The 62241-nt window shown below is 36.5% G+C and overlaps 7 protein-coding genes and 1 long non-coding RNA gene across 32 annotated transcripts in view; 2 read left to right on the top strand and 6 right to left on the bottom strand.

Annotated features, from left to right (window-relative positions):
* The first annotated feature begins 16298 nt into the window (after positions 1 to 16298).
* Positions 16299 to 24953, top strand: LOC130723210 (transcription initiation factor TFIID subunit 4b-like). 2 transcript variants are annotated; one of them, XM_057574180.1, is made up of 15 exons: positions 16299 to 16446; positions 18107 to 18195; positions 18300 to 18405; positions 19445 to 19944; positions 20077 to 20172; positions 20274 to 21221; positions 22384 to 22481; positions 22579 to 22666; positions 22769 to 22904; positions 23029 to 23084; positions 23161 to 23217; positions 23302 to 23442; positions 23574 to 23639; positions 23754 to 24018; positions 24595 to 24953. In XM_057574180.1, the coding sequence occupies exons 2-15, from the start codon at positions 18157 to 18159 to the stop codon at positions 24762 to 24764; spliced, it is 2766 nt and encodes a 921-aa protein (XP_057430163.1). In that variant the 5' UTR covers positions 16299 to 16446; positions 18107 to 18156; the 3' UTR covers positions 24765 to 24953. The 2 variants fall into 2 exon arrangements, with proteins under 2 accessions (XP_057430163.1, XP_057430170.1); XM_057574187.1 differs by having other exon boundaries at positions 16319 to 16446; positions 18095 to 18195.
* A 1932-nt stretch (positions 24954 to 26885) lies between these two features.
* Positions 26886 to 29054, bottom strand: LOC130723184 (protein arginine N-methyltransferase 2). The gene is made up of 3 exons (XM_057574147.1): positions 28701 to 29054; positions 28212 to 28613; positions 26886 to 27349 (listed from the first exon to the last, which is right to left on the bottom strand). Exons 1-3 carry the CDS (start codon positions 28975 to 28977, stop codon positions 27042 to 27044), a joined length of 987 nt encoding a protein of 328 aa, XP_057430130.1. The 5' UTR covers positions 28978 to 29054; the 3' UTR covers positions 26886 to 27041.
* Positions 29055 to 30116: 1062 nt separating this feature from the next.
* LOC130723177 (WD repeat-containing protein ATCSA-1) lies at positions 30117 to 35210 on the bottom strand. The gene is made up of 9 exons (XM_057574135.1): positions 34988 to 35210; positions 34644 to 34904; positions 34389 to 34548; positions 32588 to 32766; positions 32094 to 32304; positions 31770 to 31924; positions 31579 to 31668; positions 30590 to 30661; positions 30117 to 30489 (listed from the first exon to the last, which is right to left on the bottom strand). The coding sequence occupies exons 1-9, from the start codon at positions 35135 to 35137 to the stop codon at positions 30448 to 30450; spliced, it is 1320 nt and encodes a 439-aa protein (XP_057430118.1). The 5' UTR covers positions 35138 to 35210; the 3' UTR covers positions 30117 to 30447.
* A 1818-nt stretch (positions 35211 to 37028) lies between these two features.
* On the top strand, positions 37029 to 40153 carry LOC130723088 (uncharacterized). Of its 3 annotated transcripts, none has more exons than XM_057574026.1 (5): positions 37029 to 37514; positions 37732 to 37846; positions 37964 to 38551; positions 38663 to 38846; positions 39168 to 39545. In XM_057574026.1, the coding sequence occupies exons 1-5, from the start codon at positions 37438 to 37440 to the stop codon at positions 39197 to 39199; spliced, it is 996 nt and encodes a 331-aa protein (XP_057430009.1). In that variant the 5' UTR covers positions 37029 to 37437; the 3' UTR covers positions 39200 to 39545. The 3 variants fall into 3 exon arrangements, with proteins under 3 accessions (XP_057430009.1, XP_057430002.1, XP_057430016.1); XM_057574019.1 differs by having other exon boundaries at positions 39077 to 39545; XM_057574033.1 differs by lacking the exon at positions 39168 to 39545 and adding an exon at positions 39600 to 40153 and having other exon boundaries at positions 37030 to 37514.
* A 346-nt stretch (positions 40154 to 40499) lies between these two features.
* On the bottom strand, positions 40500 to 41388 carry LOC130723104 (cytochrome b5-like). Its single transcript, XM_057574046.1, has 2 exons — positions 41224 to 41388; positions 40500 to 40960 (listed from the first exon to the last, which is right to left on the bottom strand). Exons 1-2 carry the CDS (start codon positions 41305 to 41307, stop codon positions 40613 to 40615), a joined length of 432 nt encoding a protein of 143 aa, XP_057430029.1. The 5' UTR covers positions 41308 to 41388; the 3' UTR covers positions 40500 to 40612.
* A 3047-nt stretch (positions 41389 to 44435) lies between these two features.
* On the bottom strand, positions 44436 to 53041 carry LOC130723116 (uncharacterized). 22 transcript variants are annotated; one of them, XR_009014200.1, is made up of 12 exons: positions 52876 to 53041; positions 52095 to 52456; positions 51761 to 52010; positions 50956 to 51018; positions 50758 to 50856; positions 49395 to 50331; positions 49006 to 49074; positions 48813 to 48884; positions 47741 to 47937; positions 47423 to 47530; positions 46339 to 46786; positions 44436 to 46222 (listed from the first exon to the last, which is right to left on the bottom strand). It is a non-coding gene; the product is annotated as an uncharacterized LOC130723116 (long non-coding RNA). The 22 variants fall into 22 exon arrangements; XR_009014212.1 differs by having other exon boundaries at positions 46676 to 46786; XR_009014187.1 differs by having other exon boundaries at positions 44436 to 46786; positions 49395 to 49610; positions 49718 to 50331.
* Positions 53042 to 54457: 1416 nt separating this feature from the next.
* Positions 54458 to 58084, bottom strand: LOC130723107 (protein TRIGALACTOSYLDIACYLGLYCEROL 5, chloroplastic). Its single transcript, XM_057574061.1, has 4 exons — positions 57903 to 58084; positions 57771 to 57815; positions 55791 to 55823; positions 54458 to 54838 (listed from the first exon to the last, which is right to left on the bottom strand). Exons 1-4 carry the CDS (start codon positions 57940 to 57942, stop codon positions 54666 to 54668), a joined length of 291 nt encoding a protein of 96 aa, XP_057430044.1. The 5' UTR covers positions 57943 to 58084; the 3' UTR covers positions 54458 to 54665.
* Positions 58085 to 60829: 2745 nt separating this feature from the next.
* LOC130723086 (3-oxo-Delta(4,5)-steroid 5-beta-reductase-like) overlaps positions 60830 to 62241 on the bottom strand; it is a 1604-nt gene continuing 192 nt past the window's right edge. The window contains exon 1 of the mRNA XM_057574016.1: positions 60830 to 62241. This exon is cut by the window's right edge and continues 192 nt beyond it. Coding sequence (XP_057429999.1) covers positions 61063 to 62238 — 1176 coding nt within the window. The 5' untranslated portion in view covers positions 62239 to 62241 and the 3' untranslated portion in view covers positions 60830 to 61062.

Raw genomic sequence — 62241 nt, 5'->3', positions numbered from 1 at the left:
AAGTATATTCATATTAATTTTATGATATTGTTACTAATAGGCAACAATTGCATTTCTTTGAATCAAAGTTTTCTGTTTTTAGATATTTAGTAACTCTGTATTTCTAGAATTTTCTTTTTATCTTAATGATTAAGACTTTAGCTTGGAACGTGTGGGGTTGAGTAGATGACATGGGAGCTAGGAACAGGGAGGATGTTCCGTGTTTGGATAAGAACGAGGGTTTGGATTTGGCCTTTTACATGCTGTCATGATAACAACACACGTGGAATTACTAAAGTTAACAAAAAAAAAATCACAGAACGTGAAAAGTATACATTGAATTTGTTAATACATGTTCACATTAGTTTCACCTGCTAATTCTCCTATTTTATAATTGTATATTTTGTTTTATTTTTTCTGGTGAAGAACGCAACAACCTCTTAATTTTATAGCACTCCCATTGTGTTAGTCTTGCGACGCGTTGTTGAATGGTTCTAATATAAGTTTGGTGTGATGCCTTTTACACGTGTATGAACAAAAATGAAATGAAGCTTCCTTTTACAGGTAGGTGTATGATGTGTAAGAAAACTAGCAATTGAAATTTCTGGGGGTGATACGTTGTCACGTACGTGTACATCTACATAATTATCTACCAGAGTTTCACCTTTTTAGTCCTCTTCTTGGGTCTTACATTTGCCATACGAAAGTCACACGCGGTATAAATTAAGACATTAAAATTGGTAACAAAAAGAAGACGTCTTTAGTTGACAAAGTTGGTGCCAAATTTTGCGCCAAACTCTGGCGGTGTTGACTGAACCGTGAAAATCAAAGTCCGCTAAGAGATCCATTAATTTGTGTTCACACTAGAACTTTATATTCTGTAGAATTTTATTTTCTTGGTAATCCACGAAGATATTCGACGCGTAATTGCACGCTTTCTGACTATATATAGTTCACACGTCTTGGACAGTTCTTACTTGAATGGGTGAAAGCTAGGGTGCCTCACTTAGAGCATCTCCGGACTCCAATGGGGTTGCTTAAACGAGTTGACACATTTAAGTAACGTTGCTTATTTTGGAGGGATCTGGATTTTCTCCAACTGCTGAAGGGTCCAGCAGTGTATACCACACTTAAAAAAATTTAGTGTTTAAATTACTTTTTTCACCTCAACACATCTCAACCATTAATTATTTTGATCTATGGCTATAAATGAGCTGTAGTGGCTGGAGAGGATTTTGGGCTGGAGAGAATCTCAATCCATTTTGGAGCACCGCTTGAGCAACATGACATGACAGTTGGGTTGCTTATTCTCTTTCTTCTTGCTTTTTGATTAAAAAATTATATTTTTTCTTTCATTTATAAACTTAAATAGTGTCTAGCTATTTCAAAAAATAAACTTAAATAGTGTCATAACCTTAAAATAATATAAATATATGAGGTATATTGGGACCCCAAACAAAAGTAAAATAAGCAATTGTGGTTGGAGTGAATTCTGTTTGGGTTGCTTAAATCGTATGTGGCAGTTTAGGTCCACCAGAATAGTGTTTAAACACCCCAACTAACAACCTTGTATTGGATATGCTCTTAGTTAGGTGGTGCAACTTGCACAGGCAATTTGGGCCACAGAAAATTAGTTAAAAATAATCTAAACCCCAAAAATAAATGAGTGGCTGGGAATAATTTAGGGTAAGTTACCATTTTATCTCTATGCATATTACCATTTTATCCCTTCCATATATTACCATTATATACCTTTGTATTTTTTATCTTTTGCATCATTACCATTATACCCCTCCACCTCAACTCATTTTTCTTCATCGAGCAACTCCGAACTCCGATCTTCCCCCCTCAGCAACTCCAATCGAATCGCGTTGCAACTCTGATTCCTCTCCGCCGTCTGTTGTCGTCCCTACGGCCTCCACCCTTCGTTGGCTCAAAATCTCGTAAGTTTGACGTCCACTCCTTTTTCGATTTGCATTTCGAATTGGGGTTTGAACCCTCATTCATGATCATTCACTCATTCACTGTAGTTTTACACAAGAGAATTAGCATGCACCTTCACTTGTCTTCTAGTCTAGTGTTCTATCTCACAGTAGGCTTGTGTAATTATGGAATTTTATGCTAGAAATTAAGAATTTGCCAGGTTTAGATCAACATCTTTTTCCTCATAATCAATTTTGATACTCAAAATCTACTCACGAACTTCTCCCTATGATTGATTTTGGCTCATAAACTTATTATATTCATCATGACAAGTGATGGATTAATTGTGAAATTCTAGCCGAAACTCTATGATTTGTCCTTAGCTCACTGATAGAATTTGTAACCTCTTTTGGACTACTTTTCACATTGTTTTCATTCTTCTATTGTGTTAAACTACAGTAGTAGATCCTAGATATCTAAAATATCTAGATATGTCTTTCATTGAAAGTCCTACACATCCTGTTTTAATGCACACAACATTCAACTTCACTTATCCCTCTTTAACCTTTCTAGTGTGCTATCTGACAGTAGGTTTGCGTAATTATGGTTTGCGTCATTTTGATTATTCTTCAAAATTTATTGATTTATTGTAATTTATAGATTTATCATCATCCAATATCCAGTGTTAAGTTTACTATCATGTGCTGGTTTGTTTGTGGTTTTATGACCATGATACTATGTAGTCTTTTGCATGTTTTTATTCTTATCCTTGCTCCCCCCTTCTTTGTAAGTGTGCAGTGCTTTGAGGATTCTGGGGATTGCTACTTTCCTTCTTCTTGCTAGGCTCACCTTTTGTCTGAACTTAATGATTTGCCCTGAACTGCCTATTTATTTTCTGTGTAGTATTAAGTTATGTCTTCTTAGTAACTGAATTTCTGGTGAATAATGTAAATGATAGAACTTGTACCATATATATATATGGATCACACATTGCAATTTTGTGTAATCATTGGCATACATATCTATGATGCAACAAACTCGATTCAAGCTGAAGCTGAACTTGGACTTCTGCCAGCACTTTAAAAATCATTTGTACTGTAACTACTCACTCGTAGATTCTACATATATTTACCAAACAGACTCACAAATGACAACATATCTCACCTATGACCTATGTTAAGTTAATGTCACTGTAAATTAGTCATCTAAAGGGGACAACAGAACAATAGAATTTCCTGATTCTATTGACAAAATTAGTGCATTCGATTTGGGTAATTCTAACTATCTTACCATCTTAGGTTGAATTCTAGTTCAACATCAGCTTCAATAGTTCTATAGGGACTGAAATGTAATAAATAAATAGTTGGTTAGTTGACAGTTGCTGCCAGCTGTAGGCAGTTAGAAGTAGTTAACAGTTGCAATTGTGCAACTGTGTAGTACAAAAGGGGAAGTAGCTTGCAGTTGAACCTATCGAAATTAGAGTTCACATACTGATTGTGGAACCAGAGAGATCGAGGGATCTCTAGGAAACCCTAGTTTCAGTGTTCTTCCCAAATTTCCCTGTAATTTTTCAGTTGAACTACTGAATTGTAATCTCAGTTTCAGATCAATAACACTCACTGGAATCACTAGTGTTATCAATAATTAACTCAAGTTGGTTTTCCACTCAAGTTAGTTAAGCACTTTGCATACAACTGAATACTGTTTGTTGGCCTCTACGTAGGATTAGTTGTTGGCCTTCTTGTTTGAGTTAACACCTAATTAGTTCACTATCTCCATGGTAACTATGTTAAGGGCCCGTTTGGTGCGACGTATAGTATAAGGCTTGATAGTATAAGACCTGATAGTATTAGGCTTGATAGTATAAGCCCTGATAACTTTCTTATACTATCCAGTGTTTGGTCATACTCTGTATAATTTACCATATCGTTTAAATTAATGCAATTTTATATTTAATGAAGTATTGAATAATGATATATAATAAAAATCAAATATGGAGGTGATTAAAACAGTGGTGGCGGTGGTGATGGAAGTGGTGGTAGGTTGGTGGTGGTGGTGGCAATGGTGGTAGGTTGGTGTTGGTGGCGATGGTGGTGACAGTGGAGATAGGTTGGTGGTGGTGGTGGCAGCGATGGTGGTTGTGGTGGTGGCGATGATAGGGTGGTGGTGGTAAGGCGGTGACGGCTACGGTAGAGGGTGGAGGCAATGGTGGTGGTGGTGGTGATTGTGGTGTCAGTGGTGGCAATAGAGTGGTGACGACGATTATGGTGGTGGTGGTGGTGATATGGTGGTGGTTGTGGTGTCGGTGGTGGCGGTGGTGGTGGTGGCGGTGGCAGCGATGGTGGTTGTGGTGTTGGCGACGATATGGTGGTGGTGGTGGCGGCGACGGTGGAGGGTGGAGGCAATGGTGGTGGTGGTGGCGATAGGGTGGTGGTTGTGGTGTCGGTGGTGGCGGTGGTGGCAATAGAGTGGTGGCGGCGATTATTGTGGTGGTGGCGGTAGGGCGGTGGTGATGGTAGGGCGGCGGCGGTGATCGGGTGGTGGCGGCAACACCGGTGGCAGTGGTGGTGCCAATGGTGGTGTAAGTTGGCAGCAATGGAGGGTGGTGGTGATGGTGACTTATACGTGACAACCTTATCATGCCTTATCCATCACTCACATGATGGATTAAATAATACGTTATTTTAACGTATAAGGGGACTTTGATGGATAAGCTTATACAATACAATGTCATCACCAAACAATGGATAAACTCATAATGTATTGTATAAGCTTATACTATCATGCCTAATACGGCGTGCCAAACAGGCCCTAATAGTTTCCTGTCCAAACATGTGTATGATTATTTCATTTTTTAGTAATTATGACTTTGCCTTATTTTCCCCAGACACGTGTTCGGCACAAATGTTATCCAGGTCCTCTTTTGTAAGTGAATGGAGAACTTACAGAACGTCAAAGGTCGAAAATACGCGAGACTCCACTTAAATGGCTAATGCAAATTCCTGAACATCTACAAATCAATGGGAGTTTGTTAAATGAATTAAGCATTCATTGGGAGGAGCGGAGTTTGGCTTTTAAAATACAAAATAAGCTAGTGTCATGTACTCCCTTAGATGCCTGCTTAGCTCTTGGCCTACAAATATTATAATACTTGTCATGAATTTTTACCATATTATGCTTGAAAGCATTTTCAAGAGCCTTGCTTTCCATATCAATGTTCTCCTAGTTTAAAATCCTTGGAAAAGATATAAGTGTTTGGCTATTTCTGCTTTTCCAAAGGGAGACGTGCTCCAACGCCCAATGCTACAACATTCACATGAACTTTAACCATAATTAGAAATAAAAAAGTTAAATCAGAAATAATAGAACAGAAAAATGACCATACATAAATTAAAACTTATAAACACATGTTGTTACCTTGAACAAAGATGCACGACCTTTAATATAAAGTGCAGTTGTATTTTTTCTCTTGCTTAGCAATTGACTTGCTCGACCACAACCGGACACCAATGAGTTATATTCTGCATCCCCCAATTGTACTCTTGTAGTGAATCTAAGTCATTCAGATAAATCAAAAAACTAGGTCTTAGTGTGCCCTTTGTGTTTGGGAAGTAGAATTCCGCAAATGCCAACAATATATAGAGCCTACGTTAATCTTCAACGTCGTCATTATGTCGGTAATGATTTAATTTTTCTCAAATATTAGATTTGCTTATACCCTTTTCTTTGAGCAATGATAGTGTTCGACTGTTTCCTGCATCATCAAACAATACTTCTTCCCCCCACAATCGGCAATCCTGTTGAAAAACATACATACATGCAGTTGAAGGGGACAATCTTAGATTGCACTTTGGGGGGAATAATATTTTAAAATTCTCAGATAGTGTGTGGGGTAAATCCTTTTCAACTATTCCTTTACCACCCTTTTTTTTTACATATCATTACTTAGAAATAATTTAGTGGCATTAAATATATGTTTTAAATAATTTGCTTTTTCCGTCCCTGATTGTAGAACTTTGTATACATTAGTAGAAGGTTTTTTTCAGATTGGGAGGATGTCATTGATGGTCGTCATGATGTTTTTGCCACTGACCCAACTGGATATTTTGTGCAATTGACATTAGGATTTAAGGAAGGCAGACTTGCCTTTACCAAAGGATTTGAAGACTTTGGTGATTATTACTTATTGAAAAGAAAATCATTTGTTAAGTTTAAGTATGTAGAACCACTAACTTTTTACTTCCGCATAATTGCTGAGGATGGAAAAAAGATTGAATACCCAAACCCTGGCGTTGTCCCACAAGTAATTAACCCTGACTCTGATTCTGAACCTGAAAATATACTGAATGAGGTAGTGGCACCGTGGCGGCATAACGTGGGAAAAGGTGATAACACAAAAGATAGTTGATAGCCAGGCCCCTTTGGTAAGTGCATCTAAACATATTAATTTCCCATTATTTTCATGGTCTATTTTTTATTTTTCTCATATTTTCATGTACAAGTTTTTATTTCCAGCACCACATGCATTGAAATATTTTATTTTATTTCTTGCAGAATTTACCGGCACAAGTGGTAGAGCAACTCGTACAAACTAGACATACAAGGTTATACATCCATATGTTTCATGCAGAAGTCATACAATGTTTGCAATTGATCTTCATTTGATCTTGGAGGTATTATCACCGCTCACGGTTCAACATAAACGACGTCATTTGGTGGACACAAAAACATCGCAGTAGACTTTGGTGGTTCGTGTGCATCCATCATTTCATGATCACATGCATCGTCATCCACATCTCCTTTAAGACCTACATGATCTTCCATGTCAACTTTATCCATCATTGGATGAGCACTTATGTCTTCTTTAACACTAGCATGGCTGGAAGAATTATGGTGCTATGAAGTTTCTGATGTTTCCCCAACCTCCATTTTCGAAACCTTTGTGACAAAACTTTAATCATGTTTTCTAGTCGTATATGTTCATTTTGGGTGCACACATTATTTGGCCAATAAGGAAAACCATCGCTATCCTCGTTTCAACGCATATTTTAGGTCTTCATGTTGTTCTATTTCATCTTTTGTGGCAGCCAAGCGTTCAACCACCTAAGAATCACAAGATATTTTTCATGTTATTCTATATCATTAACTGAACAAACAACCGAAATAAATATTATAATAGTTGTCATGAATTTTTACCATATTATGCTTGAAAGCATTTTCAAGAGCCTTGCTTTCCATACCAATGTTCTCCTAGTTTAAAATCCTTGGAAAAGATATAAGTGTTTGGCTATTTCTGCTTTTCCAAAGGGAGACGTGCTCCAACGCCCAAAGCTACAACATTCACATGAACTTTAACCATAATTAGAAATAAAAAAGTTAAATAAGAAATAATAGAACATAAAAATGACCATACAGAAATTAAAACTTATAAACACAACATGTTGTTACCTTCAACAGAGATGCACGACCTTTAATATAAAGTGCAACTATTTTTTTCTCTTGCTTAGCAATTGACTTGCTTGACCTCAACTGGACACCAATGAGTTATATTCTGCATCCCCCAATTGTACTCCTGTAGTGAATCTAAATCATTCATATAAATCAAAAAACCAGGTCTTAGTATGCCCTTTATGCTTGGGAAGTAGAATTCCGCAAATGCCAAAAATATATAAAGCTTATAGTAATCTTCAACGTCGTCATTATGTCGGTAATGATTTAATTGTTCACAAATAATAGATTTGCTTAAACCTTTTTCTTTAAGCAATGATAGTGTTTGACTGTGTCCTGCATCATCAAACAACACTTCTTCCCCAACAATCGGCAATCCCGTTGAAAAACATACATGCAGGCAGCTTAAGGGGACAATCTTAGATTGCACTTTGAAACTTCTGTTGTTGGCAGCCCACCTGCGTGCCAACTCTTCTAGCAATATGCCAGAGACTACTATTTTTTCACAAAGTTTGGTTGTCCACTTGAATGGTGTGGATTCAATCCGAGCCCGTTGTGCATCCTTGAGCTGCAGATTATCTTTTAAAATGAACTGTGTCTGACACCTAGTCCTCATACGAACCTACAAAATAAAATAAAATGGTTCATAAAGCCAGTCAATGTAGATAACATTTTTCCAATTGTATTAGAACAATAATGTACTCAGTCACCTCATATCACCGTGACCTAGGCTTAAAAACTCGGTCTTGTTGTCCATCACTCATAATCATGCTAATGTCTTGTCCCGATACTACACAAGGCAGATAACTACATTAAATTTGGTCAAATGTGATAATATACAAAACGAGAATTCATGATATGCGCATACAGTGAAGCATATTACATAGAGAACTTAGTTCAAAATTAATCTGGACATATCCAAACTAAAAAACCAGTTTCCTTCTTAGAGAACTTAGTTCAAAATTAAGACACTTAAACCAGAATTCGCTTAATTTGGATGTGACCTTTTTATATAACAATTCTTTCAATTCACTTCCTAACTAGTCAATAGATTATAAGGAAACAAGTAGGAGAACGAAAACGTTGTGCGCAAGAGAAACTCACCCAACGAGAGGATTAACGGTGGTGATGTGCGAGAGTTATGAGCGGCGTACGAACTCCTTTTTTCCCTTGCAAGCGGCGGACAAACTCCTTGTTTCCCTTGCAAGCGCCGGCCGAAGGAAAAGAAGGGAGTGACGACGGCGAACGATGCGGCTGTCAACACTAATTTTTGCGAGTTGACTAGTGCTTGAATAGGAAGTTAAATATGAACACTTATTCGAGGCTATTGCCTTCATCTGATTTGAATTCCAAATGAAGACGAGAAAGAATTTATTATTTTCAGATTTGGGGGGAAGAAAAGTTAGGGTTCAATGAAGTTGAGATCATGTTTACCACTCAAAAATTTGGGGGGAATAATATTTTAAAATTTCAGATAATGTGTGGGGTAAATCTCTTTCAAATATTCTTTTACCACCCATTTTTTTACATATCATTACCTATAAATAATTTAGTGGCATTAAATATATGTTTTAAATAATTTGCTTTTTCTGTCCTTGATTGTAGAACTTTGTATACATTAGTAGAAGGTTTTTTTCAGATTGGGAGGATGTCATTGATGATCGTCATGATGTTTTTGTCATTGACCCAACTAGATATTTTGTGCAATTGACCTTAGGATTTAAGGAAGGCAGTCCTGCCTTTACCAAAGGATTTGAAGACTTTGGTGATTATTACTCATTGAAAGGAAAATCATTTATTAAGTTTAAGTATGTAGAACCACTAACTTTTTACTTCCGCATAATTGCTGAGGATGGAAAAGAGATTGAATACCCAAACTCTGGCGCTGTCCCACAAGTAATTAACCCTGACTCTGATTCTTACCCTGAAAAAATACAAAATGAGGTAGTGACACCTCCTAACGGTGGCGGCATATCGTGGGAAAAGGTGGTAACACAAAGGTTAGTTGATGGTTGGGCCCCTTTGCTAAGTGCATCTAAACATATTAATTTTCCATTATTTTCATGGTTTATTTTCGATTTTTTCTCATATTTTCATGTACAAGTTTTGATTTCCAGCATCACATGCATTGAAATTTTTTATTTTATTCCCTGCAGAATTTACCGGCACTGGTGGTAGAGCAACTCGTACAAACTGGACAGACAAGGTCAATAGTGAGGGTATTTTACACCATTATTCATATGAAAAATTTACAATTCTTCAATGACATCAAGTTTAAAGCATGATAAGTAGATTATTTAAAGCATGATAAGCATTAGAACTCTTAAAATATGATTAAAATATTTATGAGTTCTTTTTCTGGTTTCATATTAAGGATAGTCATATACTTGTCTTTCATCTAATGGCTAACATAGCCAGAATATTCTAGAACAGAAAATTAAACACTTTTAAAGTAAAATGCAATTAAACTAATTTTATTTGAATAAAACTAATTATGTTTCATTTTTTTGCTTCAGATATAATCCTTGAACTTCTTTAGAGTGGACCGTTGCCTCTTGGGCCTCTTAGTACTAGACTTACTATTAATACCTCCTTCTAAGACAGCATCCTTGTCCTCAAGGATGAGATTTGGGCCCAACGTTTGCAAATTATATACTTTATAACCATTTTTACTTTTATTTTACTTTTACCCAAACCCTTAACCCTAACTTTTTTTTTTGGTCAAAGATGGTTGTTTCATTTATCTTAGCCCGAAGGCTTAAGTGAATACAAAGGGCATATAGCCCACCAGACTACCCTAAAGTGCCAGAACTAAATTAAAACTTAACGCTTGGCTGGCAAGGTAGACAAGGAAGCAAAGCTTCTACAAGGAGTACTGTGATTTTTCCTATCTATAGAAACGAAGGGGAAAAAGATAGTACTCTAGAGAGCCCTTAACCCTAACTAAACGTAAAAGTCTGCTCAGCATTTTCAAAATTTTCCTTCTCAATTCTCCTCAAATTAACCCGAATTCCCAATCAAATTCATCTCTCTTCGCAAATTCCCAATTCCCCAAATTCTCCGTTCTCCTTCTTTCTTCTTATCATTCGTTATAAATTCTCCTTTGTCATCTTTCGATTATGAATAGGTCTTCTGCATCGTCCTCTAGTGTCAAAACAGATATCAACAAGACCACTATATTTGCGTAATATGTTGGTGCTAATATGAGAATAAGGAAGAAATACGACAGAATAAGTCAATTGATCAAGTTCTAATAAAGTAATTGGCCAAATAAGATAACAAAATAAAATTAGGAAAGCAAAAACATACAAGCTCCCAGAACCTAAACATGTAAATCATATGTCCACTTGAACTTAACTCCTATTATCTTTCATTTTCTGGGAAACTATGATAGAGACCACACAAACATGAGGACTGAAGAACAGTGAAAAATCCACAAGGATAATTCTAACAATCAGCAAGGCACAATAAATAGCAAGATTGCTCAGAAAATTAACAAATTACCATCAGAAGCATGTTTAGTCAAATACCAATATCATATTTTACCAAGACCGATATAATAACCACTGCATAGTGCACAAAATAACATAAGTGTTTTAAGTAACCTCACATCAACTCCTAACAAGCATAAAATAACATCACACAGCTGGCCTGTGCAAAAGGACGAGGGCAATGGCAATGTAAAAGAAATCCTAAACAATACAAGTACTAATCTCAACAATATTCAAGTTAAAATTCTTCAATATTGATCAGTAGTAGTATTAATAATAATTCAACTTACCATACTCCATAATGCACATCACGATGATTACAATGACCTAAGACACCATTGTTGTCAAAAGTAATAATCTAGGGAAATCAGGGTAAGTGAGGAGGTAAGTATTGAACAAAGTACTAGTCTTCCGAAAGATGCTTATGGCAGCACAAATGAAAGCTTCATGACTCAAACAACTTTTACAATCCCTAAAATGATAATAGTAGTACAGAGGCATGATCTTACCATATCAATGCAGTGACTAGTTATTTCTTCCTCAATAAACTTTGCCAATAAGCTATGATTCCAAACTTTACCAAAGTCATCCTAAGTACACAACAGGTTAAGAAACGACAATATACGACACTAACAATAAGATTTGAAGTGATACTGACTATTAAAAATAAAGAACTATGCTAAAACAGTATACCTAGGGTAAAAAGTAGTGCCAGATTTTGTTGAAGCTACCTTCACCTTGTAAAATGCATAATTGGAATCAAATAGAAAATCCAGTCCTTTCAATAATACTTAACATGATTCATAACTAATAATCCCATTGAATGTTCATGTCTGAGTAGGATGTCTTCCCATTCCGAAGCTCTAGGGAGCGTTATCATGTCCATCAAGCAAGAAGCTAAGAGCATCTTGGAGCCTTGATTGACAAGACTATAACAAAATGATCCTCATCATGATTCATGATAAACTCTATCAAATTTAGGAGGTCATAACATTCATCTTCAGTGAGTATGCATTTCAAGGAGTGCACCCAAAAAACTGCCTGCTTGCATTATATATGATAACAATCTGGGTTCAGGTACTTTTGTCTTGACAGATTGTTGTGCATAGAAGGAATCAAATGAAGTATTAATTTGATCTTGCAATCAACCTCTCAAAGGAAACTATTCTCAAAGTAAATGATAAGTGGAAAACATAGTTCGTACTTAACACCTAAAAAGATTCAATAGGTTGTTTTTAATGCCAATATGTATACCCAGTCAAATTATGCTTTAACTCTCATTCTCTCTTTTGATTAGGTGAATATCTTATGATCTATTATCTAACCTAAATTAGCACCAATTGCCAGTTTGCTATACTTAGTGGAAAACTCTAATTTCAATCACTGTCAATAAAGTGATTCATGGTGAATCAAAAGACGAGAGTAATAGGACTAACCCCTTGTCAACATCATCATAGTCCTCATCGTCCATGGTGAATTACAGAGTTTTGGGCATCACTATAGTCTTATATCGGAGGCCATGTGAGAACCTGAGAGCGAAAGTCTTCATCGGAGTCCACCATAGCCTTCATCAGAGTCATGGTCAGAACCTGAGAGTGAAAACCTATGTAGGAAGACTTCATCAGAGTACACTATGGTCTTCATCGGAGGCCATGGCATCGAACCTGAGATGGAAGGGAGGGTAAATGAGGAGGGGTAACATGGTAATGTTAGGAGAGAGGCAAAACACAAGGGTATATAATGGTAATATGGGGGAGGGATATAATGGTACTATGGGGGAGGGATAAAAATGTAACTTTGTTTATTTGACAGGATAAAAATGTATCATTAACTCAAATTTACAATACAACTAATGGCAGATAAGATAAGATGACGTCTACAGTGGGACACTAGATTAGTGAACTATGGTAGTTCACAAAAAAAAGTTAAAAAATCAAGTAATGATACATAAATACTTAAAAAGTGTAAATCACTTTTGGACACCTCACTTTTGTGACAATTTGGAGTGTCAGTACATATTGCAATGATTAAAAATCGGTGGGTGCTTGGTAGTGATTTACATTGTTTAGATGTTCACCAACTTTTTTTCAAAAATACTAAAACATCCTTAAAATAATTTTTAATTTTCAGAATTTGTCATTGGTGCATGCCTTTGCTATCTAGAACCTAAACATTACATCATTTAGAAAAGATTTTTGCAAGTAATTAGCAACAGAAACATTTCATCATTATGTTTTGAGGAGAAACATTTTCCAGCTCAGTTTGTGTATTAACATAAAAAATAAGAGAAATTACACATTCTTATGTAAAAATCGACCGAGTGTGACAGTTAGTTATACATATATGAGGAGGGCTCAGCTCACACTGATTTTATTGTTACACTCTTACACTCATTATTATCCATTGATCTCTTTTAAATCAAACGGTTCTAATCCATCTAAATTATAATTCACGTGCTCTTCTCATCCTCACACAGACAAGCTCATCCATCTCTCTAAACTCAATTAACACGAACAACATTTAATTTCAAAATAGAAGATGAAGATGTCACAGTATTCTGCCCAGAAGAAAAATCATACTCAAGCGAGCCCTTGAAACCAAGACCCATCGCCTCCCTCATCACGAGTTAGATGCTATCCAGATCTTAATCGCCCCTCAAGCTCTTCTGCTACGCACCCGCACCATCCAAAAAATGGAGAAGACCCTCACCAAGTCAGACTCCTATTACCATACGTGCGGTTCTTCAGTCCCATCGTCGTCAGCCTCTCCTCCCGCAAGAACCCAGGCGTCAATCCTCACCACCGAAAATCGCGACTCTGTTGGCTTCGCCTATCGGAGGCTGATAGTCAGTTGCCCAGTTGGGTAAGAGCACTCACCGCCGAGAACCCCGCTGTATCCACATGTTTTATGAGTGGTACAAGATATCTGGGTTTGGTGCGATTTTTCTATCTGGGGTTTATGTTTTTCACATCTTGGGGATTTGATTTTGTTTCATAGGAATTTTGGATTTTGATGGGTTTTGGTGGCTGAGGAGCACATTGACAACTCAACAAACAAGGGAAAGGGGAAGAGTCTCAAGCAGTGACAATTGTGAAATTTAGGAAATCACGTGACTTAGTAATATAGATTGATTAAAAAAGTTTGATTTAAAAGAGATCAAGGGGCAATAATGAGTGTAAGAGTGTAAAAAAAAATGAGTGTAAGCTAAGTCCTCCTCTACATATATACATATTTATAACAACTTTGTTATATTCATATCTATTTTTCCTTCTATCTCATCCTCCCCTACTTTTTCTTTCTATATCTTTTTTTTCTTCTTACATATCATTCATCATATTTCTCATTAACTTTTCCATTTTTTATTCTTATATCATGTGTGTAGGTTTTTTTTATAGGAAAATTTTAGTTGTTAGAAATGTTAGTAAATTAATCCCTCCTCCGGGTTCGAACCCGAGACCCTTCATCTCACCCAACCCTTATGTCCGTAGCTCGTACCACTTGAGCTATCCTTCGGGGACATATCACGTGTGTAGGTGAAATGAATGTGAAATAATCATTTTCCTATTTAATAATTCATATCTATGTTAGTGTTGGTTCAAGTAGATATGAGTTTCGGTAGCCGTGTGAGTCGACTAGTGAAAACTAACGTAAGTACGTAACGATTTCATAATCAAGCAATTACTCGATGAATGAACTTTGTTCATCAATGCAAGTTTCTAAGTCACTTCGACTTATATTTAGGTAGTTACTTTAATCTAGTTTGTATGATTAGTTTGTAATTCCAGTACTATAAATAGGCAATGTAATTCGAGAATAAGGGTCGGCAAGTGAAAAACTAACAATCTAAACGCCACACGTCGACCACACAGACAAGAGGTTACACATATAAATGCATATGAGTTCCTTCCACCTTTTTCAGTTGCTTTTGCAATTTACTTCAATTTACCATTTTCTTCAATAGCTTTACAACTTTCCTTTCATTTCATTTATGCTCTCTTTATAACTTTCCTTTATTTTCACGTATCTTTTGCTTTTATTTATTTATTTTCATGTTGTTACTTGTAAACATGCTCACCGGAACATTTATTCGAAACTTAGGTCTTGCTTCATCGGAGCCTCGGTCATTCAAGCTATCACTGGATAACTTGCACGCTTTTAACATTCATTTTCAAAACAAGATTATGGGTTCACCGGAACTCTAATTCATCAAGTTATTATATGATAATTTGGCTATATTCAACTCCTCGCGAGTCAAAATGCTTTGCAAAAGTTGAAGTATTAGGTTCATCGAAGCCTAAGCTTCACAAAATTATTATCGGATAACTCTGTGGTTTTCTAAACTATTTTTGGCAAACAACACTATTTCGAAACCAACCGCATAGGAGAACTAATAAGCCGCAAAAAAAAGTCTACACCCTAGGACCTTATCAATCCTAGACACCCCTTTGGATCCATTTGTTTGTGCAAGGAATTAAGGATGCGATTTTTCACGTAAATACCAGCATGCCCCTTATTCGGACTCCACCCCTATTTTTTCCCCTCCATAACCTTATTCCAATATACTAGGTGCCACTCTCTCCTCCCGTAGTTCTTATACCAAATTACATTTCGAATGATCTGATTGATGAGGTTTAGAAACCCATGGGACATCCAAAACACTTATATTGCGTAGGTTTGAATTGACACAATCATGATTTCACAAGGTCAAACCCTACCCGCCATCTTGCGCATATTAGTCTTCAAATAGGCCAACTTTTTATGTATACTTTCCTTGATAAAATTAAAGTTGGTACTTCCCAATCTTCCACTTTTCAAGGGGAAGCCGAGATACGCCCCAAGGTTGCGAACAAAAGGAATATGTGCTATTCTCTTTATCTCGCCCGTTAAACGAGGTCTCACTCCTTTTGAAGCAATTGCCTTTAACTTGTTCATATTAATTTTAAGTCCATAACTGTTATAAAATTGTTGAAGCAAGTTTGCTCAAACATTTACCTGCACCTCTGATGCTTGAAAAGAGATGAGTGCGTCATCTACAAAGAAAAGATAAGAGATGGGGGATCACTACAACAACCCAAATTTCGTAATGTTTTATTTCGAGTACTACCGTATTGCTCTTTGTACCGTTGGTATGAGGTTTTTCCTCTATCTTGATTGCCTTTTTTTTAGGTAAAAAAAATTCAAAGTAAGAGGATGATGCCTCTGTTTAAGGTAGACAAAAATTGTTAGGTTCAAATAGTACTTATGAAAGTCTTTAAATTGACTTCATCTCAAGAAAACAGGTAAGAGCTCAAACCTGCAACTTGTTATATGAGTCTCATTCATATTCTTGATGTGCATTTTTTTTGGGCTCAGGACAATCTTCCAAAAATAACCTGAAGCCCAATGTAAAACACCATTACCAACAAACATTGGTCCGTCACAAATAATCTTTTTCAGAGAAGAGGGTCCCTCCCTATGTTCCATCTATATCTATATATAATATAATTGTAGCGATTCACGATGTCGCGACTGAACAGAGACTCTGATTCATGAACCATCGTTACATGGATGGTTCTTCCCAAACAATTTGAACCTTTTCCGTTGCTACCTCGACCAATTTCACAAGGTTAGTCATCATCATCTTCTTCTTCTTCTTCTCTCTCCGCCATGCCATAAAGGGTTGCGCGCTTAATCAAACACCGCACACGAGAAGCCATTGTATTGTAGGCACGGCACAAACTGTTCTCGAATGTTGTTTATCATTACCATGCGTTTGATTTGATAATTTCATCCTTGCATTACATGTAAAAACAATCACACAAGTAGGAATTGAAACTTTGTGGAATCTCGTATATGAAGTATCTCTAGCCCTAGATAGGCTTTGTTGTTTTGATTTGCTTTGCTTTGTCCCAAATATTCATTAATTTGTTTCTGCACTTGTTTATCATCCTTGTAACTGAAATTCTTACTTTACTGCTATTTCTATACTTCTGAATTTAGATGTTTAGCTTTACCGGCGAAGGTAATTATATTTAGGGCATTGCTCCGGTGACCGGTACCCATTTAAAATGAGGGTTTGGAACCCTTTAGTTCTTTATTTAGAGTATAAAGGAGGACTAAATTGCAAATTATAAAAGTTTGTTATAGAAGATATCATGCAAATTAAGCCTAAAGGGAATGAAATCCTCCAACTTTAGATGGGTACCAAAGAAATTGCCTTATATTTATTTTTAAATTTTTTGGTGGAGATAGAGCTAGAAACCGCTCTCATATGTTATAGGCTTTTATAACTTGTTAGAAATATAGCCATTCATGTGTCTTTACCTAATAGGTTTAGCTTTTGGGATAATTGGTTCTTTGACATGGTATCAGAGTCTCTATGACCAAGTGGTCTAGAGTTTGATCCTTGCCGCTCCCAATTCTTCTAATAAAAATTTAATTCGTGGTAGGTGGCTTTGTGCATTGGCTTCAAGCCTCAGGCGTGAGGGGGCGTGTAAGAAATATAACTATTCATGTGCCTTTACCTAATAGCTTAAGCTTTTGGGTAATTGGTTACTTGACATAGCAAAGTGCTATTTTGCTAGTATTAATGTTGGCTTTGAGAATCTGGGAAGCATTATGGCTGGATTTGGCATTGAAGTTTGAAGTTTATATGATATAGCATATATACTTGAAATTTTTACTCTAGGCAGTTGGATTTCGATTTTGGTCTGTAGTTTTATGAAACTTGGTCTTGGTGCATTTATATGAAGAAAAAATCGGAGGCATTATGAATTTATATTTGAGTTCTGCGCACAACAAAAGCTAGGTTGTTCCGCTGGAGTTAGATCTTATAATCTTATTAAACTTTATGCCAAATCCAGCAGCATAGCTTTTTAATGGGCAATATGGATTTAGTTTATTTTTTCTTGCTTCATCGAACTTATTAGTTATTACTATCTCTTGTAATTTTTTTTTGTCTTTAGATTCCTCGCTATTTTAAACAATGGGCCTACGGGCTTTTCTAGGTAAAACAATGGGTTTAAGTCAGATACAATGGACCCTCTTCTGGCTTGGTCTTAGGTCCTAGACACCTAAAGCAGCCTTTTTCACCATCCTAATTTCACTATGTGGATACCGTTGTCTTTTCAGTGAAATGAGTCGGGTTCGATTAATCCTGTGATTCTAAATGTTTAAGTAGAGCGAATAATAAAAATTCCTTTAAGATAATACCTATGTTGATTGCACCATTGAAGTTCATCTCCTTCTGTTATAAACTAAGATATGGTGTAAAGAAAAAATTTCAGGTGCTGTCGGTAAAACGGAGCAACCAAGATAACGGTGCACAAAAATTACTATGGACCCATCTATAGTGAAGCTTCTTGAAGATGATGAGGTTTACTCCTCTCTTCTTTATACTTTCTTTTGAAGAACAATCTGACGATTCTGAATTGGGGCTTAACATATCCTATCACTGTATTTGGAATTGGATGTACACAGGATGAAACCATGCATTCAGGAGCAGATGTCGAAGCATTTCAAGCTGCATTAAATAGAGACATAGGAGGAGACGCTTCTTCTTCACAGCTGTCTGATTCGGATGCAGGTATCCATCAATTCTCTTTATTTTCTGAGCTCCTGCCTTCAATAATCTCTCTCTCTCTCTCTCTCTCTCTCACACACACACACACACGCACACACACACACACATTGCTGTTGCGTATGAGGTATCATATTTGTACACTGGTCAATGTATCCCAACAAATTAGTTGACTCCATTCCTTTTACCAATTTCCGTTAAATCAAGAACAAAATCGTAACACAAATAAGGTATGCGAAAACCTTACAAAAAATTGTTTGGTAGGCTAGCAGCCTGTCTCTTAGTTCAAAATAATATATTACTTTCTATGCTCTTAAACAAAATATCCATTACATATTACTAATAGTTACAGCATAAATTTGTAGAAGAGTTTTTTTTATAAAAAATTTCTAAATGGATAATTAAATAATACTATTTTCGTACCCTAACAACATTACCAGCATGGTCAAAAAACTAACTTCCAGTGGACTACAAAGAGAAGTGCAGATTCATCAGCATTAAGACCCAAACACTCAAATGTATTCAACAAATAAGCGTACAATATCTATAGAATTGGGTTTATCATACCTGTCCACTGGGTTCAATTTCTTAATGAATTCCCAGTCAATGTCAAATAATCAATAATCAATTATGTCTGTTGCGTCTTTCTTAATCAAAATATCTACACGATTGGATTTCTTGTCTTTTTATCGAGTGTTAACTTTCTTGCTACGATTCTCCTAATATACGATATCTTACGTTTGTTTGCTGAATAAAATGGATGAGGGGTTTGATTTGTCATCTTTCATTGTTTAGTTAGTTTTATTGCTAACATTCTCTTGAAGTCTTAATGTTATTGTTTATCACATTTCCCCTTCTGATTCTTATTTCTTTCAAAAAAGAAGAAGTTGCATCTGATTATACATCAGTGCGTTTTAAATACATAATCAGAATCTCAAAAAATATAGGAAAGTCATTAACTGTTGATTTATGTTATTTTTTAATTTGCTTGGTAAATTATCTATCACGCATAGTATTACTATGATTGCTTCATTTTTGTCTGAAGGAAGCAATAACTCATTCAGTCGGTCATTACCAAAGCTGCCAACTTCTAGCCATGACAACCAGACTGACTGTCAAAATCAAGATCCTAAAATTGCAAAGCAGCAAGAGCAACCTTCATCTGAAATGGAGATGAAGCAACAAGGACCTCTCATGGAACAACAACAGAATGTAAATAATCCTCTTTTATCTCGTAATCAATCTCAAGATGAATGTCCCCAAGGCCAGACTGGACCAGTTTCCCATCAAAATTCTCAAATTCAGAACTCTGAAAAAGATACTGTCCGTAAGCATGAGGCAGTCAAAACTGATAATACCAACAGTGAATCTCAGTATGCAAAGTTGCAGCAGATGAGTAATCAACAGGCCTCAGTCAATGAACAGTCTAGTACCCAAACCAATCGTGGTAAACAGGTGCCATTTGGCCTATTACTCCCTATCTTGATTCCCCAACTTCCCAAAGACAGAGCCTTGCAACTTCATACTTTGTTTAATAAATTGAAGGTGCGTTTTTCAAACCAATATCATTATCATATCCTTTCCTATGCTTAGTACTTCAATGTTTGTGGTGATACTATAGGCTTTGGCATATTACTAATTTTTGTTTTGTTTTGTTAACTTTGTTGTTTGTTCTAGAAAGATGAAATACCCAAAGATAATTTTGTACGGCTCATGAAAGGTATTGTTGGGGAGCAGATGCTTAGATTAGCATTAGCAAAAGTACAATTACAGGTAGGTAGAGAATATGTTTCATGTAGTGTTACAGATATTTTTACTTAAGGAAGTTAAATATTGATGTAAAGATTATGCTAAGAACAATCTTTTTCTTGCAGCTTAAATCCAACCCAGGACCTCCTGGGCAGCAGCACCCAGTAAGGATGCCAACTATTAGTTCAGGTGCAGCAAAATTTAATGATCCCCATGCATTAGCTCAGCAGCCTCAGCTGCATCAGAGAAGTATAAATGCTGCTGCAGACCAATCTCACAATAATTCCTCTGCTGTCCAATTGAAAAATGAATCAGCCTATCCAACTATGGATATTAATGCTAAGAAATCTCCAGAGCTGGATGTTCAAGTAGCACCTCAAGGTCTGAAACAAGGTCAGTTACCATTGCCCAGTTCTAATGCTGTTGGTCAAGAAACTGAAAGATCCTCACTTCACATACATGGCCTTAGTAAGCAGCAACAACAGCATCTACATTTCCCATCCGCATATGGAAGCAGTGGTGGTAATTATAACCCTTTTTCAGGGACAACCAGTAGTTCCTCATCATCTCTCAGACCACAACCTCATGATTCACACATGAGGCAAATTCCACCTCAGAGCATTGGTCTAAATCACGTAGGTGGGGCAACACAAGGTTCGTTTGGTACAGTAAAACTTGAGCGGCAGAACTCTTACAGTGATCCTAAGAGAATGCTAGGTGGATCTGTGTCTCCTGCGGTAAACAATACAGCATCACAACAAAATTTGAATCCTTGGCAACAATCAAACGAACAAAATTCTGGCATGTTGTCATCTGCTTCATATGTCAAAAGGGAACCTAATGACCTCTCTACTGAGCAGCAATATAGGCACCATTTGTCTAAATTGCACGGGTTTCCTTCTGTAAATTCTGCTAAAACTGACCAGGGTAGTGGTGCCAATCAAGGCACTGTAAATGATGACTTTTCAAGAGGTCCTCCGGCATCCACAAGCATGCCACATACAACACCTGCTAGCTTGATGCCACTCAATTCTGCTTCCTCTTCTGTAGCTCAGCCAGGTCCGACTGTCTCTGTAAGTTGGAAACAATGTACATGTTATTGTCAAAGACATAATGGCTAAAGCTTTGGGGATCAAATAGTATTGAAATTTGTTTCATCTTTCATGGGCATGATACATCCTTTTTTTTTTTAAAGTACGATACATCCTTTTTTAGTATATTAAGTGCAAATTTACATAATCACTAGGTGTCTCATTGTCAGTGAGATTTATATTCAGGAGCTGGCTTCAGTTGCTTGATTGTTTTTAGTAAAAAAATCTTTTCGTTACCGTGAAACATTTTGTAATATTTGATTTTAGTTTTGAAGTACTGAGTAACTTCCCCTCTTTCTTTTGGTTTTGGTAGAGCATTATGATTGTATGTTGAGGGTTTGGGAAGCTTTGCTGCATTCACTCTCTTTTTTCATGGTTTTCTGTTTTATTCTTTTGTTTAGGAGGGTTCCTTATTCTCCCCCCTCCCCCTCCATTTTTTTGTTTTCTTTTTCTGTCTCTAACTTTCTATATATATATATATATATAAATGGAAACTAGTAGCCAAGGACTGATTATAACAAGTTTGAAATTTCTCTATTGTCAATAATCTAGAGTGATATTTTGGCAGTGTCTTACCAGATCATAATTTTTAGGGTTGTTAGGATTGGTAAGTTTGCATTAGTTAAATTCAGTTGCTCCATTCTAGTGGTATTGTAATGATAGGTCATGGTTAAGGTCCCAATTTGACTACAAATATGGTAAAATAAGTTTTTATAATTGGTTGGGCAATCCTCACCTCTAAGCTAGCTTTTGAATCTTTATTGTTCCTTGCTGGGATTCTCTCTAGAATCTATCAACTTAGATTTCCCATTTACGGTAGCACTGACTTTCGACATTTTACAACCCCCTATCGCTTGCAAAATTGCTCTTGCCTTGAGGTGCATATTTTAAACCTTCAATCCACCCATTTTCTACTGCCAATTGATGTTGTATTTTGACATCAAAGATATTGTCAGTTTCAATGAGGGGTAGTTTGTGTTTAGGTTCGCTTTCATATCATTGAGCTTCAACTTTTAAAGCATTTTGCTACTAAGAAATATGATTTGTAATTTTTTTTTCTTGACTACCAAAGATGTCATTATTTATACAGGTCATGTCCTGTTCCTTTGTTTCTAATGATATCTTCATACTTGTATTTTGTTAGTTAAGCTCTCAGATCCCTTCAAACACTTCTGGTAAGAAACCTTCTCATGGTCAGAAAAAACCAGTCGAAGCAGTTGGTTCTTCACCTCCTCCTCCGAGGTGATATGTTTGTGTGCTGATGGTTCTTGATTTGCTTGTTTTGGGTTTTAGTCTCTTACTGATTTTGATATGTGCATACCTACTTGTTATTCTTCAGCAAGAAGCAAAAAGTGTCTGGTGGATCTTTGGACCAAAGCATTGAACAGCTTAATGATGTTACAGCTGTTGGTGGGGTTGATCTGAGGGTATTATGCTTTGACATGCTGAAGTAAACTATTTAAGTTGGGAAGTTAATTGGATACTTTTCTATTTAAAAATCCCACTCCTTTTTTGTGTCTCTTTTATAGGAGGAGGAAGAACAGTTATTTTCTGGGCCCAGGGAGGATAGTCGAGTTTCAGAAGCATCTCGAAGAGTTGTGCAAGAAGAAGAGGAAAGTCTGATTTTGCAAAAAGCTCCGTTGCAGAAAAAATTGACTAAGATTAGTTAGTCCCATTTTTGCTATTACTCTGTCAAACTGATTTGGTTCTTTACATACTTCGAACTTGTCTGAATATGTACTAGGCTCATAAAGCCTCATATGCTGAATTTATGTTGTCACTGTGGCAGTGGCTGAGTGTGGCTTGAAGGGAATGAGTAATGATGTGGAGAAATGCTTGTCACTGGTGAGACTCAGCCAGTTTTTCCTTTTCTATTACAGTTGGATTGCATGTAATCTTCTGACTGAAAGTGAATGTTCAGTGTGTGGAGGAAAGAATGCGTGGATTAATAAGTAACATGATTAGAATGTCAAAACAGGTCAGTTATTTCCTCTAACTGCTTGCATGAATGGTTTTATCATTTATTTACAAAATTTCTTACTCCCAATAATTTCCATTCCAGCGGGTTGACCTTGAAAAGATGAGACACCGGACTGTTGTCACTTCTGATGTTCGCCAGCAAATCATGGCAATGAATACAAAAGCAAGGGAAGAGTGGGAGAAAAAACAGGCAGAAACAGAGAAGCTCCGGAAAGTAACTGATGTGGGTTCCTTTTTGTGGAATTTTTGTTGTTTTACTGACACAACATAACCTTTGTCCTTGCACTTTTCTTATACATCTCAAACCTATGCACTTGTCATTAATAGCATTATAATTTTATTCTTTTAATATAGGTTGAAGGTCATTCCGGAGTTGATGGTGACAGGGAGAAGGATGAGGGTCGCAACAAATCAATAAAGGTATTATCTCTCTTTCTCTCTCTTGGTAATAAGGTATTATCTCCTCCTTTTAGGTATTATATTTCACCTTTATCTATATTGGAAGTATTATCTTTTATTGGTTTTGTGATGTAGGTGAACAAGGAGGTGGATGACAAAATGAGGACAAATGCGGCAAATGTTGCTGCCCGAGCTGCTGTTGGGGGAGATGATGTGCTGTCGAAGTGGCAACATATGGCTGAGCTAGCCAAGCAGAAACGTGAAGGCGGTATGGATTCTTCATCTGGTTCTCAGCCAGCTAAAGACTTGAGTCGCAAGTCTTCACCATCATCATCAGGAAGGAGTACAAAAGATAATCAAGAAAGGGGGAAAAAAGGCCCAACTTCGACTCAGACTTCAGGTGCGTTTCTTCCCAGTTGTTTATCTATCATTCCAGTTGTCTAAGAATTCAATGACAAGATGGGAGTCAAGTATATATATAATTACCATTCGGAAAACCAAGATTTCTGCGGCAACAAAAAAGCAGGAAGAAAACGGGAGGACTTTAGTGAGGATATTTCTAATAGAAGGAAAGAAAGAACAAAGCTTGGTTAATATTCTTTTTTCGGTTGAAAAAGTTTTTGGTAAATATAAATAACTATATGCAGAATATCCTCCTCTTTCTAATTTTTTTCCCCGTGGTAAGGTAAGTTACATTTTAGAACAATACCGTTTGTTTTTTCCTATGGTCTTAAATCTGTTGTTATCAGATTGTCTACTGAAGTTCATTGATCAACTGATTCTGCCATGATCAAAATATACATAAAAAGGTTTTATAAAATTCAACGTCGCCGAAACAATTTTATCCCTCTAACTTCGCTGGAGCAGTAAATTGTGCTTTGTTCTATACTTAATACACTCATTACTTTGTGTAACTGTACCCCAATGTCCAATTAAGTTATGCAAATTTTTCATTTGTGATATTATCTGTCAACAGGGGCTGCTAGAAAATTTGGGAGACATAATGCCTTAGCTCATCCTAGGATAGCTCGAAGCATCTCTGTGAAGGATGCGATTGCAGTCCTGGAGAGGGAACCTCAGATGTCGAAATCATCACTCTTATATCGATTGTATGAGAAAATCCATTCTGATGCTTCAACTGAATGAGACAGAAGGAGTATATGTTAGCATTTAGTTTTTGGTCTGTGAGTATTACTTTGTAACTAAATATGTAAAGGCATTTTAACTGTTAAGTTACAAATTTGAATAGGACTCATTGAGTCTAAAAAGCTCAATTAATTATTTTGGGGTCCAAGAAAAAAATCTCTATTAATCAAGACTCCATATTTTTTCAAATGATGGGATGACTCACCATCCTAGTTTAGCCATCAGTTCATCTCCAGTAAATGAATGTGTCCAACTCAAACGTAAGCGAACAACTTGTCTATATTGATTACTTGGGTGTTACATTAAGAGATGAAGAATAAAGGCACAACTCAAATTCCCTCCAAAGTTTCTCTAGCATGATAGAAATGACTCTAGTATTCATTATGGAGAATATCCCAACTCCCAAGCTTCTTTTGCCTTTTTAATCTCAACAAATTTTGTATAAATGCCTTTGCTCTGCCTTTGCTCAATCCTTGTTGAATAAATGAAGGGCAGTTGTGTCTATCTACTTCTTTTCTTTTTATTGTTTATTGATTTCTTTTCAAAGCCACTTCTTGTGGTTACTCTTAATATCTTTCTTCTATAATATGTCTAAACCAATTAATAAAAGTATTATGATCTAGAAATTAACCTTATTAACCAAAATGATGTTGGTCTAGTGGTAATTAAGCTAAATTCTCACAAGGGCGAGAGCACAAGTTAAAACCCTGGACAAGTCATTTGTTGAAATAGACATGTACTGTTTCTTAAGCAGGTGGAGATGTTTGAAAGCAATTCAACCAATCTTATATGCTATTGGACATTGGTCAAGCAAGACTAAGACTAAGGTTGCTTTGCTTCCTTCACGTGAAAATGAAAAAAATGGACAAGCAAATCGAAAACGAAGAATGAGGAGGCATTGCCTTCTCCTCATCTAGTTCTTCTCCCAGTCCCAAGTGCCAAGAACCGACGAATGAAGGCTCAGTGGCGGCATTGGAGCAGCAAATAAGCTAATCCGTTCCTAGGTACACGACTTGATTCAAAAAATTAAACATAAATTTCCTTTGACAATTTAGTAAAAGATATTTAATTAATAAAATGTAAAGTTTAAAGCAATTAAGGGGTTATATAAACTAATTGGGTTGACATAGTAATTCAGCAATTCGTCCCTAATGCAAGTGGTTGAGAGTTTAAATCCAACTTTTGCGAACGGGAAAAATTCATTGGACAACCACATACCGCTTAATTTTTTTGGCTGTGGAGATATCTTAGTTCACGTGCCAGGTATATTTACATTATGATTCTGATGAGACTAGCTTTCCTAATGAATTTTTTTCTTCATAAGCTCAATAATAATTCATTAACAATAACATTAGTTCTCCTTTTCTCGCGTAAAAGCGATCAAAGTTCGAACACCCCATGTTTTACTGAAAGGTATTTTAGAGAGACGTCGAATTAGATTTATCATCTTATTATATTGAAATCAAATTAAATAAAAAAAATACAGTATTATCAGTATGTACTAATTAATTTTTTTTAATGTGAAGTATTACATTAGAGAAAGAATGTGAAAGTTCTCGTACGATAGCTCAAGTGGTAGGAGCTGGATGACATATGCATTGGGTATGGGGAGGTCTAGGGATTGATCCTTGACTGGTGCAATTTGTCTTGTGGTTGAAGTGGTCCATGCCATGTATCAAATATGCAGGGATCAGATACAGAGAAATCGTCTTTTATGAGAAACCTAAATAAGGAACTTTACCATGTGAGCAACTAACTTTGACCTTTTGTTTTCACTAAAAAAAAATTAATTGGAAAATGTCCAACAATAATTCATCTGCATAATTGATTCAAGAAGATTATGACATTTTCACATGAGCCCAGCCCACTGGATTCATTCATTCTGTCCCCAACTTCATAAAGAAAATCTTAACAAAAGGAAAAATGAGAAAGTTGATTTGGCTCCTCTGGAAGAGAGAAAAGATGTAGCTTTCAATGTGAAAATAATCAGTGTTTTCTCATGGTAATATATTAAATGAAATCCTGTAACCAAAAAAAATAAAATTAAACGAAATCCTTTGATATTCATTACAACGTATGAATAAGCCAGTAAATTCTAACCTCCAAGGACACCCAACATAATGAAATTTCCAAATAAAGCTCGAGATTTCAATAACACTAACTGTTCTTACAATACCATTCAGCATGCTACACAAGCATCATAATACATTATGTGTTATAATCATTTTGCAAGATGTGACTACAATCAAACCTACCATTCAAAACTTAACATCACTCTCAGTCCTCTAGAGACTGACAGACGGGGAGGTAATACGTATCAAGCTGCCAATATTTGTGTTTAACACCTTCCCAAACTTGTTCTCCCAAACAATCCTTGACAGGCAACGGAATTAATTGTGTGGAATAGCCCAAATTCTCAAGCTCAAGAGATACCAAATGGCAGTAAACAACATGGAAAAACGCATTACCGCCACAAAGGCCATTGAAGAACGAGTAGATTCCACCCGGCTTCAACAGTGCTGGGAGATGTTGGTGGAACTCTCTCAGGTCTTCATAGTACTCCCCATAGGTGTCAAAGAATATTCCTGAACAGCATTCAATCAAACGACCCATACAGAGTTAATAATGCATATTCCAGATACAACTCATAAACAAAAATAAATAAAACACGAGAGCTTTCCTATGTTTCTCACGTAGGTAAGTCTTTATACTCTTGGATTGCACCTTGGAAACCAGTCAAAAATATTATATATTTCCAAATGTTTTTAAAACGTTTATATACTGGTTGAATGAATAGCGAATGCTAACTACTACAATTAGCTAAATACAGTTTACATGGTAGTGGGTCTAATTCAGTTAATAATCCTAACTAACTCATAAATTATTATAATCCTGATACTCCTTACAAGCTAGAGAGTGTATGGAAAGTACTCCCAGATTCGATAAAAGGAGAGTAAAAGGTGAGTAAAAGGTGAGGGATCCACTGGGTTGGTGAAGAAGTCAGCCAACTTGTTTGCAGAAGGACAGGCAGAAGAGTCATGGAACAACTGAGACTAAAGCTTCTCTCAGACAGTTTGCAGTCTCTCGATATGTTTAGCATGTTCACGGAAGCTAGGATTGGCAGCAATATGGTGAGCTGATTGACACTATCACAAAAGAGAGCAGCTAAAGGAGTGAATTTCTCAGTAATCTAAGAGTGCACTACAAGCTTATATACTGATGGAATAGCTACTGCTAACTACTACAGTTAACTAAATCCATTTAGATGTTAGTTGCTCTAACTAATTCAGTTAATCCTCCTAAATACCTCATACACTATAATAATCCTGATAATTTTCGCATAATAATATCTGCCATAATTTTTAAAATCAAACTAAAAGACAATCCTATGAACTGTAACACTTGAATTAAGTAATGATGTCTATGCACATAAGAATTAGCAATCACCATCATACGTCTCGAGCTGAGGCAGAACATCTTGCCAGCGGCCAAAAACGATCTTTACATTTTCCTTCTGACCCCAGCCATCGCGAAGCATGCGTTCATAAACCTCCGGATGAGCCTCAACAATGGTGTGTGACACAGGAGCATATTGCTGAATGGCAGTATCCACAAGTCCCATTCCAAATCCAACATTGAGAACATGACCGCCTCCCGAACAAACCGCCTTCGCGTGAGCCTCCATCAACGGCTTCTCCCACGCCATCATGACAGCTTTACTCTCAGAGTCCATAACCTTATCCTCACTAAAACTCACCCTATCTTCCAAATAATCGCGATTACCACCGGAATTCGCATTTTCATTATCTCTCCTTGCAATTGTACCTAGCACAAGCTCAGCTTGAATCCCTAACAATCAAACACCATATCCAAATCAATAGGCAATGAATTTGGCAGTGTATTGAAACTGAAGCAGAAGTGGAGTATAGTCCTTACCTGCATTGAGGAGGAGGTCGAAGGCTTCTTGGTGACCTTCATCCATGGCGAAGTCGCCGGCGGAGAGGTTGGAGGGGGAAAGGGCGTTCCAGGGTGCGCCGGCGGAGAGAAGGATGGTGAGGATGGGTGCATGGCCGTGCTTTGCGGCGTGCATCAGAGGAGTAAGGCCGTTATCGTCGAAAAAGGTGACGTCGGCGCCGGAGTCGATGAGAGACTTCAGCTTCTCCGTGTCGCCGTTCCTCGCCGCCTGGCATAGTTGTTCCCCTTGTTCCTTCATGTTCGCTACACAAACCCTCACCTCCCTCTCCTCAAAGTCTCCAAAACCTCAGCATTTTCTGTTTTGTTTTTTAATGTTTTTTAACAACACTTTTTTTTACATCCGAAAAAAAAAATTAAAAGGCTACAAGGCTAACAAATCTCTAGCAAGATGAAATTAGCTTTTGAGGCGGGGCCTCAAGGCAGCGAAGAGAACAATGAGATCTAGCTTCAATCCTAGCAAGACAATCGGCCGCTTCATTTGCATCTCTATAGATGTACACTACACTTCTTATAATTCAAGCTTAAACTATTATAAACATCCTTGAAAATGACTCTATCAACAATATGGGGTCATAATAATATATCCTTGAAAAATATTAGCAACACTCACTTTTCAACATTCTCTCATTAATTTATTGAACTTCATGTGAGTCTCACTAAATTGGAAGTGAAACTCATATTTTTAGTGGACTCCGCATGAATTTTAACTAATCAATAAGAGTGTTAGAAAGAGAGTGTTAAAGTGAGAGTTGTTAGTATTTTTCTAATAATCTTTTTTTTTTTGGAAAAATTTGGATGAGTTCAACTCTGGTCACCATCATGATTCATGAGTCAGGGTATGCCTTTGGGATTGTATGTTACTTATAAAGGCACTTAAAGATCACCCAACAGCACAATCCTCACATCAACAACATAAATCAAACACACAACCTTCTAAGGGGAAGTGATTCATCCTTACCAATTGAACCAACATGTTTTTGTCTAAAACCTATTTTTGAACAAATTGAAGGATCACCTACCAATTCAGTTTTCCCCTATTTTAGAGGTACTAAAAACATATGTAACCCTAAAAAAAATATTCGTCTATTGAATATGGGCATAATCTGAATACTGCAAGAGACATGTGCAATATCCATTTTTTCCCTTTAGGCAGCCATGCTCACTTAATTCAAATTAAATAATGATCAACTGGTCATGGCCAACATATTCGTGATGCTTGCAGAAGGAAAAATAAGTACTCAGTGAGCCAGCACGTCAAGCTAAATAAAGATCAATCTTTGTAAAAGTATAACCTGTATGATTAAATTATATAATTTATTGGCATTGTTTTTATCTGGATTCTTGGTGTCTTTTTTCTTTTCTGATAAAGTATAAACCTGAAACTGAAAGGTAAATTACCATTGCATTCGAGTCCGCACATATATATACAACCTGATATAGCAAAGCATTCCTAAAGAAGTGTTTATGCTATAACTAACAGGACAGAGATCAATTCAACATTTATACACTGATTAAATATAAAATATAAAGGAAAAAAAACTATATACAAAAGCAATGAGCTACTAGTATACAGTTCTGCAGCACCTTTAAGCATTTCATATATTCTCCAAAACCAGAACATGCCTTCATTTACAAATCCCACAAACATTTGACACAAGTGGCAAAGGTGCCAAACAAGGAAAAGATGTGATTCAATCAAAGGCAAAACTTAGCTACTCCAGGTATCCTCATCCTCGGCAGCTCCTTCCTCCTGTAGTTTAACACACAAGGTCAGACAATAACAAAGTGGAAGGTGCTCTAGCATGACATATAAGCATGATAATCTCAATAGATTGATTCAAACAATGTACAATTTCATCAGCAATTGATCTAGCAGGTGACCAGACAAGAATTTGCCTATCATTTCCACCAGTGTATAATTCCTGTGACAATAAAGAAAATCGTTAAAAAAATAGGAATTTGGGTTCTATGAGAAAGCAATACATTTCAAGCAAAGCTCAATACAATAGAATTTGAGAAATGATGAGAATAGTATCATATAATCCATATGTCCACGTACATTGAGAAGCATATACGAGGACTTAGCTGTTCTATCGGTCCGTTATTTAATCATATGAATTTATTAATGTAAAGTATAACAAACTGAAAAAATTCTTCTTATGGTCCCTTCAATTGTGGTCAAAAGATACTGACTTCAGTCCAGAAAAGCAATGGTGTTGAAAGTATCCGCCTCAGCAATGAATATTTTCAGTTTAATCAGTTGGGGAGCAACTGAGCAAGGTACAGCCATAGGTGGCATGACTTACCTCATTGTTCATCAAGTTTAGTTTCATCTAAGTTTATACACCATCCAAAAGTGGTCAATATAAGAAAATCCTCATAAAAATCTCTATTCTTCCTAAAGATAATACTCCTTACATCCAAGAAGAAAAAGGACAGATGATCCCACATATACACAATTTACAACCGCCGTGTTCTAATCTTTGCCTTTTATCTTTTTTTTTTTTTTATAAGAGTGAAATTTATAAGAAGAGGTTAAAATGGAAAGAAGAAAAAAAAAAGGAAAGGCCATCCACATGCTGCGCGAGATGTTCATAGAAGTTTAGATGTATATTTGTGCAGTGGCAATACTATGAACTTAGAATAAATTTCAATGAGAGAAAAAGGTAAAAGTCTATTCATATTTCATATGATATAACTCTATAAAAAGAGTTTAACTGGAAACTGAGCATGCAGACCTGACAAGCCTAATGGATTTCAACATCAACACAAGAATTTGGTTAACCACTGACAAGGGAGGAGTAGGGAAAGAAAATAAACCACCACCTCTTGAACGTACCTGATCTTGTTGATTAAACCAGCACGAGTTCACACATTCATAGTGGCCACGTAGTATTGTGTGCGCATTCCCAGACCACATATCAAATGCCTGATTAATCCATAAGTGAGGTCAGTATTCCTCTCATTGTATTTGTACATCTAGTCAAAAGTTAAAATTAAAATATATAATAAACTAAAAGAAAGATGTACTTTCACAGCTCTCATGCAGGGAACGAAAACAGGGGTTGAGTCTTGAGTCGTGGCTAATTGAATAGGTTTGTTTGTTTGCAAGCGGACAGTTTCGAAGTTCACAAGTGTATCACAGCCAGATTCCACATCCCACAACCTCAATCTTGAATCAGACCCTGTGATCCAACAGCACACCAATTAGGGAGAGGGTAAGAATTTGGATATGAACTGTGTTTTGATGCATTATAAGGAAACAGATAAGGAGTTTGATCTAGAGTCTCATAAGAAATTACTATTGCATACATAATTTTTATTCTTATAACTTGTACTAATAAAAAAAACAACCTGCACTTAAGAGATACATGCCATCCTCTGTTACTTTTAACCCTGTCACAGCACCATAATGAGCAGTTGCACGATCCTGAGTGGACAGCATTCCTGGATGTAATCTCTGCTTCATTGGTCCCCTAGATGGAACTCTACCAATTGGCGGTTGTCTGCTACCACTTCCATTAGCATGTTTCTTCTGCACAGCACGATTTTTGGTGCTTGAATCCTGTGAGTGGTAAGACTTTAGGATTATAACAAGCACAAATTCTATAATACTTGGTACAATTTCAGCTACATGAATAAAACGGTCATGAGTTCCATTATTTAGCATGTTAGGATACATGGCGGAGAACCATGGTGAAGCCAAAATGACAGTGGATAGCCCCAAAAGGCTAAGAGGAGTTGCTTCTGTCCACCGTGGTTTTCCACCGTGTATCCAATCATGCACTTAGACTCACTATTCACGGCCAAACTAAAAAAAAAAAACATAAAAGAGAAAGAAAAAAAACCTTCGTTATCATGGAGTGTTTGAGTATAGATGGACGTCTTCCAAGCTGAGTCCGAGATTGATCTAGAACTTGGAAACACCCAGCACGCCTGATATCCCAGAAACGTATTGCACCGTCCAATCCCCCAGTAATTAAGACCCATTCACTTGAAGCCGACCATTCAACAGACATTACTCCATCTGCCTTCACAGAAATTACATGTTAAATCATTATTAGAGGATAATATCAGTTAGTTAGTTAATGTGAGCTCAGTCAGTTGCTGGTTGTTCAGCTAGTTGCTGGTAGCTCAGTTAGTTAATGGGACTAATTTACTAACAACTAACATTTGCCTATAAAAAAAAGGCTATAGTGAGTTTTAATTCTATTATTCAGTTAAAGCCATGATACATGTCTATTATATAGCAGAGTAACTTTCCTATATAAGTCACCAGCTGGTTGTATTAATCAGTTAAGAAAGTACAATAAATATGATCTCGCTCTGTTTTCAATCTGTTCACTTACCTAAGATGGTATCAGAGCCCTGATTAAGGCTCTGCCATCACTTTCTGCTACCAAAAATGGTCAGAAGTTTGAATTATCAGAGTTCCAATATGCAAGGAAGCTCGACGAGCATGGTGATTGCAGATCCTACCCATAATCCACTGAGCCCATACTATATCCATTCAGGTGAAAATCCTTTGCTCACCGAGAAAAAACACCATTATTGGGGCTTGAGTGATGAATTGGCCCTTGACCTCGAAGAACAAATCCCATCTTCCCAGCGGCGGCACTCCAACTCTGTCGCCTCCGGATCTAAATCACGATGCTTGGGAACAGTGCAACAATTGATATATTATCATAGATTCTTAACTCGGTGACTTCTTCTATAGCTCAGAGTAGAGTATATTGAGAATGCTTGTGATGGATGGACAGATCTCAAGGAGAGGTTCCCACAGGAAGATCTTGCGCGGGTTTCTGAATTACAGTAAGAAACCAATGAGTTCAAGCAAGGTTCTTTGTTACTTATTGACTACTTTAAACAATTCAAAGTTCTATAAGAGCTGGAGCACTATCAGCGCAAGTTCCCTGTGCCATTGTAGATGTGATGCAATTCAGAATGTGAAGATGTTCAAGGAGCAAGATTACAGAATCCACCTTCTATTGGGAATGAGGGTTTCAGTGTTGGCAAATTAGTCATGATGTTTATGATGATTCACAGGTCCTGATAAATGCAGAAGGCAAGAAGCGCCCTTAACTCACCATAGGGAAGCCATTAGGGTCAAAAAATATTGAAACAACTCACCGGGTTCTGGATAGTTATTTGCCAGGAACCCTTCATTGAGTTGCGAGGTTTTTCCAACATAGATTGGGGAGAATGTATTGACACTCAGAGATCCATATCTGGTTATTGTTTTTACTTTTTTACTAGGGGAATTCTCTTTAGTTAGTTAGTTACACATTTATAGTTACCGATACTAACAAGCTCCGTTAGTTTTTCATAGCTCAGTTAGTTGTTGTTAGTTATAATTAGTCTTAACTCTTAATCTTGTTAGTCAGTCAGAGGCTTAAGGAAGTATAATGAATTCGATAAATAAACTATTCTCCCTAACTCTGTTTTCATTCAGCACTGCAGACAATATATTTCAACACTTCCTCATAGAAGCACTAACTAGTGATGTGATGGCTCTTGCCAAATAGACATACAACTCAAATTACATAGCAGCAATCGATCGAGAAGACCGCAAAAATCGAACATACACATGAAAATGACATGATAGACACAGAAAAACAAAACAAAAAAGGTTTAAAAGTAGTGACATACCACGATGACCAGACAAAGTGTGAGTAAACGCCCCGGTAGCAATGTCACAAAGGCGAACCTGAACATCCTCAGTTGCAGAAGCAATAAGCATGTGAGATGTTGACAAAGTGGACATGGCAGTCCTATAAACCTTTCCAGGCATTTTGAAATTCACCACCACCTGCAGTATAACACAACAACAAGAAAACTAAATTTAGAAATAGAGAATCAACAGCATGTGAATAAACCAATTACAATGATGATGATGATGATAACCTGGGTGGTGTTAGTGTCCCAAACATTAACATGATGATCATATGAGCCAGTGACGAACAAGCCAGTATCAATGGGATACCAAATAGCAGAAGACACCGCATACTTATGAGCCAATTGATGCTGTTTATCAATAACAAATATACACCTGTGCTTCGCTATGGCACCACCGGCTTCATACTCGCTAGGGCGTTGAACGTCGTAAACCGCCACAGATGCATCGGAAGCAGCAGACAACAAGTATCTTCCTTCTGTCAAATCAATCTGAATTCACGGTCAAATTGGGAGGAGGGTTTGAATGAAGAAACGAGGAGAGTGAGGTGAGGAAGAAAGCACGCGTGCGTTACCTGAAGGGAGTTGATTGCGCCTTTGTGAGGGGAGATGAGGTCTTTGTGATTGGATAATTGGAGATGAGAAACGCGATTGGAGGAAACGCGATTGGTGAAATGGTTAGGTCGCAATTTGCCTGATTCTCTGTCTCTGATTTGCTTCCACATTCGCAACACTAGTTCATCTTCTTCTCCTCTACTGCTATTTCTGCCCCTCTTTTGCTTTTCTTTACTTCTCTGGTTTTTGTTTTAAAGAGATTTGTGCAAAAAAAGTCAACGGACTCGATAAGCGGCCCAATGAAACTTTCACATTCGGCTCAATCGATTGATTCACTATGGTCTCTAATGGTTCATAATTTGACCACAAAATGTAAATTCTATAAAAAGTTTTGTGATGATATATAACATATTAATATAATATTTTAAACAGTTTAAATTAAATGTAAGCTCCAACCGCTCAAAAACCCAAACCCAAACTAAATAGAACCACCATCGTTTGAACCTCTCTCAACAGCATTTACCTACTCGCACAGAGACCTAATCTACATCACACCTAGAGCTGGGATTCGGTGACGGTACGACGAAGGTCTTAAGAACCTATCACCACCCTAAATCAGGTCCAACGCGAGCAAGGTCTCACTACTCACAAAGGTTTTAGATCATCCATGATTTGAACCTTCTCCAACAAGGAATGGATTTGAGCCTTCTTCTACAAGGAATTAATTTGAACCTTAATTTGAACCTTATCATGAGTAGAAGAGCACGATTGCTAAAGAGGAACTAAAGCTGGTGCAAAAGGCAATGAAGTTGTTGCATGATAAACTAGGACAGCATAACATGATTGCAAAGATACATACAATATGCAGATGGCGGGTGTAGATTGGCGCGATGAGTTATGGCATTTCATTAGTCTAAAGAAACTTGTGGCATAGCGAGTTGCTACGGCCAGTGGTGGTCGAAGTTGGAGGAAGAGAGGTCTAATGTTTTTTGTTTTCCTACTGGTCGTATCGCGTCTGCTAGAAACCATGAGAGAGAGATTAAGAGGTGAAAGTATGAGTGATTTTGTAACTTAACTTTTCTTAACATAGTGGTGGACCATAGACCGCTAACACCACGCTTACTCTTTAATACATTTTTTAGGGCTTGTTTGGTACGTCGTATTAGGCATGATAGTATAAGCTTATACAATACATTATGGACTTATCTATTGTTTGGTGTTTACATTGTATTGTATAGACTTATACATCAATCCTCTCTTATACAACAAAATGATGGATTATTTAATCCACTCTATGGATGACGGATAAGGCATTATGAGTGTGATGTATAAACTACTTGAATATATTTTATCAATCGCCACAGCCACCACCACGCTCCACTACTGCCACCATCGTTGATATCGTTATCGCCACTACTACCATCGTTGTCACCGCTGTCGCCACCTCCACCACCGCCACACTACACCACTGCCACCATCGTTGTCGTTATCGCCACTACCACCACCACTATAACCACCACCACCCTCCGCCACCATTGCCTCCGCCACCATTGTCTCACCACCACTGTCGCCACCAGCCCACCATCCACCACCACCACCACCACAATCGCCGCTACCACCACTACTATCGTCACCACCACCGCCATCAGTCCACCACCAACACCCTCCACCGCCGCTGCCACCATCCACCACCACTGCCACCATCATCACCTTCCAATACCACCACTATCACACCATCACTGTCGCCACCAAATTATATAGTGCATGATCAAACGCGGTATAGTATTAGTATTAAAATTTTACCAGACCTTATCCTATCAGACCTAATACAATCATATCTTATACTATCAGGTCTTATACTATAGAACCTACTAAACAAGCGCTTCATAATTTTTTTTTTTTAGAAAATGAATACCTAGGTCGTAATTTGATGGATTGCTTATCTATTGGCTTTTTTAAAATAAAAAATGTGTTAGATTATTTATCATGTGATAAATCCTAAAATTCTAAAAATAATATTTAACAAACTACTATTAGATTACATGTGTGAAGATTCAAGTTGAACGTCATTCTCATTCATCCTGTTCCTCTCAATAAGGAAGCTTCTACGTCACCAGAAAACGACGCCGTACCACCTGGTATCGACATCATCATCATCATCATCATCATCATCATCACGCTCGCTGTATATCCATACCCCATCTATCAGGAACCTTCACAATTCAGCCATGAACGATAACACATGATCATTCCAAACCCTATATCACAGTTTTCTTTTCCAGAATAAAATCTGGTTCATTGCAATTGCAATCCCCAAAAACAATTAGGGTTCATAACAAAGAATAATCACCGAACCTGCACTTGAAATTTGTTGCTGCAATACAAATTTTGTTCCATTACGCTTCACACGTTCCTGATTTGAGCGATTTATTGCTGCCATAGCTTTGTTGTTGATTGTAATTTCATATTCATGGCGACGAGTTTTGACCGGTGGGAAAAAGATCCTTTCTTTAACGCCGCCGAAGAAGTTCAGGAATCTGCAGACAGGTTTGTTACCTATTACCCATTAGGTTTTCATTCTGCTATTTGATTTTGGATTTATTCCCAAATGTTAATGGAGGAAACAAACAAACAAACAAACAAACAATGACCCTTTAGTTTTTTTGTTTGTTTTCAATTGGATTGATATGTAAGATTGGAAAAGCTTAAAACTTTCCCAGTTTTGTTGTTATTGAATTGCTATTACTGTGTGTGTGTTTTGAAGGATGGAGTCTGCATATAGGACATGTATTCACGCGAAGAGAGATCCGTCCTGCCCGTGGAACTCTGATGAGCTCCGTCGAGATCTGCATACTGCCCTTGGCACTGCTAAATGGCAGGTAGGTAATTCCTTAAGTAAGATTGCTTTTTACTCAATCAATGAATTATGATCCATTATAGTGAATATATATGATGATGAATGTCATTATGTTGTTGTATTTTGGTGGGAATTGCAGTTAGATGAGTTTGAACGGGCGGTCAGGTCTAGTTATGGAAAAAGCTCTGCGGAGGATGCGAAAATTAGGCACCGGGATTTTATTGTTGCTATTGGTGACAAGATTTCAAAAGTTGAGCATTTTTTACAAGAATCTTCTGTTGGTCCTTTAGGAGGTAGGAAGGCATCTCTGCCTTGGGTGTCTCTGGATCAAGGAGAACGAAACGAGCTTGCGTTGTTTCTTTCTGGAGCCCCAGCAGATGGAGGCAAAAATCAGCCGGCTAAATGTATCAGCAGAGACGGTGAAGATTCCCAGTTAAGTGATAGAGATTCCTCGGAGGAGAAACCACCCGGTCATCGCAGGGCAGCTAGTGCTGATGCTGACATTAGTTCTTGGAAAATTGCTGTTTCGGATGATGTGCAACAATCGACTTCCTCCAATTGTTCTTCTGGTCCGATGCATAAGGTGGCTAGTCTCTCTGGATTTCTTAATTCCGTGGAAACCATCTCTAAGTTGAAGTGGCCTAAGAATGGTAATAGAAAGCTGAAAGCGGTGAATCATTATGATGAAACTGATAAACCACTACTACCTTCAACTCAACTTAATGGGGTGGGTTCTTAATTTGCTTTTTGTTTTTCCCTGTTAACGGAGACTTGCTTGAGTATTTATGGTACATTTGCCGAATTACTAATACTTAATTATTTTCCCCCAAAAAATTAGGGTGCCCATGCATGCTACTTGAAAACTAAGAGCAGCATCGATAGTTGTGATGAATGTTATGATAAGCAACTCCAAGGGTGGTATGGGGCTATTCACAGACAGCTTCAAAGATCTCAATACCAAATGCAGTATAATCGGCCTTTTCAAATAACCATATGGATTGTTATTCTCCTTTGCTTGATTGGTAAGCTCCCAATCTTTTATTGGTGCGTCTGAGGAAAATGTATGCACTTGTGTGATCTCAAATTTCAAAGTCTTAGGAACTACTTTGCACAACTTCGGAACTGGTGGAACTTTACTTATCTTTTTTAGGAAAATTCAATAATTTATGACATTTATAATGCTTTTCATTTACCCCCACCCTACTCCGGTTGCAAAACTCCTTTTTTGCTCCTTCTTTTCATTCCTTTGTAGGTGAAAGCTACTTCTTGGTGCTCTCCATGCTTTTTTCATGATTTTGTTGTTCTTACGTCTTTCCCCCATTGCACCTGTGTTCATGATTCAGTTGCTCCCACATATTTCACACATGTGACATGACTACATGAGGCTATTTTGTAGTCATACAACTTCATTATGCAATATGCATTCTGTTGACGGGAACCTTCAAATATCAATGCAAGATGGTTAGGAACGTCAATGTGAAGTGGGGAGATTTTGTCACATTTGCCCTTTTTAAAGATGTACTGAGAAATTTTATAGTTACTGTATTTAGTTTTTACCTACCAAAATGTGTTCTGTGAGCATCTTTATGCTTTATATATTGGCATATATTTGACTAAAGTTTAAGGTAGACAGAGAATCTGTATGTCAGTTCTAAAATCTAAATGCTCTTGAACTGTTGCTCATATTGATGTTAATTTCTGTTAAATTGTTGTTTCCTTTCCCCTGTCTTTCTTGCAACAGTATATGTTAGCTAATAGTTTTGATTTATCTGCAGTTTCAATTGCTTTTTGTACAATGTAGAAAGGAAGATTTATAGCATGTTTGGATCAGGATGTTTCTCTCTAGAATTAATTTTAGCTATAGAATCAATTCTAGAAGGATTTCCAAACATGCACTTAGATACATGATCTATCTATCTCTGGTTGGTGGCTGAAGGGTATGCATGATCTATCGGTTTCTGGATGGCGGCAATAATGGGGACGTACAAACAGTCAAAAGTCTTTTAATACAAGTTCCTGTGGTAGATGTTTTTGCATAAGCAAGCGAGTGTTTCTTTTTTCTGTTTCTCGCTAGCATACACGGTATCTATAACACATAAAAGTGCTTTATAGAAATACTATTTTGGGTGCTCTGTAACTGTAATCACTTCCTTACTTTTTATATATGTATTTTTCGTTTTGTAACTCCTATTTCAGAATGATCTGATCAAGAGCTTTCTCAACTCTGTTCACAAGATGTACATGCCAAAGTGAGGCTTAATAAATATTGTAATGTATATCATGCCTTCTCCAGAAAAATTGGAGGGTTAAAGCCTAGATTTGTCAATAATACTCTTACAAGTTTTCTTCTTTAGTTTCTCAGTATTTTTTTTTCTTTTGAAATTCAATTATTACAGCCTACTTTTAACAGAGTATATCAGTGCAATCTCTAAACTCCATACATTGTGTTAGGGGTGTGTTCATACCCCATATTAACCAAAGTCCAAAGATATGAATTAAGATATTTGTTTAAATGAGACAAAGTATCATATTTTCCGCATCTCTGCTTTGTTTTCTCTTGGTATCTCTCTTTATTTGTTTAAATAAGGCAAGCATAATATTAAATAATTGATTAGCTTCAACAAAGCGACACTTAAACCTGACATATGAATTGCTCTTGTCCTCTTCAATACAAATAACGAAATCAATTTTCTTATTATAACTTATCCAAACACAGACTTGCTGCCTCTACCCATAGACATCAAACACTCAACCATATATAACATTCAGAAAGAGACTTTGACAATGACTAATACGTAACAGGGTCAGTCCTGGTGAGGCATCGGTAACCAAAATAGAGAGTAGCTACAACAAGTGGAACAAAGAACTCAAATAATGCCACAGACTTGGACTCAGCATCCTCTTTGATCACAAAAGCACTCATCTCTTGTTTGCTATTTGGTTCCTTGTGCACAACATCAATCTCCTGAACTGTGGCACCTTGGAGGATACCCACTTGGTACTTGAGGACCAAGTTTTGAGCTTCCTTGCTGTGCCCAACAGCATCAAACTCCTTCGTCACATCTTTCCCCGCAACCTCTAGCAACACGTCATCCCCTCCCGGGTGTTCGATCAAGAACTTTGTGACATCCAACACCTACAACATTCAAATAATCAGTACGATTTAATTTTTTTATAGACAAATGTTAGTTGTTAGTCTTGTTAGTAAATTAATCATCCTCAGCGTTCGAACTCTAAAAAATCAAATAAGTTGTGCTAAGCCAGCATAACCGTCGATCAAAAAATCATTGCAAGTTCCCCGGACTCGCAGTAAATACGGTTTCCGGTTAGACAGGTCGGTCTAGTCCGGTTTTAACCATTCTGCTATAATTTGTAAAGAGAAAAGAAGGAGGGATTTACTCTGCCATTGATCACAACCCAACAATCTTTGTTGGACTTGTGTTGAGCAACCTGTGAGAGAGTGAAAACCCTTCGTTCTGCCATGATTCAAGAATGAGAGTTCTAGTCACAAGAAACTTTCTATTTTGAAATATTAAGGTGGGTACCGAGCTTTATAAGTACCGAGAGTTCTAGCTGGACACGCCACCTTTTACTAGTAGCATGTTTCTTTCTTCCTCCGATGGAGATAACTACCAGTCACCACGTGGATAGAAGGTAGAACTAATAATATTGTTAAGGTTACTAATGAGATGTCATCGTGTTATTGCGCCCATCGATTTAGAATGAAAAGCACGTTGATCACTTCATAGTTGCATTCATTACTTTTGGGATGAAAAATATATACGATCTTTTTATCAGATATTATACCCGTGCAACGCACGGGTTTACTTACAATATTTTATAACATTATATAAAAATTATTGTAGTTTAACTACATAAAAATAAAAATATTTTTTTATTATAAATATAAAAATTTGTGTTAAGACATTTCAATAAATATCATTATAGTTCTTTTTGTATAAATAATTAATATTACTCAAATTTAATTTTTAGCATAGAAATAAAGTTAACAATTAAAATTTTTATTTATATAATAATATGAAAAATTATTAAGTTTGAAATATTTAAATTACGTAAACAATTATTAATTCATGAAATAAGTTTTAATATTATTTTTTATACTTTTAATCTGAAAAGTCATTTGATGTGACATTTCAAGACTAAGAAAAATAAATTAATTTTAACTTTTGGAATTATAATAAGTGATAACTTAAATAGTCTTTTGACAAAAAAGTTACCTAAAATTTTATCTTGTGAATTTAATTTTTTTTCAACTTATTTGGTATGTGAATGTTTTCTCACAGCCGATGGTCAAGTCACGAGACTAATCCCCTAAGACTCTACAATCACGTTAATTAGATAGGTCAGACCTCTCACAACAAACATTTATTCAACTTTGGTCATTATTATTTTTCTCTATTATGCTTCCTCGAGTAACTTTTACTAATATATGATAGATAAAAAAATATATTTAAACTTTATTTTCAATAACGCACATATATGTTATAGTTAATATTAAAAACCTTTTAGCGGCATTTTTCAATTTTAAAATATTTTATCCATATTATCTATTATTAAATAATTTTAATTTGTAATATTTGTCAAATGCAAAACTTAAGATAGTTTCAATATTTTTATTTTAAAAAATCAATTTTAAGTTGGTGAATGTTGTTATTTAATGTAAGTAGTTGAATATTTGTTAACAATACCATTTTTTCAGTTTTTAATTATTTTTTAATACATTATTACAAAAGTATGAGAGTTTTATGGTTTAATGTATTTGATGTAAAACTCAAGTCTCATTTACATATAAATATTTTTTTAATTTTAAAAATATTTAATCTAAATTATTTGTTAAAAAAAATTCTTATTGAATTTAATTTTTAATATTTGTGAAATACAAAACTCTAGTAAATTTTAAGTTTATGAGTGTTGTTATTTAATATAAGTAGTTGAATAGTTTTTGACAATATAAATTTTTTCAATTTTAATTTTATTATTGTTTAATAATTTATTACAACTTTTTTTTGGATGCTTTTAATACATTGCAACACTTGAGTTTTGCTTATGTATTTAACTAGGATTGTACCCGTGCGATGCACGGGGACACGATTCTATAATTTGTTCACGAATTAAGCAACTTATAAATGGATTCATATGATTTATTAAAATAAATTAAGCAATTTATATATAATACTTGTTTTGTAAGTGTAGATTAATCAATTTAATATGTACATACAATCTATATATACAGGCTTTTTATAGTGTTAATATAATTATTTTATAATAATGTTATTATTCTTACTCTATGGTGCAAGCCTCTCCTTATACCAATGAAAAAAAATTAATGAGTGACAATAATATCCCTGTAGAATAGCTCAAACAGTAGGAGCTGGGGAATATATGGGTTGGGTAATGGGAGGTCTAGGATCGATTCCTGGCGGGTGCAATTTATCTTTGTGATGTAAAAAAAATCAATGAAAAACACTAAGGGCTTGTTTGTTTACTGTTTTCAAAACAATTTTCAATTTTTAAAAACTGAAAACTTGTTTGGTACGACCTGTTTTTAAAAACTGTTTTTGAAAACAGTTCTCATTTTCAGTTTTTAAAACTAAAAAACTAAAACAACTAAAAGATGTTTTCAGTTTCAGTTTTTAGTTTTCAGATATCTGTTTTCTAAATATTAGAAAACATGTCATTCAAATTGTTTTCTTCCTCTGAAAACTGTTTTTAAAAATTGTTTCTGAAAATTGTTTTAAAAACTAAAAACTAAAACTTCAATCAAACAGACCCTAAGAACTTCTACCGCAAAACTGCGACCATGATATTAAAATACTAATTGCAGGTTTATAAGTAGATTGTCACCGGATTTAGGTTATATATTGTTAATGAGGTAGATATGTTTTTCATCCCTATAAATTTGTAATTCTTTTTTTACTCTCTACTAAATATAAGAACTAAAATCACATGACTTTTTAAGAGTTGATTTTTTTTAATAAAAATTAAAACTAAAATATGTCAGTTTTGTAGAGATGAAAAACATATAACTTTGTTTTCAATTATAATTTGTTCTTTTTATTAATGTCAGACATGAGATTCGGTGGATTGAAATTAAATCTTTTAATAAAATTTAATTGAGTTTATAGTGTTATTATAATTATTTTACGGTAATATTATGATATTAAAGGTGTACGTAGTTCACAAAATAGGAATATCTCTAATATAAGAAATTTTCTCCTCTTTAGCTCTAATGAAATAAAATAGTTCATGAAAATTTTATTTTGCAATGTATTTGAAGGAACTAAAAACATATTCACAGTTTAAATTTAAAAATTTAGAATAATTTCAAAAATATTTAGATTTTTTAATAACTTTAATTGATGATATACTTTTTTGCTGAAAAAATTGATGAAAATTGTTACCGGGAATGTTATACCTTCAGAAGAAGTGACTTCGGCGTTAAGAATTTAAATAAAACATTTTAAAATAATATAGCAAAAGGAAAAGAAAAAAGGTTTTGTTTTTTTTTTTAAAAACTAAACATATTAGATGAAGAAAACTTCATGAGAACAAATCTCTCATAAAGAGAAAAACACCAGGAAACTCAAAACAAACAATAATCCCCCACTATGATGGACATGCTTTGAGAGTGTGTCTCATTAAAACCATTATAGAAAAAACCAATTGGAAAAAAAAGTCTAGAGAAGGAAAAAGAGTACAAGCACTCTCAAGTTGACCATTTTACCATGGCTTATCAACATATTCACCCAAAATACATAAATAATACCCATAACCAATCAAAAAAGGAAGCCTACCACATACTGAACCTCTGTTTATCACCATGGAACCAATACAATCCTGTCATGGCCAAGCCAAACAATAAAAGACTCCCTCACACTTCCACCACCACAAAACAATGAAGGTAGTCAAGGTACCAGTAAATCCACTTCCCTCTTGCCCACGTATCATAGACAAGTCATTCAAGCAACAACCCTGGCATCAAAAAGTAAAAAACATTCCACATGGTCAAAACCAGCGTACACCACAACCATATTCTCATCCAAAAATTCCTTGAAATAATGCCATGAAGCCAAACCACACCACCTTGCTTGCCAATGAACTCAACCCCCTCATGTGACAATCTGATATGAAAAAATCATTTCATTCTAAACCACCATCTCCTTTTCTATACTATCAAATTCAGCAGTAAAGAAACTTAGAAACATACACACCAGCAAGTTCCTCACAGTCACCTACCATTCATCCCACGCACCCACTACAATCCACCACAAACAATTAGAATACATATGAAGGTATGAAAAACGGTAGAAAGGGGGGGTTTGAATAACGTTTTCAGTACAAAACTACCACCTTAAAGATTTAGACAAATCTTTCGAGAACTTAAGTGCTAAAGATAAGAGATAGAAAAGCACACAAGGATTTTATCCTGGTTCACTTGATAAATCACTCAAGCTACTCCAGTCCACCCGTTAAGGTGATTTCTTCCTTCTTAGAATGAAGGCAATCCACTAATCAGGTAAGAGTTACAACTGCACTTGAAACCTACAAGTGACTAACAATTACACTGACTTAGCTCACACTAAGATTCACTCTCTTAGTCTTCTCTAGGATCCGATCAACCTTGATCTTCTAAAGGAACTAAACAAACTGTTTATCAAAGAAATGTTTACAAGAGATTTGCTTCTAAAAAGCTAATAGTAAACACAATGAATTTCAGATGAAAGAAAGCTTAGAATATTTTGAATATGTGTTGCGCGTGTGTGTTTCTTCTAGCCGCTTCTTTCAATCTTCAGCCTCTATATATACTCCAAGGATTAGGGTTGAGCGTTGCATGGGAAATGCTACCGTTGGAGGGCAGTTCTGGAAAATCCAGCTTCTGCTGTGGCTGAGAACGTTAGGTAGGTCGTCAGGAAGGTACACTTGCTTTTGTACTTGGATAGCGACTTGACCTTTTAACCTAGGAGACTTCTGATCAGGGGAATACTTCATATTGGAACTTGTGAAGCCGGTTGATCAGAGTCAGAGGGAAAGCACAGATCCTCTGACCATTGTATCTTCTGATTCTGAACTCAGAGGGAAGAACATGGCCTTCAGAGTTTCTTGCTTCTGGACTTCAGAGTTTCCACTATTCAGCTTCTGGATCTTCAGAGTCTTCTACACCATCAGAACATCTGAACCTTCAGTGTTTCTTGGTTATCAGAACTTCTGGATCTTCAGAGCTTCTAGCGACTGAGTCCACATCAGAGTTTGTATAGCTTCAGAACTTCTGAAGCTTTTCCACTGTTCATACTGAACATGGTGAATGCGAAAGCGTTGCTTGGGTTACCCTTTATACACAGTGCTTCTGATTTGTGTGAGATTGAGTTGAGGTCAGAGCCTGTAAATAGCACACTCAGAAAAACACGTTAGAGTACCACAATTGTTCATATCAAAAGGTTAACTTGTAATCATCAAAACATAGAGTTGTACTACTAGATCAAAACTTGATCTTACAACATAGGCCAATAGTCCCTTCCGCACAGTAACCTTCAACCAAATGCCATGACAAAGACATATTCTTGTATTGCACAGATACAAACACCCCCATCCACACTAATCCATAAAGTTTCGACCCACCATACATGAACCAAGTCCTGCATTTTACAAACATTTTACCACAACAACATTCTTCTGCTAACAAAACACGACCCTGCTACACCAGTAAAAACACTCCCCTGCTGCACCATCAAGTAGGACATTTTTAATGACCTTTCGCTTCACTTCCCTCCCCAAAAGACAAGGGTTTTAACATGAATTTTTCACAAAGGAATAGTGTGTAAAGGCGCCGAACCAGGTTGTATTTTCTTCTCTTTCTCACAATGTGAAATCCCATATCTTAAGAGCTTATACCCTCCTTTAGTTGTCCATTATGATTTTGGCATGCTTCCACACGAGTGTATTCCTAAAAGAAAGAAAGGGACAGAGGGTTAACCAAGTTTTCTCCAAAGAATTATGTTTGAATCTAGTAGTATTACCAAAGCACCCAAATTAAGATGAATTATCTAATATCTATTGTTGTTGTTTGTCATATCAGTTGTTAAGTACTGAACTATGTGTTTCCAGTACTATTTGAATAAAGCTACTTCTTTAGTAATAAAGTTGAACAAATTGGTGAATCTTCATCATGTTCAACAACTCCAGCATGCACCATAAGATAGTGTATGATACAATAAACCTGGCTTTCTATTTAGTTCATGGTTTCATATTGCTATGGATTAAAAAACATAATAGTAGGTGAAGAAAGACAATGATAAACACTATAATTAGTAGATCAGCCTAATGGATCAAACCCATCCATATCTTCTTTATGAACAAGCTCTAGTTTATTGCGAATCAGTCAAGATGTTTAAAACCAACCAGTTTTTTTGAAATCATAAATATGTAAATTTAGTTGCTCAGATTCCTTCAAGGCTCAAGCCATTGATCAGCTGATGGATAAATTTTTATGTGTTCTCTATATTACAGATTAGATCATAAATTGGATAAAGCAAGCTCCAAATTTTTTATGTATCTCCAAAACTGAACTTTAAAAACCAACCTCATGTTGGCAAGGAATTGACTTTTGTAGTTGCTTGATGACTCTGCCTTCCTTCTTGCTTCCAGTTGACTTAACAATTCTGCTCTTAGATTCATTTCCTTTGACACTCTGTTTGTCAATATCAAAATGCAAACACATCCAAGACACTTGTCAATCCTAATTCTGTGTATCATAGTAGAAGAAAAATATATGATTAAATTATCTTGATAATCTAGATGGAGAAATTAAAAACTTTGCAGCACAGATGGGATCCTTTCTCCAAAATACACTTATAACTATTGACGAACATAAAAAGCAAGAAATTTATAAGAAACCAACCTCAAAAATCAAAGATCTATTCTCTTATAGAGACAATTAGGCTTCTTCTATGTTGCTGAAACTTAGCCTCTTCTCAACTTGTCAATCTTTGAAATCTCTAATGTTGTTAGCAGATACTAATACTTGGCTGCAAGGGATTCAAAGCTTCTGATGAAGGAACCACTTCATCCGCTCCTATCATGCTACACCAGGCACATCTAGGAACTCAAATAAATAAAAAGCATAGTGTAAGTACTATGAGATCAGTAATATTCAACAAAATAGTATTAATGAGATGAGAACATTAAACATGAAAATCAATCATTTCTCCACCTAAATTATCTGATCTTCTCCTTTTCTCTACTGAAAACAGAAGTAACACTTCATCAATGTCTAAACCATCTATAGATGAGAAACATGTCATTAAATTAAATAATATGATTTATTTTTTCTGGTTCCACCACCTCTTTTCTCAAGATCAAGATTGGTGTTATACGCGAATGATTACCCTTAGCAAAATTGAGACCAAAGACTCAAAGAGCCAAAAAAATTCAGCCAAAAGCAACTACGAATAATAACTACCAAAAATAGGAGTATGTTTAATTTGATAATCCCAGCCTTATCTTGGAGACAATGAAATCTAAAGTCACTGAAATAACACATTACTACATGGTCTGCTAGAAATAGAGTGAAGAGTGAAGGTCTCCCAAGTCAAAATGTGTAGAAGAAGTGATTTTTAGATAAGGGATAAATAGGTACTCCCACTTGCAGCACATAGCCACATACCAAAGATTTTTGTAGTTTAAATTCTAGAGGAACTTGAAAGTGACACAATCATACTAATTTATGATGTATTTAATTTGTTCTTGGAGTATTTAAATGTTTCCCCTCAATTAGAACCCTCAAAGGTTGTTAAAGCTTCAGAAATTACATGTAAAGACTCTATTAACCATACCACCCATCAAACATAAGACTAAGAATCAATGAATCCATTAAAGCTAAACAGTGTAGAACAAAAATATTTCATTCACATGATATGAGATAGGAATGTTGAAGCAATATCATAAAGTGGATAATATGTTAGAGCACTCACCCTTCCAAGTTTTGAGTCTCACAAATTTTTCTGAAAGGAATGCAGAGATTTTTAACTCTGGCAGTGCCCACACTGTTTATAAAAATAATTTCACAAATAATCAGAACTTCTTCTAGGAACATATTTTTGCAGGTCACAGCAGCAATCAATACACAAAGACAATCAATCAAATAAAGTATTAATATTATTATACCTAGCACTGCTTCCTTCGTACTGATGCACATGAGCATCTACTTGTTTGAAATCCACAAGTACTTGTTCTCTGCAAAAATCAAAGAGAACCCATTTGAACAATTAATTCCCTTCAAACATCTCAATATCTCATACCTAAAGTGATCTCAGAAAGTTAATAAATCAATGAATGAATATATCATAATACATAACATGGGTTACGGTAACAACCTGCTAAAAGGTCCATTAACAACCTGCCATATTCAGATTCAGATATGGTGTGTGAAAATTGAAATCAGCAAGGAACCCAAATTGCTCAAGTTCACCAATTAATTTCACATGAATTATCAGCTAGTTTTTTTCAATGATCATGAAAACATTTCAGCACACAAAATAATCAATGAAGCTAACCTTCTCCATGTGAAGAGTTCTTTGCAAATCAGCATTCGTCACACCATATTGCTTGGACAACTCTCTCAACCCTTCAGAATTCACCCGGATCTCAAAACCCAAAATACCATGAAGCAGCTCTTCATTGGTAAATCACCAAGAAGTGGTTCTTCATGAGGAACAACCAATTGATGAACATCTTATAAGCAAAAATTGGGGTGTATCAAATCAGCTAGGCTGTAATGAAGAATGAGGGGCAGTTTTCAGATCTAGGGTGTAGGGCACACAACCTGTAAAGCAGAATTAACGGTGGTTTTTTAAGCTTGATGAAGCTTGAAGGTTACCCGTGCAACTTTAAGCCGAAAATCGATAGGGGAAGACAGGAGGTAGATGAACTTTCTAGGGTTATAGCATCCAACTTTAAGAGAAAATACAACCCAACGAATGAAGCAGAAAGCTGGCCGTAGCAGATGAGGCACACGCAATAGCTAGAATAGCATAGCAGAGGTACGATTAACAGAGCAAAACTGATAGTCTTCAACGGTACTTTCCCTAATCAATGGTACTTTCCCCCTCAACAATCAGAGCTCCAAGGCATGTAGTACAGTAGGCCGGAGGCGTAGCTACAGCAAGGCCGGAGGCCAGCGGCTAGCTGTGTCGAGGTCCATAGGTTCTCAGAAGCAAAGAGAATGAGAGGGAACTTTGGAAACAATCAGCTAAGAGATAAGGCCCAGCCCAATACTCTCCCATAACAAAAAAAAAAGTTGGTGCATGAACAGTGATTTTAAACCTTCAATTGTAAGAAGATTTACTACTTTGCACTGATCCTACCCAGCTGAGTAAAGTTCTGTTGCAATTTGATATGCTTCATGTGATGGATAAAACAAAGGAGCACATACTGATCAAACCAAGCAAATGGATGTCCATGAAATTCTTCATGAGAGAGGGGGATAGAGAGCTAACCCAAAAATTAGAAAATCAGAAAGTTCACAAAATGTCTTCCACACTAAAGATACTGCATAATGAGCCCACCTAGTTCTAAAATCCAAACTAATAAAATAGAGATACTGCATAATTGAAACCTATATGTGTGGCACTAGAGTATATCTTTCTTCTCAAATTCCAGTCCGTGGAAAATGATAAAAGAACTTAATATGGACCCAAGTTCCAATCATACATTGCATACATCTAACTTCAAATTTGAAAATCAAAGTCTCAAGAACTATATATATATTATTACCCTAAGTGGAGTTTACATGCACACTGTCAGAAAAATCTTTAACCCCCAATCATAGACTCAAGATATCTTTTTTTATCCTCTTAAATTTGGATCAGGGCAACACAACAGATAATGAGTAGAGGAAGCTGAGTAAAGAGAATATACCTTGCCAGACACCCTGATGAATGTACAATCAGTATGGTGCGCAACTGCCCTAGCCAACAGTGTTTTTCTTGTACCAGGTGGACCATAGAGTAAAACACCCTGGGAGACAGGAAAGAATGTCAATAAACAGATAAATCAAGGATACATATGCTGATGGAAGGGTGGGAAATTTAGCCATAACTCAGAGTGAGATACTACCTTTGGTTGTGCTATTCCAGGACTTTCAAACAACTCAGGATGTTTAATTGGTACCTCAATGACCTGTAAAATATATGACAAACATGAGGCTAAAAAACAATGTTTTTTCTAATACATGATACTACACTAAAGCATAGATATACATAATAATATCATAGTTTCTCAAACTCAATAATAATGAACTTCAAAGTTTCTGATAAAGGAACCACTTCATCTGCTCCTATTATGCTACGCCGGGCACATCTAGGAACTCAAATAGATAAAAAGCATAGTGTAAGTACTATGAGATCAGTAATATTCAACAAAATAGTATTAATGAGATGAGAACATTAAACATGACAATAAATTCTTTCTCCACCTAACAGAAGTAACATGGTATCAATGTCTAAGAATTTTCCACATTAGTATCACATATATTGATAAATTACATGTCAAACACTACTTAGAGGAATTGGAAGAAAATAGAAGAAGAAGCATGATTTGCAAACTATATGGTGAATCAGTGCATTTCACTAATCCAATGCAGGTTTCTCATTAGTACCCTTGTGCAAAAAAAATTGTTAGTGTTAAAACCCTCTTGGTGTAACATTTCAGTATGCAGTGATATTTTTCACATTCAGTTTAGATAAGCTCTTTTCTCACTCACTCTACAATTCTAATAAAGGTCTCATAGATGTATATCCAGAAGATGACCTTGAATCTACAATTTTCCAATTTAAGTTCACAATGATAGTCTGGACATTCGAAGATCAATAATAGCTAATTTGTTTGTTTAATTAATTGATAGTTAGTAGTTACTACTTACCAAACTGAGAATCTAAGAATTCATGGATCCATAAGTCTGGACATTCCATGTCTACATATTAATTAAAGAATTATTATTATTCTGTACAATTCACAGAATAATAATAATTCTTTAATTAACCTCTATTGGCTTATGAAATGCTCTGATTCTCCATAAAGTTACAATTCATTCTTCTTCTTCTTCTTCTTCCATTTTCCTCCAATTGCTCTGAGTAGCTTTTGACTTACCCTCCAAAACCTTAGCTCTTCTTCTGGTGAAATAACATATGCTTGGACATGAGAAGAATAAGATAATCTTTTATACACAAATGAATAAGGAGTATGAGGAGTATAACCTGTGTTAGAATTTGTGAAAACTGACATCAACACCTTTATGGTACTTTGTATATAGCATGCAAAACCGTATAAAAGTACCCATTTGATAACATCTTGCCATATCCACACATTGAAGCTTTTCTCTTATTGGAAAAAGTAACCAACAAAATTATTCTTTTATTGGAAAAATTATATTGACATTCTAAGAAGCCATACATGAAACTTAACTGAAGTGGGTTTCCTTTAGTCAATGCAGTTCTTTTCAGCAGATTCTAGGTCACTAGGAAGATTTTTTTTCTTGGACATAAACTTTGACTCACTTAAACCATCAAACGCAAAGCTTTAACCATTTAGTGAGATCCTTCATCTCCTCTAATTTATTCTGCAAAATCAACCCCATAATAAGTTTTACAGACAACATCATTAAAATTAAATTAAGAATGGCCCATGTGAGACAAAGACAAAACCACCTTATAATCAAATATGGACTACAATGAAATAAAAAGGTAGAGCATTTAGCACATGAACAGAATAAGATGAAAAAAAAAAAGAGACATGTTTTGATTTACTGTTCTCTTATAACATGAACAGAATAAGATGAAAAAAAAAAAGAGACATGTTTTGATTTACTGTTCTCTTATAAGTTCCATTAGGCACAATTTAAATGAATCACTTACTTTTGTAAGATCCATTAAAAGAAATAGACAACGGATGTTCCCAATTCAAAACTGAAACACGTTGAATACCCTAAATTCAGAGCTAACTTAACAACTAAAAGTGAAGGGGGGAGAGAGAGCTTACATTTTCTTCTACTGATGAAGAAGAACCCATCAGGTGGCTTGAGCTTAGCTACCTTCCATATTCAGATGTAGTTTGGGAATTTAAGAAACTGGGACGACAAATTGGACCCCTGATTGCTAGTGAGTATAGAAAGTGTGGGGAGATCAACAAAGCAGTTGTGGTATTTATAGAAGGTTGTCATCAATTGCAACTTCACCTATAAAAGAGGAGGCATAGAGTATATAATGGTACATATTGATAGGGAACGGAGCATAGCGTGCCAGGTGAAGAAGGTTCTGGAGCACGGCTAAGCTTGGTTTGTAGGAACAGATGTAGCTATTACGGGGAGAAGGTTCTGGAAGAGAGGTAGGCAGATGATGATGAAGAAGGTGACAGGCAACCCTAGATGCTATCCCAGGAATTAGGCACCAACCTGTAAAGCATCTTTGACAGCAGTTCATGGGAGGGGAAGCTGACGATTGATGGCGTGGGCACTACACTCTCCGGCGAAAATTCGTTCCTGCGCTTGGGGGAAGCTGACGATGGCCTACGAAGAAGAGGAAAAGCAGAGCGTCTAAATAGCACAGAGAAGGGGCCACCACATCCTTCCATAGGCCCAGCCCAACACTCTCCCGTCCCAAAAAAAATAAGTTGGAGCAATGAACAGTGAATTCAATCCTTCCTTTGTAAGGTAGTAGATGCTAAAACTCAAGTGTGCTTTACATATATATATATATATATATATATAGATAGATTGTTCTAAAGTTCAAGGGGGAAATAAAGATCGGTTATCTTTTAACTTTAAGTAATTAGATTTAACTATAGTAGCCAGCCTGTCTTGCTTGGTATCCAAATCTTTTAACTTTGAGCAATTAGATTTTACTATAGTAGCCTCGCATTTTATTTTAGAGAGTTGTTCCGGTATTCTTTTAAAATGTGAAGGTTTGGAACCCTTCAATTCATTATTAAGTGTAGAAAAGACTAAATAATGTATGCGTTTGATTACCATTTTCAAACGTGGATAAGAGCCTCAAACATAGATCTCCATCGTTTTAAAGATGTTTGAGAACTAATTTTGAGAATCGATTCTACAAGTTTGATTCGGATCTGGCAGAATTAACTTAGGGTAGCTTCTCCATCTGGCTGATCCGATTTTGTGTATATGTGTTATAATTCAATTACAAAAGTTAATTCTGGATAAATGTATCAACACATAAATCACGTCATTTAAATTTACGTTACTAAATTTAATTCAGGTTAGATCCAATTCTGCTCATCCAAACACACTGAAACTCTACCAAACCTTAGCTTAGCTTTTCGTGTCTAAAGAATAAAGATCCATTTGCTGAGGGTAAGAGGTCAAAGTTCAAAGATCCATTTACAGTAGTTCGAAGCCAACTAATAGTGTTAAGTTTGCCCACGTGTGGGAAAAAGTTACAAGAAATTACAGTTTGGCACTTTGGCTCTATCTTTAACACGTACAGTCTTCATCTAATTCCTTCATGCACATCCCTTTTTTCTTCTTGAACAATTTCATCATTTACACTTTTCTCTTTTCACAAGTCACAATTTCATCATTTAAATTTGGTACCACTACCACTCATGTCATCAATCGATGCAATTGATAGATTTATTTACCAGTACAAGCGAGCTGAAATTGAGGCTGCGGTACAATAATTTGAAAAGGACTTCTGCAAGCATCTTGTTATTAGAAATGATATTTATTCATGCCAAAAGGGCTAGGTAACCCTGCAATAAGTAGCATTATACACTGAGTTGAAAGTGCAAGCACACATGTAATGAAACAGACGCTACCGTGCACTTCTTACTACTTCTGGGGTGGGTTTTGACAACGGAGGGCTGTCACCTTTCTCTTTACTATCAAACTCCACTCCTTGAAATCTGATCTGTGATGACCGATACTTACTACCAAATGCAGAGCCAAACCCCCATCCAAGTCCTACTCCAACGCCACAGCCTCCACCTTCAAAATAAAACCAATATACCCACTTCAATATGAAAGGTGAAATTCATGACATATGTAATTTATAAGAAAGGGTGAATACAAATTCTTGAACTTCATAAGTGACACTCATTTTTAATACAATTCCTATAAAAAAAATCCTAATATGGATAACAATTTTCAGTATCATCCCACCTCTTGTGATTATAACATTGTCAAGAGACCATACTAAAAAGGATTGTCACACATAGAAAGTAGAAACAATATGTATAGGCTAGGGATGTCAATGGGTACGGGTGGGCGGTAGTATATATCCATTGTTATAAAAGCATCATACAGTATTATCTCCATGTCTGGTATCCACGATTGAGGAAGTAAAATCGCTTCCCATTAAAAGCTACAATATGTAGCCTATGGATGGGATGTGCATTAGCTTTTGTACCCACCACTCTACCAAACACACATTATAACAGCAAACGAGGACCAAAATAAAAACAATTATAACTTACATAGGAACTTAACTGAAAATATTTCCTATAGGAGTCAAATTGAAAATGGGTGTCAATACAAAAATAAAAGGGGCCAAGAAATTGGAACTGACAATGCCAAGTAACTTGAGAGACAGAAGATATAACAATTCAAGGGGCCAACTTTTGATATTTTCTTCTGAAGGGAGAGGACCTGAAGGGAACTATGCTAGTTCTATCCCCTAAATTATTGACCCTCTGTCCAATGTATATCGCTGTTTTTATACATCACTAATCAAACCAGAAGGATAAATATTAGCAACCGAGTCACTATAAAGCCAAACAAGATACTACTGCCTTAGACGAAGAGGTCTTGAGATTTAATCTTTAGGATAAAAGTTTTGGAGGAAAAATGCTACGCACATCATAGATCATGTCATAGACATTAAATGCTGAAAATAAAAATTGAAAAGCAGAAAACAGAGCAAGATTAATGAATATTATACCTACACCAAGACCCAATAAGTTCAACGGCATACCTGCGCACGAGACAAAGATAACTATTAGGTAAGTTAACTGTTAACTATTAGCAGTTGCTGTCTTGTTGAGATAAAATTGACAAGAACTGCAAACAACAGTAGCAAAAACTGAAAGATAACATTGCTTCATTCAGATGGTTTAATTTTGTATCATTTTTCACAGGAACAACACAAAGAATCCTTTGATCATCAACTTGTAAAAGGAAGAAACCAACGTGCAATAGTAAAATAATTATTTTGTTCCTGGATTTTGATACACAAAATAAACAAATAAATAATGTAGCTATTCTTGACAGCTGCAGGTGCAAGAGAAAAGAAAACAAGTAAAAATAGGTTCAACCAAATGAAATGAGCCAGTAAAATAGTCACTTCAAAGTATGATATACCAACAGAAACTATCCCAATTGATTTGATCCACCTTGTGACTGCTTTTCCTGATAGCCTAAAGAAATCCGATAGACTTTCTTATAACAGATTAACTTATTCATAGTTCTAAACCCAGTATCCACAAAAGAAATCAATCTTTTATTTAGCTGCTGTTAGCCCTAATTGGTCAATACACGATCTGGGAGATTAACATCCCATGCTCCCATCATCCCACGTTCACCCCCAAGCAAAAGGAAGACAACATGCACAACTCAGCCACATCCCATAACCACATCATTGTTCCTATGCCTCCCCACTAAAACAATGTTCCCCTTTCCAGATCCTGACTATACCAAAAGTAATAATTTCCAATCATAAACTAGAGTATTGGATTAGACCCATTGAACAAATAAATTAACAAATTTTTCTGTAATCTACATTCTATAGATTATGTTGGACATTTTGACCATAATTATTGCGAGAAGCCAGAAAAATAAGACACCAAGCAAGAAGGAGTTGGTGGGCTATAGATTGCTATAGCATGCATCCAACTCTCATATATCAACTCCAAATAAAATATTTCAGAAACCACTTCCTAGCCATCAATATAATAGAGGATGGGAAATAAGTCTCCAGAAAGTTAGATTACAAGACATCAGAAGAAAATGCTGTCATGATTAATATAGCTAGAGGCAAAATTCCACTTGCCGCATAAAGCTTAGTAGAGAGAGAGAGAGAGAGAGAGAGAGAAACCCCAAGGGATTGGTCGAGGAGACTAAGATAAAATCTCATATCTGACAGGTTGTGGTTTGAACCTACACTTGTCTCCTTGGGGAGAGGGAAATCTACATTCCAATGTATGTGCTTTTTGAGCCTACAGACTTTCTCTTACTTGAACAAGGGCACCATCCCCTCACCCTACAATCCATGTACACAAAAATACAAAAGAGAAAAGAGGTGGGCTGGGGTGGTGTGGGAGATGAAACTAAGACTGCTACTTTAGGAAACACCGCTGAGGAAAGTAACTGTAGATAGACAGAGTTTGATTAAGGGAAAGAGACTAAGGGTGTGCTTGGCTTAGCTGATATAAACTGGTAAAAAATAAGTATGAAAAATAATTAACACTAGATTGGTGCCATAGAAGAAAGTGAAGCACATGACTTTTCACTCCACAGCACCATATTTAACCTATTTTGTATTAATCCTGTAATATGAAAGTGAGAAGTCTAGAAGTGTGTCCCCATTTTCCCATCCTCTACTAAGAAACAATGAGTGAAGATCAAAACCTTTCCATCTCACCCTATTTTCCCTCTCCTCTCTATTTTCCATATTCAGCAGCTACCAATATACAGTAATAGGCTAATAGCTAACAACTTTGTCTAGAGTGACAACATCAACACTAGAATGTAAAAATTCCAACAGCATATACAAATTGCTAATGAATAAGAGGAAAATAGCTCATGATTCCAATAACAACTACCCAAGTGTCAAAATTGCATAAGGTAGCAAAATGATTCAATTGAAAGAATTTAGAAATGCAAGCGAAGCAGAGAAAAATGAGTGCAGCATATAACAACAGACCTCCGAAACCCCATCCCACACCGAAACCGCAACCAACACCGAAACCTGAAAGGAAAAGACAAAATCCAGAGTGAGATAGAGATTTGAGATTCGCCGAATATGCAGAAATTGTGACATCCAAATCCAGCATACCAAATCCGACGCCGGCTCCTTCAAAGGTTGTGATGACCATTTGTTTTCTTTTTTACTTTCCGGGAAAATCCAGAAGAATAGTTTATTAGTGGAAATATGGATTGGAAGATTGGAACCAGAAAGAAACTCATACTGGACCTGCTGGACCCAAGACCCAAGTCCACTCTTAAGAGTTTCTTTGGAGAACTTAGTAAAAAAAAACTTGGTAAAATTTATGACTGAGAATATATATTCTATACAAAATGAATATTATAATAAAAATAAATTTGGAATGTGAAGAAAGTCAATTGGATATAAACATTTTACACGTAAGTCGTCAACCATTTTCTCATAGATTTAATATAATAATATTGTTCCAGTCAATCCAAAAGGCCACTGAACTCAATATTGTTTGAGGCAGCTCTCAGGATCCATAGCTAAGTAAACTCTATGATGATCAGTCAAGATTCAAGACAACCAAAAATGAGTTTATCTAGTCCAAACTTAGAGGCGAACAAACTCAAGCTGACACATTGATAACGTCGCTATCACTATAAGATTGCTCAAAGGAAATTGAAGACTAATAAAAATACAAATTTGAGTCCACTTGATTAAATATTAATGCTTTTTTAACCCAAGTACTTTTGCACATTGAGGTGTGAGATGTTTTTTTAAGCAAAAAAAAGGTTATATATAATCAGAAAATTCTAAGAAACTCTTCTCAAAGGATAAGGAGGGGAGGCAACCCAACCAAAAAAGAGGATAAAAATCTCTAAAGAGCAAAAAAAAAAAAATTCCACCAAACAATGTTTGCATTAGTAGGTCCCAAATGAAAAGCCTAGAAAAGCTGCACAAAAGAATGCTCCCAAAAACCAAAATATAACTCATAGACCAACACCACTAGCAGTGGCGGATCCAGGACCCCGGGGTCAGGGGGTTCAAAATTTTCAAATAAGCACATCGATAAAAAATATAATTAAAAACAACTGTAATATGTTTATACAACAGAAATTATACAAATCATAGTTGTCCTCTACGCGATTTCATTGTGACCTTCACAAAATAGAGTAGACTTAAATTAGATTAATACATGAAGTTATATACAAATCATTGTGTCAAAGCCATTGTATTATTAATATGGCACAAGGGGTGCCACACTGCCACCCATATATCAAATAAGAAAACAAAAATAGGTACAAAGAGTGCAAGACCCTTTTATCAAAAAAAAAAAAGAGTGCAAGACCCTTCAAAAGCCACCCACATGAAAACTGTCATAGCATAGGCATTGCAATAATGGCCCAAAAAAAACGCACCCTTCCTCTGCAGACTGCAATCCTCAATCTTTCTCCAGCCAGAATAACAACAAGGCTACAATTCAAGAGCATAGTACCCACACAAGCTTATGCTAACTTTCAGATTGCTTCAACAACAGCACAATGATTTGATAAAAAGTGTTGGGGTTTTTCAATTTGGGGTTTTCAATTTGGGGGTTTAGGTTTTTAATTTGGGGTTTTTCAATTTGGGGTTTTCAATTTCTTACTAACCTTCAAGCTTCAAGTCTTCAACAGCAGCAAAGAAAGAGAGTGGTGGTGCGTTGGGCGGCCGCCGGTGGGCGGTGGTGGTGGACTGGTGGCGTTGGTGGGCGTGGGCTGTGGCTGCCGTGATTCGTGAGTGAAGGAGAGTTGAGACCGTGAGATGAGAGAGTGAGTGCGTGAGGAAGAGAGAGAGAGAGGAGTGAGTGCGTGAGGAAGAGAGAGAGAGAGGAGTGAGGAATGAGTCACTCAGTGTTGACTCCTTGACTGGGACCTGGGTGCAATTTTCAAATTTCAGGGGGTTCAAAAAAAACCACTCTAGGGGGGTAAGTAGGAATTTTTTTTTCAGGGGGTTCAGTTGAACCCCTCATGTCAACGTGGGTCCGCCCCTGACCACTAGGACGTTAAGAAGAGAACATCGCCATAAATTCTCCCACTAACCCGCGGATAGCTTTGATAAAAAGAGAAAACGGGCCATTTGCTAAATTCATTAGGTAGTGTATTATTCAAGAGAAAACGAGTCATTTGCTAAATTCATTAGGTAGTGTATTATTCTATTAGAAGTGCATACTAATATAATGTAGTCTTTGCATTCTAGAATAATCTATCACTTAGGATTGTGACACATGCATCGTCACTCTTAATTCTGATGATGAATCTATTGGTATAAATTGTAAGCTTTCATTATGAAATGATACCAAGAAAAATTGACAAATACCTCCTTTTATCTTTCTTTCCTTAATTTCTTTTTATTTTCTCACTTAAGTTTTGCTTGGTAGAGTTTCTCTCTACCAATCTTCTAAGTCGTTCTAAATATTTTCAAAACTCAAGACTTTACTAAAAAGTCACACATTTTTAACTCTAATATAATACCCGCATGAATCTGAGAGTGAAAAGGCGACTCTAAAGAAATAGTAGCGTCACACAAACCATTCCCCCTCAAGCACATAAAACTCACATTGGTTGGAGGGAGGGGAATGGAAAATGAAAGAAAACACGGTAATTGAAGAATGAATTTAGATTAAGGTTAGTCCAAATTCATTCCTCGTTTTCCGTGTTTTCTTTCATTTCTTCTCCCTCCAACCAAACATAGTGAAAATGTCATGAAGATTAAAAAATATTGAATTTGCAAAAGGTATATACCATATACTCATGATCACATGATCTTAAATTTAAAAGTTAGTCATGTCTTAAAAGGCAATCAACTAATTTACTTGTTTTTAAAAGTTAGTCATGTCTAAAAAGGCCATTCAACAGATTTACTTGTTTTAGAATAGTAGTCAATCCACTTTTCTCATGATTTACTTGTTTTAGACAAGCAGTTAATCAACTTTTCTCATGACCTATCTTGCAAATGGCAATCCCAATTATAAAGTATAAACTATAAAGTATAAACAGAAGATAAATGAAACCAACTTAACCAGAAATTGTAACTTCACAATTGATTCCTGAGTTTTATTTTCCCTCTTGCAAGTAACAAATTCAATTATAACCACACAAATTCATCTTCCAATACAGCATTATTAGTAATCAAAGGCAAAGAAACAGAATACACAACAACAAAATGATGCACAATACAATAGTTTTGCTTATTGCAGATAAATCAAGTGTAAAAATTTCACAGCAGAAGAAGCAGAGGCATAGCAGATTCAGGGCACAATCTTGCAATCTTTGGTCTTATCAATCCAAGATATGAATGAATTCTTGGTGTTTCTGAACCCCAGAAAACCATGCTCTTTGGCCTTGTTCATGCTATCCAATAGGCTGCCACCAGAAAACATAAGCTCCACAAACCACCACTCAGCAACCTCATTGAGCTTGGTAGGTTGCAGCTGATTCTCTTTCACAATCTCCTCCCACACAGCTTCCTTGTCTTTCATCATCTCCGACAACCTCAAATCCGAAGAATCATCCTCAAAGAACCCGTACTCTTCAATCTCAAACTGTTCTGCCAGAACCTTCCACATATGCTTCCATTTGAACACATCCCCATTGCTGCAATTGAAGGCCTCGTTCGCCGCATATGGATCCACCGCCGCCCAAATCTGCTGCTCCGCGATCAAATCCGCATCTGACGCCGCGGAATAAGACTCCCACGCCGCTTTCGTGCCGGGGAACCGCAACGGAACACCCTCGTGCTTGCAGATTGCGGCGTAGACGCAGAGAGTTCCGACGATGTTCATCAAGCTGTACGGGGAGAAACCGAAGATAACCTGAGGCCGGTGAACGGACCAGGTCAAACCCTCTTTCTTCCCCGTCTCTTCGAACAGGATATCCTCCTGTGTGTAGTAGAAATTCGGCGCGTCAAGGCGGGGGAGATCCTCCGTGAACGGCGGCTCGTGGAACTCGATCTTGCCGACGAGCTCGAAAGGGCCGACGTAGTGCTTACAGCCGGTTTGGAGCGTCACGTGGCGGAGATTGGGCGCGTTGGGGATGACGGCGCGGAGGACGTTTCTGAGCATGGCGCCGTTGACCTCGCAATTCTCCGATTCGGTGTAGCGGTTGGTCCAGGAGACGTAGAAGATGTGGGTGACGTCGGTGAGGACGGAGAGCTTGGCTTGGGTGTCGTCGGGATCGGAGATGTCGCACTGGATGTAGTCGATTGGGTGATCGGCGTTCCAGGAGGGTCGAGGGCGGCGGGCGACGCCGTAGACTTTCCAGCGGCCGCCGGGGGTGTCGGGAAGAGGGAGAATCTCGGCGAGGCTGTTGCCGACGATGCCGGTGACGCCGATGATGAGTCCGACGCTGGTGAAGGGTCGCGGCGGTTCTTCTTCGTCTAGTTTCTTCTTGGCAGCGCCAATTGCTCCAGACCACCACCAACTCATTTT

Source organism: Lotus japonicus, chromosome 1, assembly GCF_012489685.1.
Source record: "Lotus japonicus ecotype B-129 chromosome 1, LjGifu_v1.2".
Lineage (NCBI taxonomy): Eukaryota > Viridiplantae > Streptophyta > Magnoliopsida > Fabales > Fabaceae > Lotus > Lotus japonicus.
The sequence above is the reverse complement of the archived record's forward strand: the minus strand, read 5'-3'. Positions and strand labels throughout refer to the sequence as shown.

Bases quoted from the DNA above. Each gene is read 5' to 3' on its own strand.
- LOC130723088 (XM_057574019.1), top strand. From the start codon at position 37,438: ATGGCGACGAGTTTTGACCGGTGGGAAAAAGATCCTTTCTTTAACGCC. The intron at 37,847-37,963 runs GTAGGTAATTCC...TGGGAATTGCAG, and splicing joins TTGGCACTGCTAAATGGCAG to TTAGATGAGTTTGAACGGGC. The intron at 38,847-39,076 runs GTAAGCTCCCAA...ATTCCTTTGTAG, and splicing joins TATTCTCCTTTGCTTGATTG to GTGAAAGCTACTTCTTGGTG.
- LOC130723184 (XM_057574147.1), bottom strand. From the start codon at position 28,977: ATGAAGGAACAAGGGGAACAACTATGCCAGGCGGCGAGGAACGGCGAC. The intron at 28,614-28,700 runs GTAAGGACTATA...TTTGATTGTTAG, and splicing joins CGACCTCCTCCTCAATGCAG to GGATTCAAGCTGAGCTTGTG. The intron at 27,350-28,211 runs GTGATTGCTAAT...AATGCTGTTCAG, and splicing joins TCAGCTCGAGACGTATGATG to GAATATTCTTTGACACCTAT.
- LOC130723210 (XM_057574180.1), top strand. From the start codon at position 18,157: ATGGACCCATCTATAGTGAAGCTTCTTGAAGATGATGAG. The intron at 22,905-23,028 runs GTTAGTCCCATT...TCACTGTGGCAG, and splicing joins GAAAAAATTGACTAAGATTA to TGGCTGAGTGTGGCTTGAAG. The intron at 23,640-23,753 runs GTATTATCTCTC...TTTGTGATGTAG, and splicing joins GTCGCAACAAATCAATAAAG to GTGAACAAGGAGGTGGATGA.
- LOC130723177 (XM_057574135.1), bottom strand. From the start codon at position 35,137: ATGTGGAAGCAAATCAGAGACAGAGAATCAGGCAAATTGCGACCTAAC. The intron at 32,767-34,388 runs GTATGTCACTAC...CTGTGAAGGCAG, and splicing joins CACTTTGTCTGGTCATCGTG to ATGGAGTAATGTCTGTTGAA. The intron at 31,669-31,769 runs GTACATCTTTCT...TGGATTAATCAG, and splicing joins CCTGCATGAGAGCTGTGAAA to GCATTTGATATGTGGTCTGG.
- LOC130723104 (XM_057574046.1), bottom strand. From the start codon at position 41,307: ATGGCAGAACGAAGGGTTTTCACTCTCTCACAGGTTGCTCAACACAAG. The intron at 40,961-41,223 runs GTAAATCCCTCC...TGAATGTTGTAG, and splicing joins GGGTTGTGATCAATGGCAGA to GTGTTGGATGTCACAAAGTT.
- LOC130723107 (XM_057574061.1), bottom strand. From the start codon at position 57,942: ATGGTCATCACAACCTTTGAAGGAGCCGGCGTCGGATTTG. The intron at 57,816-57,902 runs GTATGCTGGATT...TTTTCCTTTCAG, and splicing joins AGGAGCCGGCGTCGGATTTG to GTTTCGGTGTTGGTTGCGGT. The intron at 54,839-55,790 runs GTATAATATTCA...TTTATTTTGAAG, and splicing joins CTTATTGGGTCTTGGTGTAG to GTGGAGGCTGTGGCGTTGGA.